Below are 71448 nucleotides of genomic sequence, written 5' to 3' on the forward strand. Positions count from 1 at the left end.
TCTGACTTACTTCACTCTGTATGACAGACTCTAACTCCATCCACCTCATTACAAATACCTCCATTTCATTTCTTTTTATGGCTGAGTAATATTCCATTGTATATATGTGCCACATCTTCTTTATCCATTCATCTGTCGATGGACATTTAGGTTGCTTCCATGTCCTGGCTATTGTAAATAGAGCTGCAATGAACATTTTGGTACATGACTCTTTTTGACCTATGGTTTTCTCAGGGTATATGCCCAGTATTGGGATTGCTGGGTCGTATGGTAGTTCTATTTGTAGTTTTTTCAGGAACCTCCATACTGTTCTTATTTATTTTATACACAGTAGTTTGTACCTATTAATCCCCTACCCCTGTCTTGCCCCTCCCCCATTCCCTCTCCCCACTAGTAACCACTAGTTTGTTCTCAATTATCTGTGAGTCTGTGTTTTGTTATATTCTTTCATTTGTTTTTAAGATTCCACAAATAAATGATAACATACAGTATTTTTCTTTCTCTGTCTGACTTATTTTACTAAACACAATATCCTCCAGGTCCATCCAAGCTGTTGCAAATGGCAGAATTTCATTTCTTTTCCCCATTGTATACTTTTGCCTCCTTTGTCATAGATTAATTGACCATAAGTGCGTGGGTTTATTTCTGGGCTCTCTATTCTGCTCCATTAATCTCTGTGTTTGTTTCTGGTGTCATACCATACTGTTTTGATTACTGTAGCTTTGTAGTATAGTCTGAAGCCAGGGAGTGTGATACTTCCAGCTCTCTTCTTCTTTCTCAAGATTGTTTTGGCTATTTGGGGTCTTTTGTGGTTCTATATATAAAATTTATTTATATATAAATTTTAGGATTATTTGTTCTAGTTCTGTGAAAAAGGCCATTGGTATTTTGATAGAGATTGCATTGAATCTGTAAATTGCCTTGGGTAATATGGTCATTTTAACAATATTAATTCTTCCAATCCATGAATATGGTGTATCTTTCCATCCATTTGTGTAGTTTTCAATTTCTTTCCTCAGTGTCTTATAGTTTCTGAGTACATGTCTTTTACCTTTTTAGTTATATTTATTCCTAGCTATTTTATTCTTTTTTATGTGCTCCTATGTTAGATGCATATATATTTACAGTTGTTATATCTTCTTCTTGGAGTGATCCCTGGATCATTATGTAGTGTCCTTCTTTGTCTCTTGTTACAGTCTTTGTTTTAAAGTATATTTTGTCTGATATAAATATTGCTACCCTGGCTTTCTTTTGATTTACATTTGCATGGAATACCTTTTTTCATTCTCTCACTTTGTCTGTGTGTATCTTTAGATCTGAAGTGAGTCTCTAATAAGCAGCATATATATGGGTCTTGTTTTTGTATCCATTCACCCAATCTATGTCTTTTGATTGGAGCATTTAGCCCATTTACATTTAAAGTAATTATTGATGAGTATGTTCTTATTGACATTTTGTTCACTGTTTTGGACTTGTTTTCATGGTTCTTTTTTGTTCCTTTTTTCTTCTTTTGTTCTCTTTCCTTGTGATTTAATGCCTACCTTTAGTGTTATGTTTGGATTCCTTTCTCTTTTTTGTGTATGTATCTATTATAGATTTTTGGTTTGTGGTTACAGTGAGGTCAGGCTGTCTATCTATCTGTCTATCTATCTATGATTAGTTTAAGTTGCTGATCTCTTAATTTCAAACACATTTTAACAACCCTGAAGTTTTACTCCCCTCCCCTCATGATTACTGTTTTTGACATGATATTTTACATCTTTTTGTTTTGTGTATCCTTTAACTGATTATTGTGGATATAGGTGATTTTACTACTTTTGTCTTTTAACCTTCCTACTAGCTTTGTACATGGTTGATTTACTACCTTTACTGTATATTTGCCTTTACCACTGAGCTTTTTCCTTTTAAAATTTTCATGTTTCTGGCTGTGGCCTTTTCTTTTTTGCTTAGAGAAGTCCCTTTAACATTTCTTGTAAAGCTGGTTTGGTGGTGCTGAACTGTTAGCTTTTGCTTGTAGGTAAAACTTTTGATCTCTCCATCATATCTGAATGAAAGCTGTGCTGGGTAGAGTATTCTTGGTTGTAGGTTTTTCCCTTTCATCACTTTAAATATATCATGCCACTCCCTTCTGGTCTTCAGAGTTTCTGCTGAAAAGTCAGCTGATAGCCTCATGGGAGGTCCCTTGTATGTAACTTGTTGCTTTTCCCTTGCTGCTATTATTATTCTCTCTTTTAAAAAAATTTTGCCATTTTAATTACAATGTGTCTTGTTGTGGTCTTCTTTGGGTTGGCCCTGTTTGGGATGCTGTGCTTCCTGGACTTGGACGTCTGTTTCCTTTCCTACGTTAGGGAAGTTTCCAGCTATTATGTCTTCAAATATGTTCCCTGCACCTTTCTCTCTCTCTTCTCTTTTGGGACCCTGTAATGCGAGTGTTAGCATGCTTGATGTTGTCCCAGAGGTCTCTTAAACTGTCCTCATTTATTTTTATTCTTTTTTCTGTTCAGCGTCAGTGATTTCCACTACTCTGTCTTCCAGCTAACTGATCTATTCTTCTGTATCATTTAATCTACTGTTGATTCCTACTAGTGTATTTTTCATTTTAGCTATTATATTCTTCATTTCTATTTGGTTCTTCTTTATATTTTCTAATTTTTGTTAAAAACTTCTAGCTTCTCACTCTGTTTATCCATTCTTCTCCTGAGTTCTTTGATCATCTTTATGATCATTACTTTGAACTCTTTATTGGGTAGGTTGCCTATTTCCACTCCACTTGGTTCTTCTTCTGGGGTTTTATTTTGTCCCTTCATTTGGAACATGTTCCTCTGTCACCTCATGTTGCCTAATTTGCTGTTTTTATTTCTGTGTATCTCGTAGTTGGTTACATTTCCCAACCTTGGAGAAGTGGCCTTTTGTACCAGACATCCTATGCGTCCCAGCAGCACACTCCCCTCTGGTCACCAGAGGTCTATGCTCTAGGTGTGCCCCCTATTTGGATAGTGTGGGTCCTTCTATTGTGGCAGGCTGACAACTGTGGGTGGTCTGGTAGGCATGGCTGGTCCCCAGTCTGGTTGGTTGCCAGGCCCTGTCTTGAGCAGGGGGTAATTTTCAGAGAAAGTGGAGACCTGTGAGGTGGGCAACACCCCCAAAGTGGTCTCCTGTGTTATCTCAGGTTTGTTGAGAAGACTGAATAGGATAATGAATATAAACATTTGGTACTGTTTCTGGTATATACTTCGGGCTCTATAAATGGTATCTGCTATTATTCATTCATTGACTTATTTAATAAGCACTTTTTAAAAAAATTTCAAGCATGGACATGTGTTACTCTTTTTTTAAAAAAATTAATTAATTAATTAATTTTTGGCTGCCTTGTGTCTTCATTGCTGCACACGGGCTTTCTCTAGTTGCAGTGAGTGGGAGCCACTCTGCGTCACTGTGTGTGGGCTTCTCATTGCAGTGGCTTCTCTTGTTGCAGAGCACGGGCTCTAGGCGCGTGGGCTTCAGTAGTTGCGGCTCACGGGCTCTAGAGCGCAGGCTCAGCAGTTGTGGCACACGGACTTAGTCACTCGGAGGCATGTGGGATCCTCCCAGACCAGGGCTCACACCCATGTCCCCTGCATTGACAGGTGGATTCCTAACCACTGCGCCACCAGGGAAGCCCCTAATAAGCACTTTTTAGTGTATGGTTTGTATTAGATCCTACACTAGGTGCTGAGGACAAAGCTGTAAGTTGTTGCTGGGGTTTTTGTCAGGATTGAAAGAAATAGTACATACAAAGTGTTTAGTACAGTTCCTGACACACAGTAAAGTTTCAGTAAATGTTGTCTATAAATGTTGAATGTCTAATTGCAAAAGAGTGAAAAAAATTCTTATTTTTTTTCTATATGTTTTTTGGTCCCTTGGCCATAGGACTAAGACATGTTTCATTACAAAAATGGATTTTAGTGATCAAAATAATGTCAGCTGCCAGAGTGACAGTTTTCAGATACTGTGTTTAAGTCAAATTTAGGAAAAGTTTAGGAAAATAACATTGGCATCTTCCAAACTCAAGCACTTAAACAAATCAGTTAAGAGTTAACTCAGTTAAAAATACCCATGTGCAACCTGTGATTGTCTTTATTTTCCTGACCAAGAATGGATGGACATGCCCATCTGCAGGAGACTAAATTGTGGTATACCCACACGACAGAATTCAGCAATGAAGATGAACATACTACAGCCACAAGCAATGTATGGGCAAGTCACAAACACAGGGTTGAGCAAAGGAAGCCAGACACTGAATGATTCTACTTATGTGAATTTCCAAAACAGGAAAAGCACATGTATGGTATTAGAAGTCTGGGCAGTGTTTGCCCTTGGCAAGGTGTTGGCTGGGAGGGGGCTTTAGGCATGTTGGTAATGTTGTTTCTTGATCTGAGTGCTGGGTACACAGGTGTATTTTGTAAAATTTTACTGAACAGCACACTTACCTGCATTTTAATGTATATATGATCTAGTTTGATAAAAAAGTTTTAAAAACAGAAGAGAGTGCCTCATCGTTATGCAGCTGCCCAGCCGAGGCAGGTGAGGCAGGCTCCCCACTTGGTGACTGGTGACTGAGAAGGAATTAGATTTCTAGGCAGAGGGGACAAAGGGAAAGGAACTCATATTTATTCAGTCCATGGGAGAACTTGGTTTCGAGGCTCAGTAACAAACATAGTTTCACTTCTTCTGAACAATAATTTTTTTCTTTTTACTTATTTAAAAATATCTCTTGAATATTCTGTAGAGGGTACTTCCCTCTACAGTGGCTGCTACTGAAAGTCAGTTTTGGAGTCCACCTCTTACAAGTGCAGGAATTGTATCTTTCATTGTCATCCTGAGCTTTTTCTTTTATTTCCTATCTTTATTTTTCCTTTGTCCCAATTCACTCACTTATTTTTAAAAAGTTGAGATGTGTGTATGTTTCCTTTGCCCCTAGTTACTCACTTGTTAGAGAAAACATGATAGTATGTGTGTGTCTTTAAGTGGCTTTGATTCTTTTTGGAGGAACATGGTGTACGAATAAACAAAACAGTGCAGAAAACATTTATAGCAGCAACCTTACGTGTGTTGGGTATTTCCACCACTTATTTCAGAGGATGTTACAGGGGAAGGGTGTGGTTTGGAGGGGCTGGCCTGGTACACAGTAGGTGCCCAATGCACTTGTGGGGCATTGGTCAGTGAGGGATGGGGATGGAACACAGAGGACCGCATGAGGGCTCTGCTTTCTCCAAGTACCAGAAAGCAGAGAGAAATTCACTCCGCTCTGGGTCAGGAGCTTTGCTCTTGGAGCCAGAAAATCTGGGTTCAATTCTCCTCTTTTTCACCTGCTGTGAGTCCTGGGGCAAATCCCTTGTCCTTTAAGAACCTTGGTCCAGCAGAAGGGCCACCTGGGGCCTGGGTCTTCTGTCCAGCATCTTCAGACTGTGGCCCCCTCCCCTGGAGCAGCTGCTGAGTATGAAGGGGACTCTTTTTTTTAATTGAAGTATAGTTGATTTACAAAGTTGTGTTAATTACTGATATATATATATATATATATATATATGTTATACATATATATGATTCAGTTATACATATATACGTGATTCAGTTATACACATATATATAGTGACTCAGTTATATATATATATATATGTAAAGTGGCTCAGTTATACATATATATCTTCTTTTTTTAATATTCTTTTCCATTATGGTTTATCATAAGATATTGAATATAGTTCTCTGTGCTGTACAGCAGGACCTTGTCGTTTATCCATTCTATATATAAAAGCTTATATCTGCTCACCCCAATCCTCCCCTAACTCCACTCCCCCTTGGCAACCACCAGTCTCTTCTCTGTGTCTGTGATTCTGTTTCTGTTTCATAGATAGGTTAATTTGTGTCATAGTTTAGATTCCACATATAAGTGATATCATATGGTACTTGTCTTTCTCTTACTTCACTTAGTATGATAATCTCCACTTGCATCCATATTGCTGAAAATGGCATTATTTCGTTCTTTTTTATGGCTGAGTAGTATTCCGTTGTATATATGTACCACATCTTCTTTATCCATTCATCTGTCGATGAACTTTTAGGTTGTTTCCATGTCTTTAATTTTTTTTTTTTTTTTTTGGCTGTGTTGGGTCTTGGTTGCTGCGTGTGGGCTTTCTCTAGTTGCACTGAGCGGGGGCTACTCTTCATTGTGGTGCGCGGGCTTCTCATTGTGGTGGCTTCTCTTGTTTCAGAGCGCAGGCTCTAGGCGCACGGGCTTCACTAGTTGTGGCACACGGGCTTAGTTGCTCCGCGGCATGTGGGATCTTCCTGGACCAGGGATCGAAGCCGTGTCCCCTGCATTGGCAGGCGTTCTTAACCACTGCACCAACAGGGAAGTCCCTCCATGTCTTGATTATTGATTATTGTGAATAGTGCTGCTGTGAACACAGGGGTGCATGTATCTTTTTGAATTAGAGTTTTGTCCAGGTATATTGCCCAGGAGTGGGATTGCTGGATCATATGGTAATTCTTTTTTTTTCCAAGATTTATTTATTATTTATTTATTTATTTAATTTATTTTTGGCCGCGTCAGGTCTTAGTTGCAGCATGCGGGATCTTTGTTGAGGCATGCGGGATCTTTTGTTATGGCGTGCGGGCTCTTCGTTGTGACGCGTGGGCTTCTCTCTAGTTTTGGCACGTGGGCTCCAGGGCGTGTGGGCTCTGTAGTTTGCAGCACGTGGGCTCTCTCGTTGAGGCGCACGAGCTCAGTAGTTGTGGCGTGTGGGCTTAGTTGCCCGGCGGCATGTGGGATCTCAGTTCCCTGACCAGGGATCGAATCCGTGTCCCCTGCATTGTAAGGCAGATTCTTTACCACTGGACCACCAGGGAAGTCCCTGGTAATTCTTATTTTTAGTTTTTTAAGGAACCTCTATACTGTTTTCCACAGTGGCTGCACCAACGTACATTCCCGTCAACAGTGTAGGAGGGTTCTGAAGGGGACTCTTAACCCTGCCTCTCCTTTCTGTCCTGGTCCTCTCCACCAGAGTTCCTGGGGACTCTTGGTAACTCGGGAACATCCCCATGCCACCTGCTCACATCCACAAATTTCAAAAGAACAGGAAATCCCAGAACCCAGCAAGATGGCTGTGGGGAGTTTCACTGCCCCCTGCATCTGCTTCTCTTAAAGCAGGCTCAGCAGCTCAGGAACCGAGGAGAGCTGGAAACCGGACTGGCAGAGACAGATGGGCCCCTTTTTTGCCATCCCTTAAGAGGCAGTCTGTCTGCTATTTGTTTTGAGCTGACCAGGGTGGACTTGAAATGCTGCTGGGAGAACTTGTCCCTGAGAATATGTTAATCATGTCACCCGAATGCAGTACAGAGCAGTTTACACCCCCAGCCTGGAGTAGCTGAGCCTTTGCACTTGGGAAGAGGCAGGGCAGCGGTCCTGCAGAGTCTTGTGAATTTGACCCTGTGGGGAATAAGCTGTTTCTTAGCATCTCTGTTTGGTCTGTCACCTTGTTCATTTTCACTGGCATACAACGTGCTACAAGCATCCCGCTCCCCCTAAAGCATGGCACAGGCTGCCCTCGATGTAACCTTTTCTCAGCTCAGTCTGGAAGAAAGGACACCCTTCCACTGCAGCCTTGGCACTGCCTTAAATCAAGCCACACCCTTGCTTAAGCCCTTTAATAGTTACCCGTTGCTACACGGTCAGGTCCACACTGGAAAGGACAGTCAGGGTCCTTTCTGATCTGGTCCCTGCCCACCTCTCTAGGTTCTATTCCAATCACTCTCCCCCTCACCCCTTGGGCTCCAGCCATCTCTAACATCCAAATGCCCCCTTCTTCAGCGGCTTCTCTGACCTTGTTTTCCCTTAGGTTGAATTAATATCTCCTTCATCTGGGGCCCCATGATACACTTCACATTTCAAAATGATAGAAATTGCATAAGATTTTTTTGTTTGTTTGTGCATACATGCCTCCCTATTTGTGAGCCTTTGGAGGGGAAGAACAGAATCTTATTCATCACTGTGGCCCCAGCTCAGGGTCTGGCACAGGGCTCCATAAACATTTGTTGCACCAGTGGAGTTAGATCATAAAGACACCAGCGACTGTGTCTGGAACAGGGGGCTGCCTCTGGAGGGCCCCATCTGCCCTTGTGGTGTTCTAGTTCTTTCTCCCTCCCTGCCCCTTCTCAGTGTGTTACTTCTAGCTGTCCTCCTCCTTCCATTTGATACTTATAAGCTTCACAGAAGAACTGTAGGTTTCTTGAGAGAACAGTATCCATGGTTGCTAAATAAATAAGCTACATTCACCGACAATTCAGCAGAACCACGTTTGGTGAGAATGACTGCATTCTTACCAGGACTTTGATGGCTGCATAGCAGTCCTTTAGAAGACAAAACACTCTTTTTATTTTAAAAGAATTTTAGAAGAATTGCAAAAATGGAGCTCACGTATATCCTTCACCCAGCTTCCCCTAATGATAACGAGTTATATAACCATAGTACAATGATCAAAACCAGGAAATTAACAATTGGTACAATATTGTTATTGTATCCTATGTGAAGTTCACTAGTTTTTACCTAACGTTCCTTTTCTGTTTCAAGATCCGCTTTAGGATCCCACCTTGCTTATAGTTGTGTCTCCTCAGATTCTTCCAGTCTGTAACAGTTCCTGATTCTTTCCTTGCTTTCATGAACTTGACATCTCTGATGAGTATTGATCAGTTACATAGAAGTTTTTTTATTGCTTCTGGTTCCTGGTTGGTTTCCAGGTGATTGAAGTTCCTGGAGGTGTGTCTTTAGGATTAGTTTTGAATAAGTGCTTCTTTTTCCTTTCCCTTCTCATTCTGCTTGATTCCCTTGGGATTCCCTGGAGCAGGAGTCAGAGGAGGGAGGCATTCTGTGGAGGTGATTAGTGTTTTTCGACCTTGGGTGTTCACTGTCCTAGCATTCCCGATCACATCTGCAGTCAATTATACAATTAGCCGTGCACAATGACCTTGGGATGGTCCAGATTCCTTCTTGCTTCTCCTCCTTTTCTGCATATCTTAGTTTGCTCCTCCCCTCTCCCAGTTGTCCCTTGTTGGTAATCGATTAGAGGATGCTTCAGGACTGGCACCCCTGTGCACACACTTTCCTGGAGTTACACTCTCTGGGACATCTCTGCCAGGTCTGCTGGGTGAACTGGGTGGTGTATTTGGGAAGTGGGACCATGTGCTGAGCCTTACGGCCCCCCTGCACTCACCAGTGATGGGGTCATGTGGCCCTTGAGGTTAGGGACAGGAGCAGAGGCCTGGGAGAGGAGTCAGCTGTGGTAACAAAGTGTCAGTCAGCTCAGCCCCGTCACATTCAGTCCCTCATCCTCTGATGGGAAGCCTGGGCTTTCTGAGGGATGACGTAAGAACATGCTAGAACCCAGTCACTTAATTCATTCACTCAGCTATTCATTCACCCATTTATTTGACCAGAGTAAGGCCTGGTTTGTTATTATTTTTGTTGTTGCTGTCATTATTATTAAGTCCTAGGAATGAGACTTCCCTGGCAGTCCAGTGCTTAAGACTCTGCACTTCCACTACAGGGGGCGCGGGCTTGGTCCCTGGTCGGGGAACTAAGATCCTGTATGCTGCATGGCGCGGCCAAAAAGAAAAAGTCCTAGGTACGAGGACATAGGGATGAATGCAACTGAAGCCCAGCCCTCAGAGTGCTCAGAGAGAGAGAGAGAGAGAGAGAGAGAGAGAGAGAGGGGCCATGGAAGACCTCAGCACCATGTGACAAGGGCTCTGTTGAAGGGATGTGTTAAGTTTGTGGGAGCAAGGGAGAGGGAGTGACTTAATTGTGACAGGGATGTGCAGTGGATGGGGCAGCTGATGCTGAAGGATTTGGAACAGTTAGGCTGGCAAATTGGGAAGGGACTGATGTTCCAGGTAGGGGAACAGCCTGTGCAAAGGCCTGGAGTGTGGAAAGTCTGTGGCTAGCTGAAGGAATAGAAAACTCTACACACCTTTACTCCTTCATTTATTCGTCCACTCATTTGTTCTGGGCCAGGCTCTGCTGGGAACAGGGCCACCAAGGTGAGGCAGACCTGGCCCTGCCTAAGGGTCTCATCGGGGTGGGGGGGAGTCATACAATTATTATGAGACCAGAAATATACATAGATGCTGATGCCTTAGGGAGGATAGAGAGATGGGCAGGCAAGCTTTCTTTGAGGAGGATATCTCTGAGGTGTGATTTGAGGAATAGTTGGGCAAGTGAAGAAGCAGAGATGGTCATTTTTTACAGAGAGAGAGTAGCATGTGCAAAGGCCCAGGGGTCATCTGTTTATTCATTCACTTATTATATTTATTCTTTCTACAGATATGTATTGAGTGCCAGCCCTGTGTCTCTACTATGCATAGAGGTTACAAAGTGAACAATTATGAAACTTACATGGAGAGTTTTAGTCACCTTAGGCTAAATTATGCTTTGGTGACAACCTGCAAATCTCAGTGGCTTACAACAATGAAGGTTTATTTTTCACTCAAGTTATGTGTTCATCGCTGGTGGCAGAGAGAAGAGAGATGGTGGAACCATGAGCTGGCTCTTTAAGTTTCTGCTCCAAAGTGGCAAGTGTCTCTTGCATTCGTATTTTATTTGAGAAAGTGCATCACCTGGCCAAGTTTGACATCAGTGGGTTAGGCAATGTGTAATCCTCCCACAGAGAAGGGCAGTGCATATTTTGACCAGTAAGACAACCTACCAAATGTCTGAGGAAAGGTAGCTTAATATGACTGGAGGCTGGAGACAGGAAGAGCAATTGGGAAATTTTGGAAATACCATAGTAGAGAGAACGAAGAGGGCCCCAACTAAGGTTGGAACGGTAGAGGAGAGGAGGAGAGGGCTTCAAGAGATGTCAGGAATAGAATGAAGGGAATTTGGCACATTGTTCAACAGATAATTTAGAGAGAAAGAAGGAACGAGTAAGTGTGTGTACCTGGACCTTGCACACCAGTGAAGTAACCAATAAATTGATCACTTATAAAGTGAGACAGCCTTGATCAAATATCTCTCCATTAAAAAAATTGTTGATAATTAAAAAATTTTTTTTAAATTTATGTACAGTAACATTCACTTTTTTGGAGTATAGTTCTATGATTTTGACAAATGCACATTTTGTAGCCCCTACTACAATTAAGATACTGAAAAGTCTCTCTCATGCAGCTTCTCTTTGTTAATCAAACCATCCCTCCTCCCCAATTCCTGGAAACCCTGATCTGTTTCTGCTGCTGTAGTTTTGCCTTTTTCAGAATATTGTATGAATGGAATCATACAGTATGTAGTCTTTTAAATCTATTCTCTTCCACTTAGTGTAACGCATTTGAGATTCACTCAAGTTGTTGCATTTATCAGTGTTTCTGTTACTCAATAGTATTTAATTGTATGTCTGTACCATGTGCGTGGTTTAAAAAAAAAGCCCCTGGTCACTTTTTGTTATTCTCTACATTCTGCAAAATGTTGGCTGCTTTATGTGATGCCCCAGGCAGGGTTTTTTCTGTTTCTTGCCGAGCACCCTATGCCTGTAGGTCTCCCTCTGCTCAGTCAGGAAAAGCCTTCTCTGGTTCCCTGGGCTCAAAGGTAGAGTTTCGTTTTCTTTCTTTGATATAAAGACTCACTTCCTGCTCAGAGTCCCATATGAAAACAAAACCCCTTTGCGCAGCTTCCTGTGTAACATCATCAAACATCCCACCAGCAACTGTTACTCAGGAGCGTCAGAGGTTAGCGGCACTTCCTACACCTTGTGCTACAAAAGCACATTGCAAAGTTCTGTGAAGTCCCTGAGAGTTGGTGGACACTCAGCTTTCCGAGACATCCCCAGATGGCCTCTGGATGGACTGTGGGAAATTGGTCTCAGCTTTTTCTCTTATATCTTTGAGTAATGTAGTATAAGAGTAATGTAGAATATTTCTTGTAAAAATTAATTAATTAATTAATTAATTAATTTTGGCTGCATTGGGTCTTTGTTGCTGCACACGGGCTTTTCTCTAGTCGTGGTGAGCAGGGGCTACTCTTCGTTGCGGCGCGTGGGCTTCTCATTGCAGTGGCTTCTCTTGTTGCAGAGCACAGGCTCTAGGCGCGTGGGCTTCAGTAGTTGTGGCACGTGGCCTCAGTAGTTGTGGCTCGTGGGCTCTAGAATGCAGGTTCAGTAGTTGCGGTGTACGGGTGGGCTTAGTTGTTCCATGGCATGTGGAATCTTCCCAGACCAGGGCTCGAACCCGTGTCCACTGCATTGGCAGGTGGATTCTTAACTACTGCACCACCAGGGAAGTCCCTAGGGTATTTCTATGCATTGCAGAATCCTATGGGGTCACTTGGCTGGAAAACCAGGTTTTCCTCATCCCATGGACTATAATAGTTCTGATCCAGAAAGTTGCTGGAAATCTGGGGTTAAAAAACTCCAAAGGCTAAGTAAGAGATGAAGATCCCACAGGACTAAGTTCAAAGGAATGATTTTTTAAAAAAATCAACAACTTGTTTTGCTGGGTTCAAAAGCAATTAGTTAATTTAAAACAAGTATCTGTTGCATTAATAGATAGTGAACCAAAAACCTTTTTTTTTTTAAAAAACAAAAACTTTAAATGATATGTGGGGAAACTTTGCTTATCAAATTTACTGTTTTTCAGTGAGAAGGAAGTGTTTACAAGTTAACATTAAACTAACATTCTTTTCTGATTATAAACATAATGCATGCTGATTATAGAAAATTTGGAAAACACAGAATTAAAAAGAAAAGAAAAATTATTCATAATTCCCAAGCCTGGAGATGGATATCTGCTAGAAAAAGTTGAGATCTGACTGTAAATAATGCATTGAGTTCAGCTTTTTTGTTTGACCTTGAGTTCAACTCAAGATCACCATGTCACATGACTTAGTGGCTGCCAGTATTGTTTTATGGATCTGCCATATTTTACCTTACGAGTCTTTTATTATTGGGCATTTCTGTTGTTTCCTATTTTTTGATTTGTATATACCTGAAATTAACACTGTGGCAGATACATGCTGTACTTGTCTCTTAGGCTACGTCCTTAGAAGGGGGATTGCTGGGTGGTCTAGAGTTTTGGTTGTGAAGAGCAGAGATTCAACCTATCATTTTGAGGACAGTAGAATTTATGGTAAGGATTCTTGACCTGGGCGATGCCTGGAACCAGGGTGCTCAAGGATGGCTGCTCTTTCTGGCCCAGAGTCAATGCTCCAGGATTGGCTTGGCGAAAGCAGGGTGTAGCAGAGCAGGAGGGCTGAGTGTGGACACTGAGGCAGGGGCCCCTGGTGCAGGAAAGGATAATGGGGTGCACATGCCCACGGATCCCACAGCCAGGGCCAGCTGCTCCCTCTAGTTGAGATTCTGTTTGTCATCAGTGCTGCTGGAGGCCACAGGTACCTATGGGGAACTAGGTACCTGCCTTTCTTTTCCCCATCAGAGACTGGCAGGAGGGGAGGTGCAGAGTGAGTTCTGGGGCCAGACCCCATGGTTGCCTCTCTGCTCTGGGTTCTGCCAAGGTCCAGGCCCCTTGGAACCGGAGGTCTATGTCAGGATACCGTGGTGTTCCATCCCCGGGATGCTATCGAGTCCTGAGCGTGTGTTGAGGCCGCGCGCCCCCTAGTGGTCATTTTCTCCATGACTAGCACAGTGGGCGTGGATGATGTTTCCTGGTCCAGCCTCCAAGCCCCCAGGTCCGAGGAACTCTCCCGCAGATCCACATTTTCCTGGGAGCCAGGAGGCGGGTGCTACTCCCAACTCTCTCTTTAACTTGCTGTGTGACTCTGGCCACTTTTTATTGCACAGAGCCTCAAGGTCAGCCAGAGAAGAGAGCTTAGGGCCTTCCCAGAAAGGCAGAGTTCCAGAAAGATCCCTTTCTCGGTCTCATTTTAGTCATCTGTGAAATGAGGAAGGTCATGCTGGCTTCATAGGTTTGAACTGGGGAAGGGCGCAGAGCCTTTGCAGCTCCTGCCCACTTTGGCCAGGTGGGGGGGGCCCATGGTTGGCTGGAGCAGGTATGTGCAGTGGGGTAAGCAGATTCCAGGGAACACTGGGTTTGTGCCCTTTCTTGGTGTCCACTGAAGGTTCCAAACTGAGAGGTGAGCCCTTAGCTTTCATGAGGATCACTCTCCCCGCCTCAGGGTAAATAGGAGTCAGAGAAGATGTGGCCAGGGTGGCAAAGTGCTCAGAGCTGGGCCCCTCTGGGAGGTTTGGAGGGATAGGGACTGCCTGATTTGGGACTGCCTGGGAGGCTTCTTGGAGGAGGAAGTAGTGAAGAGATCCCATGGGCTCCAGGGATTGGAAAACTGTGAGTTCAGAGGGCAGGCACTTCAGACAAGTAGGAAAAGAGAACACAAAAACCAGCCTGAGGGGGTGACATCAGCAGAAATGGCAGAATAAGGAAATCCTCTCTTCCATAAAAGCAATGAGAACACTGGAAAAAGTTATCAAAATCATCTTTTTCAGAACTCTGGAAATTAACTAAAGGCTTGAAACAATCCAAGGAGTGTTCATTAAAAACAATCAGATAATCTTGGTAAGAATAGTGAACTTTGTAGTGTTTTAACTTTCCATAGTCCCATTCCCCTCTCTCCAGTCCTGTAGTAGCCTTGAAACCCAGTAGCTCCACAATTAACAGTGAAAATCAGCAGCCTGGAAGCCACTGGAAGGGGCAGAACAGAATTGGAACGCCTCCAAAGCTCAATTCCCAGATAACTGTCATCATTTGACCCATCTGGTGGTTCCCTAGATGACCTCCCTTGAAAGGTTGTGTTTATTTGACCTGGCTTGAAGCTTGCTTAATGCAAGCAAGCCTTTCTTCCTGGGGGCATTTGTTGAAAATAATCAGTGGCAATCATTTAACATCACAGTTGCCTGAGGCAATGATAACAACTAGGGCAAACAAGAAGCTAACCAAAAGTCTTAAAGGAAAAGTTAGGGAATGAGCTGTCCACAGAGGGCTTTGAAAAACTTTGGCATATTCCTGGGAATCTAAAAGGCCACTCACATGTGCAGGGATGTGCACATTCTCAGAGAAGACCTGGGAAGGCCCTAAGCTCTCACCTCTGACTGACCTGGAGGCTCTGTGCAACAAAAAGTTAAGGCTAAGGCAGATTTGTAGACTGCCTGCCTGAGTATCAAAGGAGTTCCCCATATACACACAGAACTCCTTGGCAAATGCTGAGAGACTTATTCATTCCAGGCATTTAAGGGACTTTGTCCAATTGCTAACTGACCGCTGCCAAACAGAGACTTCAGTGACCGCACACAACAAAGAGTACAAACTTTACAGCATTAGTTTAGGAAAGTCACTAAACAAACTGCAGCAGCAACAAAACCCAGCAACAGCAGACTCGGGGGGTTAGGGATCTGGTTTCCACAGTTGCCATATTGTATTATTTAAATATCCAATTTTCTATAGAAATTATGAGACATGCCAAGAAATAAGAAAGAATGGCCCATTCACAAGAAAACAAGCAATCAATAGAAATTATCCCTAAAGAAGCCCAAAGGTTGGACTTACTAGACAAATACTTTAAGCCAGTTATTTAAAATCTTTTCAAAGAACTAAAGGAAACCATATCTAAAGAATGAAAGAGAAGTATGAGAGTGGTGTGTCAACAACTAGAGAATATCAATAAAGAGGTATAAAAAAGAACCAAATAGAAATTCTGGAGTTGAAAGTACAATAAGTGAAAGGAAAATACACTAGAAGACCTCAAGAGCAAATGTGAGTTAGCTGAAGAAAGGGTCAGCAAACTTGAGGATAGGTTAATTGAGATAATCTAGTCTGAGGAGCAGAAAAAAGAAAATTAATAGAGCCTTAGGTACCCATTGGACATTAGCAAGCATCCTAATATATGCATAATGAGAGTCCCAGAGGAAAGGAGGGAGAGAAAGAGACAGAATATTTGAAGAAATAATGGTCCCAAACTTCCCAAATTTGATAAGAATATTAATCTACACATCTAAAAAGTTCAATGAACTCCTAAGATCAACTCTAGACACATCATAATGAGACTGTTGAAAATCACAGACAGAGGGATTATTGAAAGCAGCAAGAGAGAAACAGCTTATCACATAAAACGTTTCCTCAATAAGATTAACACTCAATTTCTCATCAGAAGCCAGGGAGGCCAGAAGGCAGTGGGATGACATTCAAAGGGCTGAAAGAAAAAGCCTATCAACCAGTAATTCCATATCTAGCAAAACTATCCTGCAAAAAATAAAGGTGAAATCAAGACTTCCCAGATAAAATAGATTCCTCACTAGCAGACCTTCCCTACAAAATATACTAAAGGGATCATTCAGGCTGAAATGAAAGAAAATAGACAGTAACTTGAATCCACATGAAGAAATAAAGATCAGCGATAAAGGTAACTGTATAGGTAAATATAAAAGACAGTATAGGGCTTCCCTGGTGGTGCAGTGGTTAAGAATCTGCCTGCCAGTGCAGGGGACATGGGTTTGAGCCCTGGTCTGGGAAGATCCCACATGCCATGGAGCAACTAAGCCCGTGCACCACAACTACTGAGCCCGTGCTCTAGAGCCCGCGAGCCACAACTACTGAAGCCTGCGCGCCTAGAGCCCATGCTCCGCAACAAGAGAAGCCACCGCAATAAGAAGCCCGCACACCGCAATGAAGAAGAGCCCCAACTCACCGCAACTAGAGAAAGCACACACGCAGCAATGAAGACCCAATGCAGCCAAAAATAAATAAAATAAATACATTTATAAAAAAAAAAAAGCAGTATATATGTAGTTTGTAACTCTTTTTTCCCTCCTATATGATTTAAAAGACAACTGTATAAAGCAATAATTATAAATCTATGTTGATGGGCATACGATGTATAAAAATGTAATATGTACAACAGTGATAGCACAAAGGAGGGGGGAGGGAGTGGATCTATTAGGGGCAAAGTTTTGTACACTACTTAAGTTGGTACAAATTCTAACTGGATTGTTATAAGTTAAGATTTTAAGTATAATCCTTAGGAGAACCATTAAGAAAAAAACAAAATATAGTAAAAGAAACGTCAAGAGAATTAAAATGGTACACTATAAAATACCTATTTAACATAAAAACGGCAATAATGGGGTAATAGAGGAACAAAAAAGACATAAGACAAAGAATACAAATAGGAAAATGACAGACATAAACCCTACCTTGTTGGTAATTAAATGTAAAAGGATTAAACATTTCAATCAAATAGAGATTGGTAGAATGGATAAACTGCCCTGATCCAACTATATTTTGTTCACAGGAGACACGCTTTATATTAAAAGACACAAATAGGTTGAAAAGAGAAGGATAGAAAAAGATATACCATGTAAACAGTAACCAAAAGAGAGCTGGAGTGACTATACTAATATCAGACAAAATAGACTTTAAGATAAAAATTGTGACTAGATGTAAAGAGGTACATTTTATAATGCTAAAAGGGTCAATCCATCAAGAAGGTATAACAATTATAAGATTATATGCCCGTAACAACAGAGACTCAAAATATATGAAGCAAAATCTGACAAGAGTTGAAGGGAGAAATATACAATTCAACAGTAATAGCTGGAGATTTTAGCATTAGACTTTCAATAATTGATAGACTAACTAGACAGAAGATCAGTGTGGAAATAAAAGTCTTGAACAACACTAACATACCACTATAGAACACTCCATCACAACAGTAGAATACATATTCCTCTCTAGTGCACATGGAACATTCTTCAGGATAAAACATGTGTTAGGGTATAAAACTAGTATCAGTAAATTTACAAGGATTTAAATCATAAAATTTATGCTCTCTGACCACAATGGAATGAAATTAGAAATCAATAATGGAAGGAAATTTGGAAAATTCACAAATGTTTGGAAATTAAACAATACGTTTCAAATAACCAATGGATCAAAAAAGAAATGCCAGTGAAATTAGAGCAAAATTGGAATTAAGACAAATTGCCCCCTGAGAGCTCCAGGAAGTAGTGTTTATCCAGAGCACAGTTTGCAAAATATCATCCCTGGGAGACACACTGCCCAGGAAATCCTGCAGGAAATCAAGGAGCAGGGGCCTTGCTGAAGTGAGCTTCATCTCCCACCTACCCAATTCAAGTCCTAAGTCTGGCAAAGAGGCTTCCTGTTCTCATTTTTGATCGTGAGGTTTTCCAGGCAGACCCCAATGTTGGGGTCCACACACCCCACTAAAGTGCCAGCTGCTCAATCACTGTTGTCAACTAGCTAATTAGATTGATTTCCTCCCTCACTGCTGATGTATATCACTCATCTGGTTCATTTGTCAGTTGGAAAAGGTGTGGCAGCTCCAGCTTCCAGAGGCCCTGCCTGCTGTGTAGAGTCGGGGTGGGATTGGGGGCCATATACAGAGGCTGAGGGAAGGCATGGGGCTCTGAGAGGAGACCGGGATGGACTAGGTGTCCCTTGTTATTCTCTGCTGCAATCACTTTCCTGCAGTGTGTTTCTGAAATCCTGACTGCAAATGTCGCCTTGCACCCTGGGTTCCTCTGATGATGGTGGTGGTGTATGTGCTTGTGTTTCACATGAGCTCGCTCAGCTCTAGAAAGAGAAGTATTTCAAGATTTTTCTTTATTTAGTTATAAAAAAATACAGTATGTCCCATGCACCAGTGTAGCCAATATATATATAGTCATTATCACTAGAGCAATTACTACAATGATAGGAAATAGAAGGTTACAGGAATTTGTTTATCCAACTAAAAACCCTGAATTAAAATTGTTAACCTAAAGCGCAACCTGCTTATTATGCAAAAACCCTTATTCTATATGTTTGTGAGAGCTAGAAATGTATAAGTATTATTAGTAAAAAAAAAAAAAAAAAAAGAAAAACTCGTTATTGGTTAAAAATAAAAAGTCAGTGTTATCTACAATCCCCTGAATTGAGGGGCCTTGCCCAGAGCAGGAACCTTGGTCCATGACAAATGGTGAGTCAGAGAGTTTGCCTTCTTCCCCGCACCCCCATCTAGTGATGCCACTTCCCCAAGGTGTGTTTGCAGTGGAAAGTTCCATACGTGGCTGAAAGTGGAAGAGGAACAGGTGACCACTGGGCCTGAGCAGGGGCCTTGCCTTCTGTAGGGATGGGGCCCTGCTGGGGTTCCCTGAGATGTGGCAACAACGAGGTGTAAAGGCAAATGGCACAGCTGTGTTGCGCAGTCATGTTTGGGTTTGGACTTTGGCCAGAGTTGATGTGGGTCACACCTTAAGTGCCTCTAAGTCAAGAGATCAAGAGTAGATGGAGAGAAAGAAAAAAGAAAGAGACAGCATGAATGAGTGACCGGGCGAGGCGGGGAGAGGTCTGCTCCGGGAACATCTGCCCCGCTTCCCAGGCAAAACTGGAGGGGTGTCATGAGTCTCAAATTGGGGTCACAGCGACTCCTGGCCCTCTCTGGAGGGAGTGGGTGCGGAGGTGGCCCTCACCCTATGATCTGTGGTCTCGTTTGGTCTCCACTGTCCCTCCAGGATGAATTCACAGTTGCTTTAAAGTTCAACGAGCCGTTTCCCTGACCTTGGATGAATTTTCAGTACACAGTACAGCATAGTTACAGGCATGGCAGGCCAGTGAGGTCACCTCAAGACCCAGGGTCGGGGGATGTCAGGAGGCCCTTCCTCCCTTTTGACAGGCCTGGGGAGAGGCTGCAGAATGCTGGGGGTCTTGGGAGGGTGTGAGGAAGCTAAAGCAGGGCAGGCCTGGTGGGCGGTCCCAGTCTCCTGTGGGACTGGGCTACAGAGAGTCTGGCCCCACAGTCATGCCATCCAGCCCCTTGCCTCCAGGTGGCAGGCACCAGGACCCCTCCCCAGGGGTTCAGGGACCTCAGGGGAAGACCTCCCCCTGGCAGTTGAGCATAATCTGCTTTGAGAAGCCAGAGAAAGTCTTTGAGTTGGACCCGTAGTCGCAGGTGACAGGGTTATGTGGATGTCTCAGCCCAGACAGAACACCAGGCTGGTGTTTTCCAGTGTTTTGGGAGTAACCATCACTGAAATATGTTCCTGGATATGCCAGGGACTTGGATTTTGCCATCCAAGCTGGTGAGGTCTCTGGGACCCATGAGGAAGGGCTGTTAGGCTGGGACATGAGTGCTACGATTGGAGGGCTCAGTGCCCGTGTCCGACTAGCCTGAGCTGCAGTGGTTTGGGTCCCCAGGCCCAGAGGCCCGCGGTCCCCTAATACACCAGCTCCTCCCGGGGGTCCGAGCCATACAGCTCGGCCAGCATCTTGAACCTGGGTCCCCAGTCATTGAGAAAGTCATAATCGATGTCCGAGTCAGATGAATCGGTGCCCAGGGAGCTGAGGGACTCGGCGATGGACTCGGCACCCTCGTAGCCGTAAATGTGCAGCGTGTCGTAGGGTGGGCCGCCGCCGTCGTGGTCCGCCTCGTCCTTCTTCACCTCGATCATCGCGGCCATCTCCCCGGGCCCGTGCGCCCCGGGCGCGTGCCGCGGCGGCTTCTGCACCTGTGCGTAGAGGGACGGCCGCGTGTCCAGCGCCGGCCGCGGGGGCTTGGTCCCACCGTGGCGCACCGAGTTGAGCACCGACACGTCGTAGCTGGTGGTGTCCATCTCGCCACCGCCCTCCTCGTCGTAGGTGACCAGCTGCTCATGGATCTCCGGCACGCTCTTGCCGTGGGCGCGGGCCTGCTTCCGGAGCCGCCGCCGCAGGATGATGAGGAGGGTGATCACTGCGAACGAGCAAGCCAGAGCTGGTCAGCCGTGGCCCAGCAGAGCGGCGGACACACCCCTCCCCGAGGTTCACCTGCACCCTCCCCTCCTCCCTGGGAATCCCTGGGCCAGCCCAGCTCCCAGTGGCAGCTGGGCCAACACAGAAGTTTTGGTTTGGTCTAGACACCTGGTGGGTCCACCCTCGCTCCCACTCCAGAGTCATCTCCACCCCTCCCCCCCGCCCAGGATCCATCCTTGTTGGTGTCCTGGCCACAGTAGGGGTGGGGGGAGAGCAACAGAGTGGGCCTCCCTCAAGTTCGTTCTCTCCTGCCACTCTCCTGCCCATCTACCCGCATCCTCAGTTCCTCCCTCCTCTTAACCACTGTGGCAAATCCTTCTGTGCCTTGTCCAAAGGCCAGGAGGCCAGAGGTTGGGGCAGAAAGGGGGAAAGGGATGGAGTTGGAATTTGGAGTGCAAAGATTCTGAGCCATGATGATGATGATGATGGGTCATGGTGGTGCTGGTAGACATGGCACCCATTGCAGTAGCAGCAGCTACTCTTGAGCACCTACTGTATACATGCTGGCATGGTATTGGCACATTTTCATGTTCTTTTACTCAAAGTAGGTATTAATATCCCATTTTACATGAGCAAACCGAGCTCAGAGAAGCTGAGTGACGTGCCCAGAGTCCCACGATCAGGCAGCGGTGTGATGTTGGCCCTGCTCGAAGCTCTGAGGTGTGTGACTGCATGACGGTTGCCAGCCCCCAGGAGGGGTGGACCATGTGGGGCAGAGAGCCCCTAGAAGTAGGCTCGGAGCATCCCTAGACTCTGTCCTTCTAGCCTCGAGTTACCTAACAAACTGATCCATACATAAGAAAAGCCAGGATGCCCTCTCTGAGCCTCTCTTTCCTTGCCTGTAAAATGGAAGTGATGACTCCTCTGCTCTGTTTCTATTTGATAAGGTGGCTATGAGGTTAAGTGCAGTTCTGTGTGTGGTGGTGATGCCAGTATATCATTATTATTAACTTTTATTGAGAGGAAAATCTGGGTCTGGACTCTTTGCCACAGAAGCCCCAGAAGAGGGGGCACTGCCAGGGGGCCTCTCAGGGAAGCCACTGGCAGGAAAGGCCTGGAGCAGATAATGTGGGTCCCTCACTGTGTCCCCCGGTCCTGTCATTGTAGTGCACAGGGTGACCTCTGAGCACCCAAGGGCTTCCTCTGGAGGGCCAGCCCCTGCCCCAGGTGAAACGCAGGAGAACTTACACCTCTGGGAGGAGCCCCACCATCAGCTGGTGGGCATCGTTGGAAAAACATGGGCTGTGAGTGCCGCCACCCAGTCTCCAGTGAGAAGAAGCTCCAGTGTCCCAAGGTGGCAACTTGTGTGACAACTTGCCCTTGATGGGCTGCCTACCTTTCCAGTCTCACTCCCCCTCTTCCTTCTGGGGCTTCCTGGGAGTGCCTCTCAAATAAACCGTGTGCACCCCAATCCTGGTCCCAGGGTCTGCTTCCTGGGGAACCCAAACTAAGGCAAGGCCTAAAATGCTCCTAAAGTTTCTGAGGCCCAAACAAGAAGAAAAGAGATATCAAGGCTGGAGAAATCCTAAAAATAGAAAGAAAACCACTGGCAATAATCTAAACTAGAAATTTTAAACTTTCCATTTCTCTCCAAAAGAAGAACTGGATCCTCTTTTTTCAAAACAGGTGCGACTTGTGGGATCTTAGTTCCCTGACCAGGGATTGAACCCGGCCCCTTTGCAGTGAGAGCGAAGAGTCCTAACCATTGGACCACCAGGGAATTCCCTCAAAAGAGGTTTTATATAAATAAATGCCTAGAACAGTGCCTGGCACACAGTAAGTGCTCAAAATATGTCAGTTGAATGAGTGAATGTTATATATAAAGTATTTTAAACTGGGGAAGAAGCCTTGAGTCCCCCCTTCTTCACCCCCCCCCCACTCCCCCCGCCATCCCCACAGTTAGGCACCCAAGGAGGTGGAGCTTACACCTAGCACAGGGCTGCACTAGGGCCTGGAGGCAGGGTTGGGCCTGGATCCCTGGCCTCTTCCTTCTCCTGTGCAGCCCCCTCAATGTCCCCTCCCATCTTCCTGGCACTGACCTGTGATGGTGAGGATGCAGAGGAAGATAGCTACCAGTGCCTGGATGCTGACGCCCACCTGGGCGGCCACCTCCTCACACAAGGTGAACTCGCCGCGTTCGTTGCACTTGCACACGGTCACATCCAGCATGCTGGTGCCTGTGAGGCTTGGCCTCCCGTTGTCCGAGATGAGCACGGGCAGGTGGTGGACCTTGGCGCGCTCTCGGTCAAAATACCCGTACTTGACTGTGATGTTGGCCGTGTTATCTGGAAACACCAAGGCCTCGGAGTCAGGCTCTGCTGCCTGGAGTGCCCATCCTCTCATCCACACTGACGGTGTGGCCTGCCACCTCCAGGAAGCCCTTGGTACCTGCACCAGCCCACGTGCTGCCTGGGCTGTGCCTCTGCCCTTTGCACCCCCTGCCTCAGGTTTTAGCCATTTGAACGCAGGTCTGTTCCTCCAGAGAGGGGATGTTTTGGGCAGCTACTTCGACCTAGCCTCTAAGAAGGACTTGGCCAGAATGTAAAACCCTTGCTTTCTGTTTCTGTGGGCAAATAATATGCCTGACCCCTAACCCTACTTCAATAAAAGGTGACTCTCAGCTAATTAACGCATTGTTTCAAGCTTTGATGAGCAATCAGGGAAATAAAGTCTTAAAAAGTCTTTTAGCATTGGGCTAACTTCTAAGGCTGTTTTTGCTATCCCTGAAAATCCATTAGAAAGTAAAAACAATGCACAGTTCCCTGGGGCACTGAGGGAATGATTGCATATGTAATTGAGGATTCCCTGGTCAGGCTGGAATTGAGAATGGGCTTTGGCCCAAATATTGGCTCTCCCTCTCAGCTCCAATCAATCCATGTACAGAATTCCCCAGGGAGATTTTTAAACATGCTGGTTTTTCAGAACCGCCCCCCTCCACTCCTCCTTCCTTTTCCCCCTCCCCTCTCCCGCATTTCTGATTCAGTGGCTGGATAATCTGCCCTTTGTTGGCTCCTAGGAGATTATGATGGTCAGAGGGTCCAGGGACTCCCCGTTCCAGGGTTTACCTAGCCGTGCGGGGTTGGCACACTCAGGAAGCCAAAAGCAAAGGAGGCCATCTTTTAGATTTCAAATGGAAGCCAATTACATTTCATTAGTAAGTAGCCATGTCTATTATAATTGAAAATAATAACAATATGGCCACTGACACTGTATGAGGGAAATTAGAGATTTCTCACTATACTCATTTAATATTGTAGCAGGACATTCATGTTCTAAGTGAATCTGAGATCAACAAGCTAGTCTCCTGGTCACATATGGGGTGTCGTTGGGGTGGTGCTTAAGCTTTCTTCTCCATTACAGGCCTCCTCTGAGGCAGGATTGAGGTGGGCACTGGGGATGGGGTGACAGGTGTTTTTTCCACATTATTTACTAGTAAAGACAGCGGAATGTTGAATGGTCTGTCATTGACTGTCCGTGCATCATAGCCACCATCCCCGTCCCATAGGAGGCTCCTTAAGGACGAGTCTGTGGCTCATCCCCTGGGTCTGCCCCTCACTCTCAGGGACCCCACTCCCTGACCTTCCTCAAAGGTGGCAATGGCTGTTTCTATACAGGGATCCTCACCAACCACAGTGTTGCCAGTTAGGGATGGGCAGGGATTCCACCCCATTCTGGGTGAAGGATTGTTCTATTTAGACCCAACGGGGATTTTCTGTGTTTTTCTGAGGAAGGTGCAGAAGCCATGGAAGCCTGTCTGCTTTTGGCTGGAATTCCGTCAACTCAGCATTGTCACTCTCGGAAGCACATACTCATGAGAAACTCTGATTGGCCGCTGCTGACATCACAGGACTCTCTAGGCTGTGATTGGTGGACCACATCCTGTCCCGAGGACACCTGGTGGTAAGTAGTCATTGTAGCCAAATTAAAACACTGTGTCCTTGGCATTTCGGGTTTCAAATGTCCAGTTTTGCCTCTTTGGAAGCAACCTCAAAGTTCCATGTCATAGAGCAATTTGCAGTTGTGCTGAGCACAGGGGTCCCATGGGAAGGAGTCTTTGGCTAGTTTGTGAACCAAGCTGTCTACACTGCGTATCTATTCTGTGCTCCTCAGTAACCTGAGCATCTTATGGGGAAGGGCAGGCCCTGTGGACTTAGCAGTGTGGCCAGGGTGGCTCTGACCATTGCACAGACTAGTTAGGTATGTGGTGGGAATTGTACAAAACATTCTGTTACTTGAAAGCCCCAGTGAGGGCCTGCCCCCAGTTCACTGGCTTGGTCCTTGACCCTGGCACTTTAAGACTCAACCCCGTCCCCGAGCCCCCCAAGAGCCAGGCTGACTGCCTTGAGGCGCACCATGATTATCCGTGAGGGTGAAGTTGCTGTCCTCAGTGCTCAGGGAAAACTTGAACTTCACATCTCGTGGCGTTATATCCTTGTCTATTGCCGAGATTTGCACGACCAGCTAGAGGGTGGAAGATGCGGGACGGTCATTAGCGGTGTTGGGTTGGCCGGGGTTTCAGTGATGGGGAGGGACTTTGGGTTTAGACCTGACCGTGGCTTTCTCTCACCTGTAACACTAACCTAAATGGTCTCCACAGAGCCACTCTTTCTACCACCACCTCCCCGCCAATCTACTCACTACACATTCTCTCTGAGCCTCAGTTTCACCCTCTGTAGGGATAATGTCACCTTTCCTGAAGGCTGTTGTACAAGTTACATTAAACTCAGTGAAATGCCAGCTGACCGTGGCTGGGAGGTGCTGCCCCTTGGCCTGCCCCAGGTGGGCGCTGCCTTGCCCTCCCACCTGAGCTAGACTCACCTTGCCCTGGGCAGCGTTCTCACACACTTTGGGCTCGTAGGGCTTGGCAAACTCTGGGGCATTGTCGTTCTCATCCATAACTTCGATGTGGACCTGCACAATGGATTCTTTGCCCGTGGGGGTCCCTGCAGGGGAAAGGACTCATCACTACAGTGGGCTCAGCAGGTGCCAGCCCTGGGATTAGAATGTATATGGATGGGAGTCCTGGAGGGGTGCTCTTTTTGCAGGAAGAGGGGGTTATGGACATCTGGAAGGGAGGCCAGGGATGGCGTTCTGGTTGAAGGGAGCGGAAGAGGAAGGGGGTAAAGCTTCAAGCACAAGGATATTTGCTAAAGAATTATTTGTAAGAATCGAAAAGGTAAACAACAGAAGTGTATTTTTAAAGGTTTTAATTAAATCAATTAAGTAATTATTAAATCAATTCAGCAATTTAAGTAATCAAACTAATTTAAATGAATTAATTATGAAATAATTGAAAAGGTAGACGATCTAAGTGAGATTGCATTAATAAATTATGTCAGTTTAAAAGAATGGACTATGTGGCTGTTTGCAATGCCCACGTAAATTACATTTAAAAAATTACAGTCTTTTTAAAAAAGACATCTTAGTACCATGAGAAAATGATTCTGGAATAAGGTTAAGTAAAAATGCAGGATATGATATTTATACAAATATTATGATCTCACTTGTATAAAAATACATATAGTAAAAAAGACCAGAGGAAATACACTACAGTGCTAACAGTAATTATCTGTGTACGGTGGGAATATGAGGGTATAATTTTCTTCTCCTTTTTTGTATTTTCCGTATTTTAAAATGGACAGCAAACTATTACTATAAGATTTAAAAATTGTATGAGTGAGATTAGATGGGGAAGAAAGGGGCAAAGACTGATCTGGACAGTACGCAGGAGTCCATTGAAGCTGGCTTGGCTGCCATGTGGGGGACGTGCTGCCAGCAGGAAGCAGGGGCCCTTCAGGGTAGCACCGGTGGGGCCCTGGCCAAGTCACCCCCTTTCTGGGCCCTGGTGGTCTCTGTGTAAGGTGGGAATAATGATCCTTCTCCCAGAGGGCAGTTGTGATTTTCTCATAGAGGCTAAGAGTGCAAAACTCCGATACTTGCCTTTCCCTTTGGCAGCAGTTACCCTAATTTCTGGAGAATCTAACAATCTTGGAGTTGGAAACTGCTTCAGATTTTGAATTCAGCCCACTAACTGGCACATAAACACCCTCCAAAGCAGCCTTTTCCAAACGTCCACTATAATAAGAATCACACGGCACTCGTTCAATGCACATTCCTTGGCCCCATTTCTGACTCACTGGACCAACACCTCCAGGGAGGCATCTGAGAAGCTCTGTGGTTAAGAGGTGCCTCAGGTGATTCTCATCACAGGGACATCTGGCAGCCTGTTTTGGAACAGTGCTTCTTAAACTGTAGCGTGCATGAGATACTGATTCAGTCTGGGGTTGGGGCCTGATGTTTTGCTCGTCTAACAAAGTCTCAGATGACGTGGATGCAGGTGGTGGGGGATGGAGGCACTATAACATCCCAACCAAGTGGTGCATCAGCAGGTGCTTATAGTACCTCTGGAGACCCAAAATGATAGATTTTGCCAATTTTAAAAGGATGACAAAAGGAGAGGAGCCCAGGTCCCCCGGCAAATGGGGCCACTCACCACTAGAATCCAGCTCTTTGGCCTCCACTGTCAGGTTACACCAGGGGTAGACTTCTCTGTCCAGCTCCTTCTCATTGTAAATATTCCCCTGCTTGGTTATTCCGAAGAACTGGCCCTTGTCACTCGTCCTGCGGATGGAGTATCTGCCCACGGGAGAGAGTTTCAAGGTTTTCCGTTGTTCTTTGCTGAGTCCAAAGTCCCCAGCAGGACAGATGAGACCCTTCAGGATCTGTCCCTTGCATCCATCCCCCATCCTCCTCTCACTGCTCATTGCACTTGACCACCCACAGGGAGTCAGAGTAGTGAGATAATCCCTTTGATGTTGGCAGTGTTGCCATCACTGGGCTGAGGGTGGTACTTGAGACTCCATCAACAGCACTTTCAGAGTTGAGGCAGGTGGCACTATAATCAACTATACCACAGCTTGGATCGGATTTTGTGATTAATGAAAAGATAGTTGGGCAAGAGCCAGGAAGAAATAAAAAAAGGGGCTGGAAGAGGTAAGAAGTGACTGAAAGAAAATTAAATTTGTGAAGTAAAAACTGGAAAAGTTCTTAAGGAAAAAGGCATGAAGAGAAGAAAAGAGAGATGAAAAAATATATAACACTCCAAATATATATTTTTCTAATACTGAGGAAAATTCCAGAACAAAGAGAACAGAAGAAATAACCAAAGATATAATAAAAGAAAACTTCCTGATCTGAAGAAAGGCCCAAGTTTATAGAAGAGGTCATTGATATCAGGCATAATTTTAAAAAGAGATCAATATTTAACTATATCCTGATGACACTTTTGAATTTCAGAGCTATATAAAGAAACCAAAAAGAGTCCAGACAGAAAAGATACATCCTTATAAAGAAAGATAAATCAGACTCACCCCAGACATTCTCACAAAGTTAAATGCTAGAACACATTGATAATATTTTTGATTTGTAAATATGCAAGGATTCAGGAACTATATCATCCACAAGATGGGTCCTGAAAAATTTTTTTTTGAAAACTCACTTCATCTAAGAAGTGTCTCAAAATAAAGTAAAAAAAAAAATCTGGTTTGGGAGGAATTAAAATTAAACTATTGATAATCTTTATCATATATAGGAAGGCAATGGTGTGTGTGTGTGTGTGTGTGTGTGTGTGAGAGAGAGAGACAGAGACAGAGAGAGAGGCAGAAATTTTTAACTGGAAAATATTGGTCCAGGAAAACATTTAAAATTTTACAGATAGAAGTAAATCTCACTGGTAGAAGTAAAAATGCATGTAGTCCATCCAAATATCTACGAGAAAATAACGTGAAAAAATAGACTCTACAACAAAGATGGGGGAAGAGAAAAAAGTAATTAAGTTTGAGAAATAGCAAATGTAAAACAAGATAAAAGAAGTAAGATCAAACATATCATTTACAATGAAAAATGTAAATAGGTTAAACACATAGCATCTCAGTTTAGATTAAAAAGCAAAGCCATGAGGACACGGGGAGGGGAGGGGAAGCTGGGATGAAGAGAGAGTAGCAATGACATATATACACTACCAAATGTAAAATGGATGGCTAGTGGGAAGCAGCCGCATAGCACAGGGAGATCAGCTCGGTGCTTTGTGACCACCTAGAGGGGTGGGATAGGCGGGGTGGGAGGGAGGCTCAGGAGGGAGGGGATATAAGGGTATATGTATATGTATAGCTGATTCACTTTGTTGTACAGCAGAAACTAACACAACGTTGTAAAGCAACTATACTCCAGTTAAGATGAAAAAAAAAAAAAAAAAAGCAAAGCCAATTGCATTCCACTTTCAAGAGACAACTTACTGCCAATGACCTAGAAAAAATTAAAAGTAAAGGTCGGAAAATTTATTTCAGGCAAACATGAGTAACATGAAAACAAGACTGACAAACTTTACATCAGGCAACATGGAATTGAGGACAAAATGTTTTAAGCCGAACAAACTGGGTAATGTCATAAGGATGAAAGTGACAAGTCATAATGAAGGTAAAATAGTTATAAACCTTTGTTAACTGAATAGAAAAATTAAAATACATAAAGCAAAAGCTTAGATATTCCAGAAAAAAATGGACAAAAAGACACATAAAGACAATTGCATTACATCACAGAACAAGTTAAAGCAAAGCCAAAAAATGCCCTACCATTGTAAATGAAAAAAAAAGTCTCTTAAATAAACTATTGGATCAATGAAGAAATAAAAATTATCATTACAGACCATTTAGAATAGAATGGCCATGAAAACAGTCATCCTAAAACTTGTGAGATGTGATCAAAATGGAGGTACACATTTGTCTTTAACAGGAAGACCTGATAACAGAGAAACATTAACTCTCCCCAAATTGATATGTAAACACAATTCTCATTGAATTCTGATGCTTTTTTAAAAACTGAAGAATTTTATGGTTCACATGAAAGAATGAATGTTTGAGAATGCATTAAAGATATATAAAGTGAAAAAACACTTGAGGGAGGGACTTGCCTTATACATACCAAGTTTTAGTATCAAGCTGCTACAATAAAACAGAATGGCTTTGACACAGAACAAAGGATTCAGAAATAGATTCAGGGATATACAGGAACTTAGTGTGTAACAAAGGTAGAAAACGATGACTTATTTGATTAATGGTGCTGGAACAGTTGGCTACCCCTCCAGAAAAAAATGAGATTGATGGAACTTCACACTCTCATATGTTGTGTGGCTCTAGAAAGTATGAGTTGGAACTACATCTTTTGTCACAGAGAGCAGAGGAGAGGGGTCTAGTTCAGACAGAAGAACAAGTAGTGATGAAATGGGTATAGTATGATCCAAAAAATTTTTAAAACAATCAAATCTCCCAAACAAAGGACAAATCCACCATAAATGTATGTAGATGTTTGTGTGGTCACGAAGAAAGGCATGATAGGACCACAGCACACCATGAACATGAGTTGTCTGGAAATCAGGGTTACTGATGTTTTCTTTATAGATCCTTGTGTTGTTTCATTGTGTGAAATAAACACTTTTTCCTTTTGTGGTTTTGGGAAGACAAATGTAATAAATCATGTTTAGCGAAGGGGTTTCATGGATGTCAAGTTGGTTGCTCTCTTGACTGTCAGATCTCCCCAGATGGGACCTGTGGGAGCCCGTACCTCCCCTTCAAGGTAGAGCAGACAACGGGAAGCTCTGATGGCCAGGACCATGCTAGGTGTGTGCCTGGGCAGAACAAGATTCCACCTGGCCATGTGGGTTAGTGGAAGAGCTTGGGCTTCTTGTCCGGCCTCTGTGCATGTCCCATGTACCTGCTGGGAGAAGCCAGTTTCCCCCTCTGAGTCCTGGGCTCTGTCCAGCAGGCCTGAGAACCTCAATGCCTGGGTGGTGTCGTGATCATCACCATCCTCACGCCTTCCGCCCCCCTTACCTGATGCTCCGCTTAGCGGCATCGGGGTCCACAGCCAGCACTGAGCCGATCAGAGGTTTCTTCTGGTTCTCCCGCAGCTGGAAGTGGTAAAAGGGCTGCTGGAAGCTGGGGGGCTCGTCCACATCTGTGACGTTGATGATGACACGGGCGATGTTCTTGGTGGAGGTGCTGCTCAGGTAGCGGAGATCGATGGTGGGGTCCGTGGCCTCGATGGTGAAGCTGTATTGCCGGATGTGTTCATAGTCCAGGGGCTGCAGAAGGAGAAACTACGGTGATCACTTGCTCTGAGCCAAGCATATGGTTGTGATCTTCACAGCAGCCCTGCAAGGTCATACTGGGGTGACTCCCTTTTTACAGATGAGGGGCCTGTGGCCTGGCTGTCTTCAGCTGTCTCCCGTGTATCCTGACCGTGGCTCAATTCCAAGTATTGAGGACAACCAGTGGATCAGCCACAGTCTTGCTATCAAGGGGATCACAGACTAGTGGTTCTATCCACAGCTCCTTAAAGGCATTCCTTTTCTTTGTGCCTTTGCTCAAGTCTCTTCTCCTGCCCTTGCCCACTTGGCATACTCCTATTCACCCCTCAGGAGGCCAATCTGAAGGTAATCAGATGTCCTCTCAGAACCCATTCCTGCCCCTCCCAACACAGGTAATTGCTTCCTGCCTGGGTACCCTTTTTGTCTGTGTGTCTGTGCTCCCTACTGGCTGAGAGCTTTGGTACCGTGGAGGCCGTCTGACTCCCCTGGGTATATCTAGTCCCCAGCACAGGGCTGGACCAGAGAAGGACTCGGGAGAGGTCTGCTGGAAGAATGGCCTGGCTCAGGCAGAGGGGTTCTGGAATGTCCCCTTTGAGGCAGGTCATCACTGGCCTTGGCCTCCCAGTCCTCTGCATGGCCATTCTGAAGCAGTTTGTGCCCCTGGCAGACCTTCCCTCCTCTTCTAGATTCAGCCAGTCCAACTGCTTTCTCAGCAGCAGCCCCTGCCAATGGCCACCCCCTCCCCACGGCGTTCACTATTTCCTTACATGCTGATGGCTTTCAGATGCAAGCACTTGTAATCTTCCAGGGCTTTCCTGGCCTGTGCCCAGGGCAGATCAGAAAGTGCCAGGGAGGGGACTTCCCTGGTGGTCCAGTGGTTAAGAATCCGCCTTCCAATGCAGGGGACGCAGGTTCGATCCCTGGTCAGGGAACTAAGATCCCACATGCCACAGGGCAACTAAGCCCACGTGCCACAACTACTGATCTCGCGCGCTTCAACTAGAGAGCCTGTGTGCCGCAAACTACGGAGCCCACGCGCTCAGGAACCCTCGCGCCACAACTACAGAGCCCACGCGCCCTGGAGCCTGCACACCACAACTAGAGAAGAGAAAACCCACACGCCACAACTAGAGAGAAGCCCGCGTGCCACAATGAAGAGTCTGCATGCCGCAACAAAAGATCCTGCATGCTGCAACTAAGACCTGATGTGGCCAAAAATAAATAAAATAAATAAATAAATATTAAAAAAAAAAAAAAAAGAAAGTGCCAGGGAGTGAGCCCCCAGGAGCCCTCAATCAGCCCACAGCTGCTGCGACTCTGAGGCATATTCCAACCACACTGTCCCCCAGATGTCCCCAGTGGGACTGCACCCCACTCGCCCATGGTGATCACCTGCTCATTGAGGAGCCTGTATGAGCTTTCCTTCTTTTCACATCTCACTGCTCCTGGGGCTTCCTGAGATCACTCCCCAAGTAAACTATTTACACCCAAGTCCTTGCCTCAAGGTCTGCTTCCGGGGTAGCCCAGCCTAAGTCACTGACCCTTCTGTCCTGGCTCCCCTTCCCAGCGCCAGGGTCACAGTGTCCACGAGCACACGGCCAGCTCCAAACTGACCCAGAACGTGCACCTTTGGTGGCCTCTGATCTGGGAGCAGCCCCCGGCTGAGTCCTGAGGAAGCCGGGAGCCCCCAACCCCACATCTGACGTCACTGCCACAGGTCTGCGAACCTTCATGGGCTTGATGATGCCCTCGTTGCGGGTGGGGTCAGGCTCGATGGTGAAGGTGTCCCTGTACTCGCCCTGCACGATGCTGTACTTTGTCTTCCGGTTCTGGGGCTCGTCTGGGTCCTCCACAAACAGAGAGCCCAGGGGGCTGCCCACACGGATGTCTTCGGGCACAGAAAATATGTACCTGGCTGATGCAAAGGGGTGCCCCAAAGGGCACTGGGTTAATGAGATAGATGAGGCGATTGTCCCCCATACTATCCCAATACATTTTGTTACAGGAAACGGGCACAATAAAATAGTAGTAGTAGTAGTAGTAATTCCTCTGGAATTTTGGGTCCCAAGGCAAAGAGGTTCTGCTCTATCTGTCCTTCCATCCACCTGACAAGTAGTTATTAAGCACCTACTGTATGTCAGGCACCTTGCTAGGGGACCTATTAATTGACAATGGAGAGAATCTCTGCCTTCAGGGAGCTTGTGCCGTACACAACGAGGCCATTTCAGGAAAACCCGCCTGTCCTTGGGGTGGCTGAGCCTCTGAATGGCGCCATCAGCGTTGGAGTTGCAAGTGATGAATCATCTGACTTTCCTCCCCAGCCCACCCAGGGCGTGTCAAAAGCTCTTGTCAGGCATTTTTCTCGGGGGAGAATCAGTCTGTGGTGGGTCAGAGCCCAGCCCTGGCCTTGGCTATGGAACTTTGCTGAACCCCTGTTCCCCAGCTCATGGGGATTTTCTAGCTGGGGTCTGGGTTTTCCTGAGCTCATGGGATCTGGGTGAAAGTGGTCCTATCTGGTAGTGGGACTCTGGGCACACGGTGGCACACAGCAGGGAGTGTGACTTCCTACTGGCCTGTGAGGGCTCCGTGGCGGGGGCAGTTGGACAGCCTTGGGAACGTGTTCAGAGATGGGGAGCACCAGAAAGACATCCCTGACATAGGCCCGCCCTGGGTTGGAGAGAGAGGTAGACGGATGCCAGGCTCCTCTCTGAGAGCTCCCGGGTCACCGAGTCTGGAGTATCCCAACCCTCGCCCTGCCCAGGGCCCTAGGGGAGGGGCTCACACTGTGTGAAGATGGGGAAGTTGTCGTTGACGTCCTGCAGAGAGATCAGCACAGTGGCCGTGCCCGATTCCCCCCGGAGGCCCTGGGCATCTCGTGCTTCCACCACGATCTCGTACTTGGCCTGCTTCTCTCGGTCCAGGTTTTTGTTCGCTGTGACAATTAGTCCTGCAAAAAGTGTCACATCAGGAGCCGTGTTACTTGGGGGAGATTTTAAGAAATAGTGATGCCCGGCCACTACCCAGAGGGCACCTGGCTTCAGAGCTCCCCAGGTGATTTCACTGTGCAGCCAGGACTGAGAGCCAGGGGTGAACCACCTCCCACCTCCATGCCCTGCACTGCTAGGCCAAACGCTTTGGTCCAGTATTGGTCCCAGCCACCTGGAGCATTGGGTTGAGCAAGAACCTGAGGCCACATCTAGGCTCAGAGTGGGAAGAGTGCTGTGATGGGTTAGTGATGGCTGCCTTGGTGCAGCATAGGTTGTGCTGTGTATTTGCCATCACTCTGAAAGATGGCTTGCCTCAGGCCTGACCACCTGGACTTCTGTCTTGCTCCCAAGACTCAGTCCTTAACAGTTTTTTGGGTCACGTGGAGTGGATAATGACGATGGGCCACGTGCTCGTTATATGTTACCTAATTCAGACTTCACAGCTACCATACAAGGTGAATATAAGCTTCCCCATTTTTGAGATTAGGGCCCTAGCGCTCACAGAGGTCAGTTGACTTGCCCAAGGTCTTTAGAAGCAGTGAGGAGCAGAAATGGGTTCGGAAACCAGATCCGTTTGATTCCATAGCTAGAGCTGCTAACCAGCATTCTCTTCCACCTCTCGTGTCAATGCGTGGGTCCTGACTTTGTGCCCTGGACTTGAGTTCACGTCTTGGGCACCTGTCTGCCTCCTTCTGCCCTCACCAGCCACCTTGTCTTGACGTAGGGTACCGACTGCCTCCAAAGGGTGGTGTAGGTCAGTGGTCAGTGACACCTGGCAGACTGGGCTTCCCTCGGTGCCTGCACCTCCACCCCCTCCAAGCCAGTGCCGCCCAGGGGGGTTAGTCACACAGACCAGAACCACGGATGCTGAAATGTTCTTCTCCCTTCAGGAGTTGGTACATGACAGAGGCGTGGTCTGCCACAGTGGGGTCATCTGCATCCACTGCTGTCACCTGGATGACCGAGGTCCCTGTGGGGAGAGAATCCAGGGTTGCTGCTTTGTGATGGCCAGCCCCTCACCCCATTCCCAGATGAGGGCAGATGGGGCTCAGGCTGTTCCCTGAACCCCCCTCCCCCAGGTCCTGAGGGAGAAAAGGCTGCTTTGTTTTCTGAGGAGCCTGCCTGGGGGCAAAGTGCTGGCAGTGGTGGAGGCCCAGCTCCGTCAAACATGAAGGGTAAAGAGAACAGGTGGTTTTCATTTATGGGGGAAATGAGGGAAGAGGTGAGTGGCTGAGGTCATGGGGAGAAACAGTAAGGGCTGCTTCTTCCTTCTGGAAGCATGAGAACAAGAGAATAGGAAGGGCCCCCAAAGGGCTGGGTTCACATCTCTTTCCCCTTGAACTCCAGGCTCCCCATACTTAACAGGAAGGTCTGGTCCTGAGTCCTGGCGAGAGAGCCTGGACTAAGGCGTGGGGAAGGGAGCCCTTTTCTGGCACCCCCTGGAGGCTGGGGGTAGAATTGAGGAAGGAATAGTCTCCTCTGGAGGCCTGGGGTCCAGGCTGCTGACACACCTTGGGATGAGGTGTGTCCCTCTCCTGCCCCCCTCCCACTCCTGCATGGACCCTAAAGGTGACCGCTTGTCTTGGTGGCAGAGTTGGCCTCCTTCATGTGCAAAGGCTACGCTCTTGGCATGCCAGCCCTAAGAGAGCAGTGGGTGGCGTTGGCTCCAAAGAGTAACAAGACGGGTGTGTGTGTGTGTGTGTGTGACGGTCAGGGCTCTGTCTGGGGCCAGGTCAGAGCTTAGTCCTTAGGAACCAGAGTTCATTTCGAGTCATATAAAGTGGCAATATGGGCATCACCATAGCTGCCCGGAACTCACTGAATCCTGCCCCAGGCAGTGAAGCTGCTGATGGGAGAGGTGCCTCCATACCAGGGATGAGTGAGGGGAGAGGGAGACGGACAGACCGGGTACGTACCTATCCCTGACATCTCGGGCACGGAGGCATTGAACACCCGGTGCGTGAACACAGGCCAGTTGTCGTTGATATCGTGAACTTTGATGGTGAAGCTGGAAGGAGACTCCAGGTTCTTCTCAGTGTCCTTGTCTACCACGAGGGCGACGAGGTGGTACTCAGAGAGCTTCTCCCTGTCCAGCCTCTCAAAGGCATACACGTCCCCTGTGCTCTCATCAACCTGGAAGACCTTGCCGGCAGACTCTCCTTTGAGCTGGTACTTGGTGTTCTTGCGGTTCACGCTTGATTTAATCTAGGAAAGGAGAGGCGCCGTGAACTGGAAATAGCAGTGGCGGCTGTGTGCGTGTGAGTGTGTGCCCGTGTGAGTGTGCCAGGGCATGGCATTATTAAAAAAATCAATTATATAAACTTACAATTAAATGAATCATATTAACAACAAAGGTAACGTACTATAAATCTATTGCTTCCTAATACGGTAATTTTACTACATTTTACTATGTTCTCTTGAGTTTTTAAAAAAATTTTTAAATTTTTTACATCTTTATTGGAGTACAATTGCTTCACAGTGGTGTGTTAGTTTCTGCTTTATAACAAAGTGAATCAGCTATACATATACATATATCCCCGTATCTCCTCCCTCTTGTGTCTCCCTCCCACCCTTCCTATCCCACCCCTGTTCTTGAGTTTTTATGTTGATCGTATTGAATGCTGGAAATATTGGATAATGCTGTGTTAATGCACATCTGTTCCCAACTCTGCCTTCGGTGGCATCAAGTTAGTAGCTTGCAACAGACATGGTGAAAGTATTTACACCAAGGAAATTGGCAAATGCTACAAACAGGATCTTTTCCCCTCAAAAGCCAGTTGTCAACTATTTATCAGCACATCACTGGTCTCAGTCATTTAGTTTTGGAATGGTACATAAAATGTTCTCTTTTTGGAGATTTACAACATATAGTCCTGCAGAAAAGAACTCCACTGAGCTTTGTTTAACTCGGGATTTCCTACACTTGTTAGACCACTGAATCCTTTTTCTTTGTTACACATACTATTAGTGTCCTTAGGAATAAGACTTGGAAAATAATGTGTGTAAAGCAATTTGCACAGGCTCTCAATAAATGCTAGTTGTTATTCACACTAGATGCCTACATTAAAGGATATTAGAAGTTTAGAATTGCTGAACATTTCATTTATAGAATCTTGGGAACAGAGACTATTAGGAACATAAGCTAATCATATTTCATACATGTCAAATGGTCCTCCCATAGGTGGTTAGGATGTTCAAAAAACAGAGTTCAATTCAGTAAAAGTAAAAAATCAGATGCCTACAAGGTGCCAGCCTGGGAGCATAAAGATAGTCCAGACCCCATTCTTTCTCTCAGGGCCTGGTTTGAAGCAGCAGAGGCTGAGATTTTGAGGAAGGGCAGCATTTAAGGGTCAGTTGGAACAAGAGCCTTGAGTGAAGGTGTTGCATCAGAAAGGCTGGAGGAGAACCCGAGAGAGAGTGGGGCCTCAAGACAGAAGAGGGAGCATCAAGATGGGTGTGGTCAAATCCCACGAGGTCTGGAAAGCACCCCTAGGCTTAGCAGCGATGCAGTCATCGGAGCCCTTGGTGAGAGCAGCGTTAGGGGGTGGTGGATTGAGAAGCCGGATGACAGAGCTTTAGAGAGGAGTCTGGGCGGTGAAGAAGTGGGGACAGGGAGTGAGGCTCCTCCCCCTTGGTGGGCGGGGAGGGAGAGAGGGGGTGCTGTAGCTGGAGGCAGTGAAGAAGCATCCTGGAGCAGGGCTGCGGGTGTGCAGGGGCAGATGGTTTGTGGGGAGGTCCCGAAGCCCAGTGGCCGGGACATATGATGGACAGATGGGCAGGAGGCAAGAAGTGATGCGCCAGCTCTGGAACCTGTGACTTGGGTGGGAGGACAGTGGGGGTCAAGAAGGAGGGACAGTCTGGGGCCCTGTATGAGTTACTCAGGGTTAGGGTAGGATGGTCATTCCAAACCTGGTTCTGGTGGGTGCATTAGGATCCATGTGGGCAGGGGTAGCAAGGGGGCGTGAGTCACCTTTGATCTGTTACTGGAATTCTGCCTGAGATTGCATTTGACTCACACCTAAACAGCTTTGATAAAAATTTCTCAATATCATCAAATAAATAGTGTTAAAAAGACTTCATTTGGATATGAGTTTCTGTTTTGCTTCCCTCCAGCTTTTCTTAAATAGACTTTATATTTTAGAACAGTTCTAGATTTATAGAAAAATTGAGGTGATAGTACAGAGAGTTCCCGTATATCCTGTGCCCAATTTCCCTGTTATTAACATCTTACATTAGTATGGTACATTTGTTGTAATTAATGCACCAAAATTGATATATTATTATTAACTAAAGTTCATATTTTGTGCAGATTTCCTTAGTTTTTACCTAATGTCCTTTTTCTGTTTGAGGATCCCACCCAAGATACCACATTACATCTAGTTGTCATGTTTCTTTAAGTTCCTCTTGGCTGGGACAGTTTCTCAGACTCTCCATGGTTTGTTTCTTTTTTAATTGAAATACAGTTTATTTACAATGTTGTGTTAGTTTCAAGTATACAGCAAAGTGATTCAGTTATATATATATGTATATATATACAAATATACATATATATGTTCTTTTTCAGATTCTTTTCCATTATAAATTATTACAAGATACTGAGTGTAGTTCTCTGTGATGTATGGTAGGTCCTTGTTGTTTACCTAGTTTATATATAGTAGTGTGTAGATGTTAATCCCAAACACCTAATTAATCCCACTCCCCTAATTAATCCCACTCCCCCACACTATCCTCTTCGATAACCATAAGTTTGTTTTCTTTGTGAGACTCTGCTTGTTTTTGATGACCGTGAGAGTTTTGAGGAGTGCTGGTTGGGTGTTTTGTAGGATGCCCCCTACTGGAATTTGTCTGATGTTTTCCTTACGATTAGACAGACTGAGGTTATAGGTTTGGGGGGGCCTCCCCTTTTTAAAATTATCCCTATATTTGGATATAACATCTTAATGCCAAAAGCTATGCTGACCCATGTTTGTGGATTCAGAAGGCCACTCAGCTCCCATTGTCCAGCAAACAGCTCTGTAAACAAAGGCTACTGGCTCTGATCTTGGTAAACAGGGACTTCCTTCCCTCCGATGATGTCTTTGGAACCAGGAGGTGATCCTTGGAGCCCTGTCCTTGCCACTCCCAGACATCGTTGCTTCTTCCCAGGGTGGGGATTGCACGGGACCCTCTGTCCCCACGCCAGGTGCCAAGTGCACACTGTTGGCAGGTGACGGCAGGCCTGACGCTGTTCCTGCCGCGCAGAGGACTTTCGGCGAGCCGTCCAAAGTCTGCCGTGTCCGGGCTGGGCGGCATGCCGGTGGCCCTGCTTGCTGCTGACTGTCCCTGACTCAGCCCGTGGATATTCCTTGGGGGCAGCCATTCTCTTTGGAGGTTGATTCACGGCACACTCATCCCCTTGGGAAGGAGTAGATAGGCTGATGGCATTTTCCTCTAGGGCACAGAGTTCACATCGGTGTTGGGAGTCGGGAACCCTATGCTTTCCTAGGGCTCTATCCTGGTTTCACTGTGTGACCCTGGGCAAGCGCCTTCCCCTCTGAGTGGCCAGACTGAAGGATCTGAATTTCCCAGCCATTCTTGGTGGCCAGAGGAAGCCTGGGCGCACTGAGCAGTGGAGAGGGCCGTGGGCAGGGCTGTGAGTGGAGATTCCCCAGCTGGCTCCACCGCCGGCTGCCATGGCATTTCTGGTGCTGAGGCCAGACTTGACCCTTCCCCATCTAGGGGTCCTTTCTGGCCTGTTTCTTTATAACCATAGGGCTCCCCCATCTCCAGCATGTGTGGGGTTCTTTGTCTGATACATGCTGCCCTGCTAGACCAGGGTGGGCAAACTGTTTCTGTAAAGGGCCAGATAGTAAAAATTTTCGACTTTGTGGGTCATATGGTCTTTGGGACAATTACTCAAATCTGCCATTGTAGCATGAAAGCAACCACAACCATTTGTTAAGTGCACGGCGTGGCTCTGTTCAAATAAAACTTTATTTACAAAACCACATGGCGGGGCAGTTCTACCAGCCCCTATTTATGTATTTATTTATTTAATTGAAGTATAGTTGATTTACAGTATTGTGTTAGTTTCTTGTGTACAGCAAAGTGATATATGTGTGTGTGTGTGTGTGTGTATGTATGTATACATCTTTTCCATTATAGGTTATTACAACCTACGGAATGTAGATCCCTGTGCTATGCAGTAGGTCCTTGTTGATTATCTGTTTTATATATAGTAGTATGTATATGTTAATCCCAAACTCCTAATTTATCCCTCCCCCGCTTTCCCCTTTGATAATCATAAGTTTGTTTTCTATGTCTGTGAGTCTGTTTCTGTTTTGTAAATAAGTTCATTTGTATGTTTTTAGATTTGACATATAAGAGATATCATATGATATTTGTCTTTCTCTGTCTGACTTACTTTACTTAGTATGATAACCTCTGGGTCCATCCATGTTGCTCTAAATGGCAAGATTTCATTCTTTTTTATGGCTGAGTAATATTCCATTATTTATAGGTACCACGCCTTCTTTATCCATTCATCTGTTGATGGACACTTAGGTTGCTTCCACGTCTTGGCTATTGTAAATAGTGCTGCTATGAACATTGGGGTGCATGTATCTTTTTGAATTAGAATTTTCATATTTTCTGGATATATGCCCAGGAGTGGGATTGCTGGCTCATATTGTAACTCTATTTTTAGTTTTTTAAGGAACCTCCATACTGTTTTCCATAGTGGCTGCACAAATTTACATTCCCAGCAACAGTGTAGGAGGGTTCCCTTTTTTCCACTTCCTCTCCAGCATTTATTATTTGTACACTTTTTGATGACAGCCATTCTGACTGCTGTGAGGTGATACCTCATTGTGGTTTTGGTTTGCATTTCTCTAATAATTAGCGATGTGGAACATCTTTTCATGTGCTTGTTGGCCATCTGTATGGCTTCTTTGGAGAAATGTCTATTTAGGTCTTCTGCCCATTTTTGATTGGGTTGTTTGTTTTTTTGATACTGAGCTGTATGAGCTGTTTATATATTTTGGAAATTAAGCCCTTGTCAGTCGCATCATTTGCAGATATTTTCTCCCAGTCTATAGGTTGTCTTTTTGTTTGGTTTACGGTTTCCTTTGCTGTGCAAAAGCTTATAAGTTTGATTAGGTCCCATTTGTTCAGTTTTGCTTTTATTTCTTTTGCCTTGGGAGACTGACCTAAGAAAACATTGCTGTGATTAATGTCAGAGAATGTTTTGCCTATGTTCCCTTCTAGGAGTTTTATGGTATCATGTCTTATATTTAAGTCTTTAAACCATTTTGAGTTTGTTTTTGTGTATGGTGTGAGGGAGTGTTCTAACTTCACTGATTTACATGTGGCCAGCCCCTGTTTTAGACCACAAGCTCCATGAGGGTGTGGACCATGTCTGTCTTTGCCCCCTGACCATGTCCCAGAGCCCAGCCTTGTGCTTGGGACCATTAATTCCTCTCACCGGTACCCTGATCTTTCTTTAGCTGACCCTGCTTAGCTTCCAAGAAACTGACGTGGTGAGATTTTAAAGCACTGGAAAGGAATTTTTCTCCCCACTGAAAACTCTTGAAATACCTAATCCATCTCCCTGTCGTTGCGTGTGAAATTCCACCACTAGAGCCATTCCTTTCAATTAGAGTGGATGGTTTTGACCTCAGCAACCTTTTGACACAGGAAGATAGTTCATTATTCACTCAGATTAGCTCCAAGCTCTAGGAAGGTGACTGAGGATGGACACATTTTTAATGGGATGAAATGAGGGTTTAGAGTCGTAGGCACCGCCCTGGAGGGCAGGCTTGGGTCAAGTGCCTTGTTATGGGTGTCCTAGAATCTGGAGCTCATAACTCCCTAGATGCTAGGACAAAACACCCTGAGAGACAGGGCTTTCTGAGGAGGTTCAAAGGCCTCGACTAGAGATGGCAAACTGTGGCCTGGATGATGAGCTTTGTCACCAGCACAATTTTGTAGAAGTCTGCTCAGGTCTTCCAGACCTCTCAGATGGGCAAAGTTAATGGCAGCCTTGGCTGGTCCTGCCCTGAGCCCTGAGCCCCCACACTAGACTGCCCTCCTTAGCTTGTGCACGGGGTGGCCCTTCTGCCAGTGATACTCCATAGACCAAAGTCTGGGAGAAAGATGAACCATGGTGCTCACCATTACTTTCACCACCACCACCATCACCACCACCACCACCTCCACAATGATCATCATCATCACCCCACCACCACCACCACCTCCACGACCATCATCATCATCACCCCACCACCGCCTGCCCCTTCCCCACCACCACCACCACCTCCACAATCATCATCGTCACCCCACCACCGCCTGCCCCTTCCCCATCACCACCACCACCTCCACGATCACCATCATCATCACCCCACCACCGCCTGCCCCTTCCACATCACCACCACCACCTCCACAATCATCATCGTCACCCCACCACTGCCTGCCCTTTCCCCATCACCACCACCACCTCCACGATCACCATCATCATCACCCCACCACCGCCTGCCCCTTCCCCATCACCACCACCACCTCCACAATCATCATCGTCACCCCACCACCGCCTGCCCCTTCTCCATCACCACCACCACCTCCACAATCATCATCATCATCACCCCACCACCGCCTGCCCCTTCCCCACCACCACCACCACCTCCACCTCCACAATCATCATCGTCACCCCACCACCGCCTGCCCCTTCCCCATCACCACCACCACCTCCACAATCATCATCGTCACCCCACCACCGCCTGCCCCTTCCCCATCACCACCACCACCTCCACAATCATCATCGTCACCCCACCACCGCCTGTCCCTTCCCCATCACCACCACCACCTCCACAATCATCATCGTCACCCCACCACCGCCTGCCCCTTCCCCATCACCACCACCACCTCCACAGTCATCATCGTCACCCCACCACCGCCTGCCCCTTCCCCATCACCACCACCACCTCCACAATCATCATCGTCACCCCACCACCGCCTGTCCCTTCCCCATCACCACCACCACCTCCACAATCATCATCGTCACCCCACCACCGCCTGCCCCTTCCCCATCACCACCACCACCTCCACAATCATGATCATCATCACCCCACCACCGCCTGCCCCTTCCCCACCACCACCACCACCTCCACAATCATCATCGTCACCCCACCACCGCCTGCCCCTTCCCCACCACCACCTCCACAATCATCATCGTCACCCCACCACCGCCTGCCCCTTCCCCACCACCACCTCCACAATCATCATCGTCACCCCACCACCGCCTGCCCCTTCCCCATCACCACCATCAACTCCACAATCATCATCGTCACCCCACCACCGCCTGTCCCTTCCCCATCACCACCACCACCTCCACAATCATCATCATCATCACCCCACCACCGCCTGCCCCTTCCCCACCACCACCACCACCTCCACAATCATCATCGTCACCCCACCACCGCCTGCCCCTTCCCCACCACCACCACCACCTCCACAATCATCATCGTCACCCCACCACCGCCTGCCCCTTCCCCATCACCACCACCACCTCCACGATCACCATCATCATCACCCCACCACTGCCTGCCCCTTCCACATCACCACCACCACCTCCACAATCATCATCGTCACCCCACCACTGCCTGCCCCTTCCCCATCACCACCACCACCTCCACGATCACCATTATCATCACCCCACCACCGCCTGCCCCTTCCCCATCACCACCACCACCTCCACAATCATCATCGTCACCCCACCACCGCCTGCCCCTTCTCCATCACCACCACCACCTCCACAATCATCATCATCATCACCCCACCACCGCCTGCCCCTTCCCCACCACCACCACCACCTCCACCTCCACAATCATCATCGTCACCCCACCACCGCCTGCCCCTTCCCCATCACCACCTCCACAATCATCATCGTCACCCCACCACCGCCTGCCCCTTCCCCATCACCACCACCACCTCCACAATCATCATCGTCACCCCACCACCGCCTGTCCCTTCCCCATCACCACCACCACCTCCACAATCATCATCGTCACCCCACCACCGCCTGCCCCTTCCCCATCACCACCACCACCTCCACAGTCATCATCGTCACCCCACCACCGCCTGCCCCTTCCCCATCACCACCACCACCTCCACAATCATCATCGTCACCCCACCACCGCCTGTCCCTTCCCCATCACCACCACCACCTCCACAATCATCATCGTCACCCCACCACCGCCTGCCCCTTCCCCACCACCACCACCACCTCCACCTCCACAATCATCATCGTCACCCCACCACCGCCTGCCCCTTCCCCATCACCACCACCACCTCCACAATCATCATCGTCACCCCACCACCGCCTGCCCCTTCCCCACCACCACCACCACCTCCACAATCATCATCGTCACCCCACCACCGCCTGCCCCTTCCCCACCACCACCACCACCTCCACAATCATCATCGGCACCCCACCACCGCCTGCCCCTTCCCCATCACCACCACCACCTCCACAATCATCATCATCATCACCCCACCACCGCCTGCCCCTTCCCCACCACCACCACCACCTCCACCTCCACAATCATCATCGTCACCCCACCACCGCCTGCCCCTTCCCCATCACCACCACCACCTCCACAGTCATCATCGTCACCCCACCACCGCCTGCCCCTTCCCCACCACCACCTCCACAATCATCATCATCACCCCACCACCGCCTGCCCCTTCCCCACCACCACCACCACCTCCACCTCCACAATCATCATCGTCACCCCACCACCGCCTGCCCCTTCCCCATCACCACCACCACCTCCACAATCATCATCGTCACCCCACCACCGCCTGCCCCTTCCCCACCACCACCACCACCTCCACAATCATCATCGTCACCCCACCACCGCCTGCCCCTTCCCCACCACCACCACCACCTCCACAATCATCATCGGCACCCCACCACCGCCTGCCCCTTCCCCATCACCACCACCACCTCCACAATCATCATCATCATCACCCCACCACCGCCTGCCCCTTCCCCACCACCACCACCACCTCCACCTCCACAATCATCATCGTCACCCCACCACCGCCTGCCCCTTCCCCATCACCACCACCACCTCCACAGTCATCATCGTCACCCCACCACCGCCTGCCCCTTCCCCACCACCACCTCCACAATCATCATCATCACCCCACCACCGCCTGCCCCTTCTCCATCACCACCACCACCTCCACAATCATCATCATCACCCCACCACCGCCTGCCCCTTCCCCACCACCACCACCACCTCCACCTCCACAATCATCATCGTCACCCCACCACCGCCTGCCCCTTCCCCATCATCACCACCACCTCCACAATCATCATCGTCACCCCACCACCGCCTGCCCCTTCCCCATCACCACCACCACCGCTGTTACCACCACCACTTTCTCCTTGGCTATCACCATTGTCACCATCACCATCACATCTGCCACCTCCACCATCTCTCCCACTGTTACCATCGCCCTCGCAACGATCATCCCCATCCCTGCAACCACCACAGCACCTATCACTGTCCTTATCATCACCACCACCATGGCGCGCCTCTCCTGCTCTGGGGTCTGAGCCTTACCTTGCCCACATAGTGGGGCAGTGAGCCGTTTTTCTCTTCATCGATGTGCATCTGGTTCCAGATCCAGTCTCTCTTCTGGCGCCGGTGAATGGGCAGCGAGCTGGGGGTGTTGGGTCGGCCAGGGTTGATGGCCGCTGCAGCTGCTGCCAGCAGGCCCAGGCAGGTGCCCCCTGCAGCCAGCAGCACCACGAGCACCTGCATCTTCCCGGGAGGGACGGCTCTGAGGGACGAGGAGAGAGACCATCAGGGCATGTGGGGTGCGAGCATCTCCCAGGGAGCACTGAACTGTTTAACCCTTCATCCTCCACTCTCTGCTCAGACTAGCAGAACCACACCCTCTTCTGCCCCCATGGAGCTCCCAGTCTGGGAGGGGAAGCCAGACACAGAAACAGTTCCTACTTAAGGGTCACATGTGCTAGTGGGCAAGCAAGCATGGGCGACAGGGGAGGCTAGAGGAGAGCTGTAGGGAAGGTTTCCTGGAGGAGAGGGCGATGCTGATGTGGATGGTAGCTCCCAAAGCCTTGTGCGGTGGACACCCAGCTTGGATTTTACAAACGGGGAAACTGAGGCACAGAGAAGTTAAGTTCACGGTGGAGTAAATGGTGGGGCTGAGAATAAAGCCCAGGTGTCTGACCTCAACAGCTGACATTTATCAATAAGTGTCATCAATAAGTATAATAAGTACCAAAAAATAAATGTCAATAACTATTGAATGCCTGACGCTCTTCCAAGCACTTTATATATGTTATCGCATTTAATCCTCCCAGTAAGCCTCAAGGTGGGTATAATTGTAGCCCTCACTTTATAGATGGGCGGAGGAAGAGAGAGGGTTAGTAACGTTTCTGAGATCACCCAGACGGGAAGCCACAGAGTCAAACTCAAACCAAGTCAGCCTGGCCCCAAAGTTCATGCTTCTTCCTACTGCCCTCTCTTGACCTAGCAGCTGCTGTGTGGTGGGATTTAAATACTCCTCTGAACAAACATGCCCCCCGGCTAGTCCGAGAGCCCCTGTGGCAGTGTTGCTTTGATGTTGTCTTTAGAAGGCTCTTAAGAAACCCAAATGTCGTGACCTAGAGGGCCAGGCCCTCACCAGACGCAGAGCTCAGAATTGGTGATTAGCTTAGGAGCTGTCACGAGAACAGGGGTGGGATGGGGTGGTGGGTAGAGAGGCTGGGCTCGCAGGACCAGCTTCGTAGTTTGTGGGGCGTAGTATAGAATGGAAACATGGGGTCCTTTTCTCAAAAGTTACTAAGAATTTCAGGACAGAGACAGAAGAACATGAAACCCAGCATGGGGTCCTTTTAAGCACAAGACCCCATGTGATTGCCCCCATGAAGGCAGCCCTTGGGACATGGGATCAACCTGGATGGGGATCTGGAGTCACCCAGAGATCAGGGCCCGGTTTCATCCTGAATTCCAGAAGGAAGAGGGCTTGTCTCACTGCCCCAGGGTGGGTAGAGGCTGTGATCTCGGCTGTCACTATGCCCTCTCAGCCCTTGACCCTATCAGTCTACCCTTGCTGGTCCCTGTGTCACTGACCTGTGGCTCCTGGGATGGTTCAGAGGAAGAAGGCTGGTGGGTGGGAGTGGGAATCAGAATCAGAGCTCCTGCCTGGAGAGAGACAAGGACCCACTGGGTGCTGGATGGGAGGCCACCTCTCTGGCTGTCCCCCACCCTGGCCGCAGGGAGAGGCTGGATTCTGCACAGCACAGGAGGTTTCTAAACTCTAGTAACATTTCCTCTGAGACACTGGCGCCAGGCTGTCCTCAATGAGGGCCGAGGGTGTGTGTGCAGACTGGCCTCTGGGTCTGCTGAGCTTAGCATCCAGCATCCCTGTGGCCCCCTGCTGCTGGCCCAGGCAGCAGTGGGCTCGCAGGGTTTGGGTGGGACAGAGCATTCCAGCAGGGCCCGGAACGCAGGTGCCATGTGCCTGGGAAGGCTTCCGGTCCCAGTTCCCTCAGTCCTCAGTGAGGTGGTCAAACTGGAGGAGACCTGGTGCCCTTTGAGGTGGGCTGTGAAAAGGGCAGCTGCTCTGGGCAGGAGGAAGGCAGTGAACAAGGGCTCAGGGAGCTGAGAGTTCTGCCAGGAAGCTGGTCCTGACTCAGGGGAGGCGGCAGCTGTGACCCCTGGCCAGCCTCGCTGGGCTCAGGCCTGGTGGGTCATTTCCTTCTTTGCCTCAAAAGGAACTGCATGTCTTGTTCCCTTCTTCCTCCCTCAAGTGAGAAGTGACTCAAAAAATGAAAAAGTAAAACAAATAGAAGTGAAACTGAGAAATGGGGAGAGAGAAGTTCTCAGGGCCCTGGGCAGGACAAGATATGAGGCCGTGCCCTGAGCGGATGCGTATTGAGCATCTACTGTGTGCTAGGCTTTGGGATGCAGCAGTGAGCAGGACAGACAGGACCTGTCCTCGGGGAGTGCACGCTGTCGTGGGAACTCCAGGAAAATAAGTACATGAGGAAAAACATCAGCTGCTGAGCAGAGGCTCTCAGGGAATTACACTGGGGGACACAGCAGAGGGTGAGGGAGCAGCTTGGCTGAGACTTCAAGGCAAGGGGAGGCCTTTCAGAGAGATGATACTCATGCCATCATCGGAGTGTCAGCCCTAGGAATGCCAGGGGAAGGGAGGGAATTCCAGGCAGAAGGATCAGCAAGTGCAAAGTCCCTGAGGTAGAAAAATGGTTCGTTTGTTTGAAGAACCAAAAGAAGGCCCTTGGGTCAGATGAACAATGGGGGCTCCAGAAGAGGTGACCAGGTTGGGGTGGTAGGCTGAATGATGGCCCACCAAAGATGTCCACGTCTTCATCCCTGGAAGCTGTGAATATTACCTTCCATGGCAAAGGACTTTTAGCAGATAGGATTAAGTTAAGGATCTTGAAATAGGGAGATTATCCTGGACTATGTGGATAGACCCAATACAATCACAGGGTCCTTAAAAATGAAGGCAGGAGGGTCAGAATCAGGAAAAAAGGAGATGTGATGATGGAAACAGAGGTTGGAGTGCTGCGGGGCCCCAGGCCAAGGAATGGGGGCGGCCTCTGGAAGTCAAAAAAGGCAAGGAAATAGATTCTCCCCTAGAGGCTCCAGAAGGAAACAGTCCTGATTCTTGCCCACCGAAACCTATTTCGGACTTCAGACCTCCAGAACTATAATAAATACATAAATTTGTGTTGTTTCAAGCCAACCACGTTTGGGGTGGTTTGTTACAGCAGTTGGAGGAAACTAATGCAGTTAGGTTGTACAGGGCAGCCTAGAGAGCTTTTTCCTAAGCACGAGGGAAGGTGACGTGATCTGATTTGAAGAGATCCCTGGCTGAGGTGAGGAGACGGGCTGGGAGAGGGGAGACCAGCAGGGGAGGTCACTGTCGTCCAGGCGAGAGTTGATGGTGGCCCAGACCAGGTGTAGAGGTGCGTGGCCATGGGATGTGTTTTTGAGGTGGAGTTAACAGGACTTGCTGTGAATGGAATGTAGGGGGTGAGGGGTGGAGAGGAATCTAGGATGGCTCTCGAGTCTTTGGCCTGAGCAGTTGGCGGGGGCAGGGCTTTGCTGAGATTCGGAAGACGGGTAGTGGTACCAAAAGGTCTGTGTGGGCTGTGTCAGGTTGGAGTTGCTATGAAACATCTCTATGGCCATGGCCAGCAGCTGCCGGAGACCTGGCCTGGAGTGCGGGAGAAGGTGGGGCTGGAGCAGCTTACAGACGGTCCCTTCACGTGGCTGGTGCTCAAACTGTGAGGCTGGAACATGAAGGAGGGCAAGTAGCGAGGGAGGAGAAGTGGCCCAGGACAGCCCCATAGGTCTTTCCTCTTTCTCTGTCTCGTGAACTTGTCATCCAGGCTTGAGCCCAAACGTCCCCCTCTGGGGAGCCGTCCCTAGTCCTCATCTTGCATCTCATGCATCCCTGGGCATCTTCCACTGCAGCACTGCCTGGGGCTGGTCCCAGGGTTGACACCCAGGTCCCATTGCTGGGCTCAAATCACAGCTTCCTTCCCTTCCCGGAGAACGGCTTTCTACCTGCCCTGTCTACATCTTCCCTTCTCCCCAAGGCCCAGCCACACGTGACACATGGCTATCTCCTCTTTGGGTTCACACAGAGCAGGGTGACGGTTGTGATCGCAGGCTCTGTGGTTTAGAGAATGTCAGTTGTGCTGCTTTGCTGCTCTGTGACTGTGCACGAGACTCTACCTCTCTGAGCCTCAGTCTCATCATCTGTACAATGGGAACACTAGTGTCTACCTCTCAGGGTTGTTTTCAGGCCTGAATTAAAAAAAACATTTGTAACATGGCCAAAAAAGTAACTAAGAATAAAACCAAGCATGTATGAATCCTCGCTGACACTCTGTTTTGCTCTACTGAGTAGTTAGCTTACCATTCTTGTTCCTGAACGCCCAACCATTTGGTTGGGGGATTTGCAGGTCCCCACCCTGCTGAATCCACTCCCTCACCCCTCCCCTGACCTCTACTCTGTGTCAAGGGGACTGACCCTTGGCCTACAGGCGCGAGGTTCTGGTGTTTGGCCAGTGGGGGCTCCAGCAGGCATCTGAGGATGGGAGGAGAAAAGTTGGGGTACTTCTTCCCTGCTGCTCTCTGCTCTGGTTCATTTTTCCTGCTGTGACTGCACCTCTCCATCCCGGTAGCTTCTATGGGTCCCATCCGTCCCTCACTGGGTTCGGGAAACACCCTTCCCTCCTCTTTGTCCCTTTGGTCCTGTGGTGGTCTTCTGCTGGTCTCTGCAGGACTCAACATCCCGTTTGTTCCCCTGACTGAGCTCACAGCTCTGTAAGTGTTTCCTTCATAAAGTCTCTTCTTTGGAACACCTCCACAGTGGCACACTGAAACCTCATCTCACTTAAACCTTGCAAACTGCCAGGTAGTTGTCAGTAATCCCATTTTGCAGGTGAGGCTCAGAGAGGTGGAGTGAGCCCTCCTGGGTCACACAGCGGCAAGTGGTTGAGCCAGGATTTGAACTTAGGCTGCCTTTCACCCTGAATAGTGCCTTTCCATCATGCCACTCTCTCTCTATTTCTGTGGTGACATTAACATGTAATAATAATAATAATGGTAGTAATAATAGTAATAATAAGCAGCTGTTCTCCATGTTTGGCTTTCATAGATGAAATCTCATTTAGTTTTCACAGTATCCTCAGGATGTAGGAATTATCATCCCCATTTCACAGAAGAAGAAACTGAGGCTCAGACACAAACACCTCGTAAGTGGTAGATCTGGAACCCTCACCCAGATCTATCTTTCTCTAAATCCTGGGCTCCTTCTACACCCGATCTCAGAGGGTCCTGAGGGACTTTTCCATCTGAAAAGCCATGTTTATTTGTGTCTTTTGCCTTTTGTGTTAGAAATTTGTCCACGTAAATGGGGGCTGAGAGGAAGGGTTTTGTCGAAAAATCGTTCCTCCTCCTCCTGCTGTTGGAGAGGAAGTCAGCCGGTAGGATTTGCTGGACCCACAGCTGGAAACAGAATTTCCCTTGGCCACACCTCTGGAGGTGTGGTCAGAGCACAGCTGGGGTCAGGTTTATTTTAGCCCTTTACTTTCCTATAAGTAGGAGTCACTTCTCTTGGTTGCTCTCACCAAGTTTTTGGAGGGATCAGGCTGCTGCTGGGTGGGTTTGCGGTACCACAGATGTGTAGTGGGCCTGAGGATCTTGGAACTGATTTCTGTGCTCAGAAATGCCCAGCTGAGTAGCCCCGGGGCCTTGCCTGACAACAGATGTGGGGGAGAGGGGATTCTCTCGGCAGCTCAGATGTGCCTGCTGGGCACCCAGAGGCCAGGTGCTGGCCCGTGTCCCTGTTACCCAGGATCCGTGACGATGCTCGGTCCCTGGAGCTGTGTTAGAGGCTTTTGGGGGCAGCTCCAAATGGACTGATGGATGAGGGTGGGCCCTCTGCGCCCTCGGTCAGTCTGGGAAGGTCCAAGGGGCCCAAAATGAGAGGACAGAGTGTGTGGCCCAGGCCCCTGGTAATGGGCGTGGAGCCCAGGAGAAGGGGCAGAGGAACCTCGGAGCATCTGGGGAATGGCTGGGCTCAGTCATGCCCGGATCAGAGGGCAAGGCCTTGGAGAACTCCTGGGTTTGGGTCTGTGTCCACAGTGGGTGGGACCACTGAGCTCAGAACCTAGATGCCTGGGTTGGGCCTGAGGACTGAGGGGTGGCTCTGAAGGCTGAGCCAAGTTGGCGGGGGCTGGAGAGGTTATGTGCCTCTGCTCCTCTCCAGTTCCCTGTCTGGGTCTCAAGGGTGCAGTCCAGTGGTTGGGACTCCGCGCTTCCACTGCAGGAGGCGCCGGTTCAATCCCTGGTTGGGGGAACTAGGATCCCGCATGCTGCGCAGTGCAGCCAAAATAAATAAATAAATTTAAAAATTAGAGAAAAAAGGGGGGGGGTGTTGCTTGGTGAGCCTCGAAGAGGAGCCCCAGCCTGTGGGATGGTAACACCCACCAGGCCTGGTCACAGCTTCTGGCCTTTGCACTTGCCGTTCTCTCACCTCTGCCTGGACTTAGGTCACATGTCACCACTTCTCTGAAGCCCTCTCTAGAGCCTGGAGGTTATACAGTCATTCAACAAACATTTATTGAGCACCTACTATGTGCCAGGTACTGAACTACAAGTGGGGAGCCTACACAGGCTGCACCCTTGTGTAGAGACATTAACCACTTGATAAAAGCAGTTTCAAATTGTGGTGTTTTGATGGAGGCGTAGAGGAAGATGTGAGAGGGCAGAGAGGGGAGGGCCCTGATTCCTTGGAGGGTCTCAGCCCAGCAGTGAATCCTGCCTCTCTCTGATCTGCTGTGAGACAGTCTGTTTCTCTTTGTGGCCCCCTCTGTCACTGGCGTTTGGCCTCAAAAGGGGCTGTGAGGTCCGCTCAGCTCTGTGCTCTTTAAAAGAAGGAGCCAGGGGGACCCAGAGGGAGATGGAAGGGGGGCAGGTTGGGGCTTCTCCTTTTGTAGTTAAATGGACCCTGGGAAGCCTGGACCAGCTGGGAACTGCTCAGCGGGCAGCCTGGCAAACGCCCCCGGCCGGGACGGTTCTGCCCCGACCCTGTTCAAGCCTTAGGTTTCAGGGACTAAGTCTGGGCTTTGGGCGTTTATTGAGCAGACTGGAGGGCCCTTGGGGGTGGGGTAGAGGAAGACTCCAGGTCAGGGATACACACATGACATCCTCAGGCCACACGGACACACAAACGTGCTGCCTACACGAGCACACACCCCTGTCCCCCGAAGAGTCTCCTCTCTGCGGGGCTGGCCCCTCTCCCGCCCAGCACACCCGCCAGCAGCTAGGACAAGACCTGGCAGCAGAGCCCAGCCCCAGGCAAAGCCGCGGAGGGTGGACTGCATGCTCAGTCCCAGCCCAGCCTCCTGCAGGCTCTGGGCTCCAGCCCAGAGGCCCTGGGTCAGGGATGAGGGGCCAGGAGGTGGGAGGAGAGGCCCAGAACCTGCAGGGGTGGGGGTGAGGGCGCTAGAGCCCCTGCCCCCTGTGTGGCCCTGGGCGGCTCTCCCACCGCCCTCCCACTCCACACCTCGAGCCTCAGTCTAGGGTCGAGGTTGGAGCCAGTGACCCCCAGCCTCGTTCAGGGATCACCAGCCCTGGGAGGATGAAGGGTGAGTCCCTGGGAGCCTTGGGGCCGGGCAGCTATGAGCTGGCCCCTTGGGGCTTTATCCTGGTTTGGGCCTCAGTTCAGCCCCGTGACCTGCTCTTGCGGGTCCCAGACCCAATCCCCTCCCCTCGGGTTCTGCCAACAGCCTCCCTCCCTCAGCTCCCCTTAGAACTGCCCACGCTACTCCCCTGCTGACCGCTCCTCCCTGGCTCCCACACCCTGCAGGATGAAGCCTAGCTCCTGAGCCAGCGTTCAAGGCCCAGCACGGAGTGTCCCTGCCCACCCCGCTGGCTCTCCTCTCCCTCACCTCCCTGCCCCACCCAGCCTCGAGGAGAACTGGACATTTCTGGAATACACAGGCTGTTCCCTCTGCCCGAATGCCCTTCCTTGCTGTGGCCCCTGGGTGAATGCTCTGCTTCTCTTCAAGCCCCAGTCCGTACCCCCAACAAGGCCTTCTGATTGGCTCCTGCTCCAGCGCAGCCTCTGCCTGCTGGCGCAAGTGTCTCTGACCAGGCATCCACTTCATCCCGGCATCCAGCGGCGTGAACTCAAGGCCCAGAGGACCTTGAGGTGTCAGTGTCCCTACCGCTGTCTGTCAGCCTGCCTCGGTCTCCAGCTCTAATCTTGCACTCCTTCCCTCCTTCCCTCCTTCCTCACAGGATTTAAAACAAATCTGCACAAATCTGCTGACAACATCTTGGGTGGTCAGAGCACATATAGTGGTTGATATAACTCAGAGAAGCTCCTCCTGTCACCAAATAGCATCTCTAATGGCCCATCACTTTGTCAGACACACCACCATTAGGATTTTGATCCTTTGAGGACGGTCAGATTATCCTTCTTATGGGTCCCTGATGAACATACACCCGTGTGCAGGGGGCTTCCGAAGGTAGGGCTGGCAAAACAGAGATCATGGGTTGCCATTCACATACTCATGGCAGACATCCCTAATCAATTACAGTGTTCATTCCCACTGAACTTGAACTCAGCCCCTGAATCCTCAATACAGTCTTTGAGCTAGATATAACCAATTCACCAGACCTAGTGTGCGATTCGAAACAAATTTGTCCTGGGGTCTCTGGGTCATTCCCTTATCTCCTAATGGGGCAGCTCAAAGCTTGAAGGAGAGAAAAACCACCCTTGGGAGAGCCTTTTCCAACCTCCTCTGGGCTTTCTGACTTTGCCTGGGGCTCTGAGGCAGTCATTGGCAGCAACAAGTCTCACACACTTGCCTGTTTGCTCATGAGCTGTGTGGCCTTAGACCCATTCCTTGCCCTCTCTGAGCTCTAGCTTCCTCCTCTCTAATGGAGGATTGAATGAGATCATGGGTACAAAGCCCAGCACACAGTAGGTGCTTAGTAAATGTGTGGGTGTCTCAACCCTCACCTACCCACTCAGCGTGGCCTGGCAGCTGTGGGCTTGACTGGCCGACTCACACCTGACCTCATTTCCTGGTTCTGCCCTGGGCCCACGTCCTGCTCCTGTCTGTTCTTCTCTAGAAGGAAATCTCATTCACTGCCTTCCTGGCCCAGCCTCATGGGCCCTACTTCCCCCTCCTCCCAGTGTCTGCACCTGCCAGAATCTGATCGTTATGCTGTGGCAGACAATCTGGAGGTCCCTGAGTGAGTTTAGAGACCATGTGGTCCATCCCTTGCCCTAGAGAAATTAGAAGACTGAAGCTCAGAGAGCAGACCCAAGACCTCCCAGCATCCTCTAGGGCTCCTGCTCCTCCAGGGAGTCTTCCGTGATTTCTCCACCCAACATCAGCTTGGATCTGGGTTACGATGGGCTTGTCAGTATCTCTCCAGCCAGAAGCCAAGCTGCTGAGGGCAGCAGTTGTCTCCTAGAACATTCCTCCCCCAGGATCACTGGGCTCCTGGCTCATCCTGGTGCCTGCTTCTATGGCTTGAACTGTCAGGTTCAATCCTCCCCAGCTTCTCCCCTCTCCAGGCTTCCCTATGGAGTGTGACAGGGCAGTGGGGTCGAAGGGGCTGGCCTCATTCATATCCTGCTTTCACCTCATAGTAACTGTGTGACCTTGGACTGGCTGCTCAGCTTCCCTCAGACTCTGTGGTCCTGTCTGTCAAATGGGAATTCTTTTAGTAGCTTCAAGGATGCCGAGGGGGGTGCAGAGAGGTAATGGAAGTAGTAAGGGATGGATCCCATGGGCAAGGGGCTCAAGATTTTTTTCTCTGAGCTAGTGGCCAGTGTGTCCACTGTGTATCCCCGAGGCAGCAGCAGAGCTGTGAGTCATCCAGCTATGGGAGAAAATAAGCATGGCCCCTCCAGCTTCCTGCCCCCATGTCCGGCCCTTGTTCAGCAGCACAATCGCTGCTCAGGTCTAGACTGCAGGGTGGGCAGCTTAACCCCTGCAAGGCCGGTGGGCCCCTCACCTACCCCCTCACCACGGGAAGCCAGAATTAGCAGGGCTGCCTGGGGGCGCAGAAGCTCCTGGGCCCCTTGATCACCTGCTGCCCTCCAGGCTGGCGCCCACACATGGCTGGACTCAGGCCAGATGGGAGGGTCCCGCTGTTCCCCATCACCTGAAGATGAACCAGAATTCTCGGTCCTGGTACTTACTCATGGCCTTCAGCATCAGTGGCCCTCCTGCCACTCCCTGCTCTGAAAACCTGGCTGCACTGGCCTCTCCAGGTCCAACGAACTGCCCAGGCTCCCTGCCTCCCCTGGAATGCTCTTCGTCTCCTGTCAGGATCCTGTCTGCCCGCCACCCATGGCAGAAATGTCCATGGGGTGGGGGTGAGGAACAAGCATAGTGCTTGGCGCAGAGTAGCTGCCCAGAGTGCTCGCTGGAGGGTGAGCTGACGCATCTCTCACCTGCTGGGGACTGACCGACCTCAGGGGTCAAAACCTTTGTGACACTCAAGCCACGGTCAGCTCTGGGTGGCAGGTAAATTCAGCTGTGATTTCTTAAAGCTCCCCTCCTACGATCCGTTCCCGGTACCAAGTGTGTATATCGCTTCCTTTAATTGACTCATGAAAAGACCCTTTCTTCCAGTTTACAGATGAGGAGGCTGGCACATGAGAAGCTGCGTGGTTCTGGAAAGAGCCTTGGCTTTGGGGTACGAGTTCTTGCTCCAAATCTCAGTTGCCTCAACTGAGAAATGGAGAAAGGCTGTATCTAATTCATCGGCTTGCTGGTAATATAAAATAATGAGCTCCAGTGCTCCAGAGCCTTCTGTAGGCATTTTCTCCAGCTCTTATGATGAACTGCAAAAAGAATCGCCATCTCCATTGTTCAGACAAGCAAACTGAGTTTTGGAGACACTGAGTAATTTTCCCAAAGTCATACGGGAAGCAAGTGGTAGAGCTGGGATTTGTATCCAGGACGGCTCTCACCCTAGACCGCCTGCCTTCAAGTCTTTGGGGGGAACTTCTCTAAAATATGAGGGCTGCTGGGTCCCTTGGGCCCCAATCTACGGGTACCTCGGTTTTGGGGGAGAAAAACTACAGCTTCCGCAGCTGGTAACCGGCCCCTACGGTGTCTGGGGAAGGAGGGGAGGGGATTCCACAGGTAGGGCCTCAGGTGCCCAGAGTCAAGCCTCAGCTTGCCTGTACTGAAAATGGGGGCAGTGGCTGACAGGGAGGGGCGAGGCTCCAAGCTCCCCTTCCAGGGCTCCTCTCTCAATCCCAGCACAGAGCTTTCGAGGGGAGGGGATGATGTCATCCGTGGTAAATCCTCTCTGGTGGGGGAAGGGGCACCACTTGGGCGCCAGTCCTCTGCCCCTGGCATGCTGGGCGACTCAGGCGGAGTCCTGCCCTCTGAGCATCTGAGCCCAGCACCCACGGAAGCCAGTGGGCCCTTGAGTCTGGGAGTCCACCTGTGGGAGAGCCGAGCTTACCCCTTCCCCGAGAACATCCCTCCGTGTCCACGGCACCACCCCTGGGCTCACCTTCCCAGCCCTGTTGTGAGCCAGGAGACCCAGTCTACCCCAAGGAGTGGCGCTTCCCTGGGAGCCGATGATGACCATTCTACATATGGGGAAGTCAAGGACCCTCACTCACCTTGCCTGTGGGCTGAGAGGTGTGTCCGTTCCGTCTGGCTGTCCAGCCGGGGCTGAGCGTGCCGTGGAACTGCAGAGCTTGGCCAACAGCCTCTGGAGGGGAGCCCCACCCGGCGGTGAGGGAGGCCTGGCCGCCGCCCCTTCAGGTTTTCCAGCTGGCCCTGGCCCATGTGCCCCCCCCCCCCCACAAGGATGGTTTCCTGTTATTGTTCGTTTGTGAGGGCCGGGCTGGCTGCAGAGAGGCAGGCCCCGTGGTGGGCGGCCTCCTCGGCCCAGCTGGGCTGTCCCCATGGAGGCCTAGCCCTGGACTTGGCCGGGATGCTTAACTCGGGCCCCAACCCCAGGCCTCAGCTCTGGGTCTTTGAGCGCAACACCTGCCAAGGGGCTTCGTTCACCTTCCTTGTAACCCCGAGGGCAGGTGCCGTCACCCCCACTTTATAGCTCAGGACACTGAAACTCAGCAAGTTTAAGGTGCTTGTCTACTCAGCTGGGGCGTAGCACAGCCAGAAATCCAGCCTGGGTCACCATGCTGGGGGAAGGGCAGACTTTGCAGTGGCTGGGGAGGCCTCAGGGGCCTCTGCGGTGGGGTGGGTAGGAGATGGGAACAGGCCGCAGCTCCTGGGTCTGTGAACTGGATTGACTTCTGGTGGGTGTGGGCCTGGGTTCCAGCTGTAAGGTGCCAGCCTGGGTGTTGGGGGTTAGGGGGAGCGCCGTCTGGGTGTAGGAATATCAGGCGGAGTCAGGTGCCTGATGGGCCAGTCATGCACCTCCACCCCAGCCTCAGTTTCCTCTTCTGTAAAATGGGGATAATATAACCTCAGCCTCACATGGCTGTTGAGATAAACAAGAGTCCAAGAGGGGCGTGGAAGATGGGGAAGCTGAAGGCAGGACCAGGGACCGTAAGAACCAAGAAGCTGCGGGCAGAAGGTGCTCAGATTCTGTTCATCATGAGAGTTACAAGAGGAGGTTTTACAAACCGCAGATACTGGGGCCCCACCCCAGTCCAACTGCTTTGGAATCTCCCAGGGCAGGTAGTGGGAATCTTTGACTAGTTGCCCCTGTTTTTCCATGGATGGATGAATGGCTGGGAAGTCCCGAACTGGTTCTCTTATACAGCTGGGCAAACAGAGACCTGAGAGGGAGAGAGCCTTGCCCAGGGGCACTAAGTCAGTGGACACTGGTGTGGAGATGGGGAATGGAGCGGGAGGGTATTTTTGGGGAGGGGAAGATACAGATTTCCCTGTTCCAGGCATGTTGAGTTTGAGGTGGCTTTTAGACACCCAAGTGGCCATGTCAGATTGGCAGTTGGAGATAGAGGTAGATAGTTGGATATAGGTGGATACAGTTGGGGACGGGGGGTGGATTTAGCGGATACAGTTGGAGACAGTGAGAGACAAGGGTGGATACAGTTGGAGACACTCAGCCTGGAGGTGAGTTTTGGAAGCCCTGAGCTTATGGCTGGCACCTGAGGCCATGGCAGTGGACGAGCTTACAGGGAGGGAGGCCCCGGGCCTCTGAGATTTGTAGATTCCTTAGGAGAGAGCCCGGGGGGAAGGAGGGAAGGGGTGTTGGCTGGGTCAGCCTGGGAAAGGTGAGCACTGAGACTTGACCACTGGATTTGGAAGTCAGAGGTCATTGATGGCTGTGACCAGAGCAGGTTAAAGGGGAAGGAGTAGACATGAGGAACTGAGGGGGGCGGCGGCTGGTGCAGGGGGATCAGGAAGTGGAGGCGTGTGATCCCGGCTCCTTCCCCCAGACTTGCAGTGAATGGAGCAGAGAGATGGGAGGCTTTTAGGTTTTGTTTTAAAGCAGTGCTGGCATGTTCGTGTGCTGAGGGGACTCTAGCAGCAGGGCAGGCAGATGATGCTGGAGGGAGGATGGTCCTGAGGCGGACCTCTGCGCGGGAAGCCGCACATCACTGGCTGTTTGTGGAATGAACAAACAAAGGCTCAGCACTTTTTTCTCCAACAGGATTAACTCTGCCTTCTCCTGCCAGTGGGGTGGGGTGGCCACAGAGAAGCCAGGACCGGCCAGGGCTCCGTCCCTCGTGCCTCAGCCTGACTTCTCCTCACACCCGCCTGTGCTGACTGCCTGCCCTTGTGGTCTGTGTGCCCATGAGGTTGGGCCAGGCCCGGGCATCACTTCCTGCTGGGTCTCAGACTCAGCCCTGGTGGCAGACAGGGATGGGGTTTGTCCTGGCACCATCTGCCAATTCCCTTTGTGATCTCAGTCTGGGAGGAAGTTGACTCTGCCCTGAAACCTGCTGTTCCTGTCATTTGTAAACAAGGGGCTGGCCATCCAGGCATGTGCCCCGGGGGTGGGGATGGGGCCCCCACAGAGAGGTAGTCCAGGCCACGGAGGGAAGCTCGTGCCCTGAGGGTCCCCTCAGGGTCTCCTGCCCGATTTCTGCCACTGCCCAGCCCCGATTCCAACTCCTCTGGAGGCAAAGGAGTTGACGGGAGGACACAAGGCCAGGAAGGTACCATCAGGAGCAAAGGAGGCAGCCAGAGGGCCGGCAGGAAACGGGATGGTCTGCGAGACCTGATTAGTAGCTGGAGGGGGAAGTGACAATGGAGGTGGTGTGGGTGGGCTGGGCTGGGGAGTGTGATAACAAGGCCTGGGGACATCCACCCGGCCTCTGCCAGGACATAAGTTGACCAGGGAGGGGGCCCTATGACATCTTGCTTGGAGAGGTTCAGGCTTGGGGGTTGACAGACCCAGTGCAGATTCTATGCCAGCTTATCACTGGCTGTGTGACCTGGAGCAACTGGCTTGCCTCTCTGAGTCTCTTTCCTCACCTGTGAAATGAGTTACCAGTTCAGACTTTGCAGGGCTGTCGGAGCAGCAGATGAGACAATGAAAATAAATGATTGTAACAGCAAACATGCGTTGAACAGGTATTTCTCAAAGTGTGATCCTCTGGCCGCCTGTCTCAGAATCACCTGGGGAGCGTGTGTTGAAAATGCAGATTCCTAGGCCCCAGCAGGGTGGCAGAGGCAGAATGTCTGGCAGTGGAACCCTGAGACATACACGTATGTAGCTCCTAGGCCACATGTTTGCACACTCACATTGGAGGACGCTGGCCTGGGAGCTCTCCCTCCATGGGACACCCCTTTCAATCCTCAGGACAACCCTGGGGGAGGGTTCTATTGTTATTTCCATTATACAGATGGGGAAACATAGCCTGGGAACTAAGTGCTCCCAAGATCACAGAGCTTGTCAGTGGTGGACTGGAAATTCCCAGCCAGGCCTCTGTGTCCAGAGGCCATCTCCTCACCCACCAAGCTTTCCTCCCTGGCTGAGTCTGGCGCACAGAAGGGGCTTATCAACAAGCGATCCCGTTCCTTCTTCCCCACAGTGTGGGAGGCCCAAGGATGGCACAGGGAAGCCGGGCCACAGGGTCTTTGCCCACACTCTTCCACTCACTGGGCTGCTTCCTCTGCCCCCCTCACCTGCTTGCAGAGCCCCCATCCCCTGCTCCCCCCCGGAGCTTGTCTCCTCTGCCCTCTCCTCTGCCACTCGGTTCCCTCCTCTGGGCCCCTGAAGCCTTTTACACAGACCCCCTTCACGGCCCACCACCTCGCTCATCTGCTTCTCTCTCTTCCCTGCCCCTGGATTGTGTCTCCTTTGCGTGTCTGTTCCTGGTGGGCGCACAGGACGGGGTGAGCGCTCCGTAAACGTGGACTTGAAACCGTGGGCTCATAGAAGGGCAGCCAGCCCACTGTGGATCAGATCTGCAACTTCTGCAGGGAGTGTGTGGGTGTGCAGGGCTCTCCACCCCTGCACGGAGTGGCCCCGCACCTGCAGGCAAAGCCCTGGCAGAGAGCGTGAGCACAGCTCACAGTGTCACAGAACACGTAGGGAGGGATAAAGTTAGGATGCTCCTGTGAAAGCGCCTGCGATATACTCCGTGGGTCTGTCCGTAGCTTGATTTGGTGGCTGAAATATTTTTCATTTCCTTCCTCTTTTCTCCAGATAATTGCTCGAAACCTGCAGCTGATGATTGTGGGTACCTGAGGCTCAGACTTTCCCTGGGCTGGGGGGACAGAGGGGACAGTTGAGTGCCCTGGGCTCCCAGGCTGCCCACTGGGGGCGGGGGTGGGGTGGGGTGGGGTGGGCAGGAGAGGGCTGTGTTACCCGCGAGCCTGAGCGCAGGGCGCTGTGTGAGCAGCCTGCTGAGTTTTAGACCAAAGGAAAGCACTTTGGCCTTCGGTGCAGCAGGGATTTGGGGGAGGCCCCCTGGCTGTGGAGAGGGCAGTGAACACAGCCTTCAGAGGAAGCAGAAGGGGGGGTCGGTATAGGGTAGCCCGCAGGGGCTCAGGAGGGAGGAGGAGCGGGGGAGGAGTCTCACCCTCAGCTGCGGCTCCGCGAGGAACGGGGAGCGCCGCTCCACGCGGGGGCTGGGCTGGGCTCGCCTCTGGCCGCTCAGAGCTGAGCTCAGGGTGGGCCCAGAGCCGGGGTCATTGAACGAATGAATGCGCGAGTGAGAGCATGGATGAGTGGGTGCATGAGTCGCCGGCACGTTGAGACAGACCCGGGCGTGGGGCGAGTGTAGCTGTGGTCTGTGGTATATTCCAGCACATAGTGGGTCCTTTTCTCAAAGGCTTCAACGAGGCACTGAATCAGTCAGTCAGCCTCTCAGCCCTGCTGGGGGCCCAGCTCTGTCCCGGCTGGGGGTGGGGACCCAGGGAGGTGAAAGAGACTGTCCCTTGATAAACGCTGAGACTGGGGTGGACAATTACAGTCACCAACCTATTATGTGTCTTTCCTGGCCCAGGCTCTGAGCCTTATTTTTAATACGCAGGGCGACCTTGAGAGGGCATATGTCTCTTCCCCTTTTACAGCACTGAGTAGCTAGCCCAGGGTGGCACTGCCCACCTCAAGCCAGGGCTCCCGCGAACGTGCTGAGCCCTGCTGAACACCCCAGGCCCACCTTAGGCTGAGCTGCTGCGGCCGCCTGCCTCCGGGCCTCTGCCTATGCTGTCCTTGGGAAACAGGAGGGAAGGGGCCAGGGCACAACCTTTGAAAGAATGACATAGCCCAAGGGCACGACATAGACTGTTTAGAACCAAACAGGTCCAAGATGGCGGACAAGTTGACTTCCACTGACCTTGAGCCTCAGTATATGCTCATTGTAACACACCCACAGGCGCCATGGCAGTTCCAAGGCTGACCATAAAGGTCAAAAAGTGGGCGGTGACCTAATTCCTGGAAATCCCCAACCCTTCCCCAAAATAGCTGCAATACTCCTCCCACTCATTAACCTATGAAAGTACCCACCCCTATAAAAACTGAGATGGCCCACACTCTGTCTGTGGAGTGTGTTTCTCTCTAAATAAATCCACTTCTTACCTATTACTTTGTCTCTCACTGAGTTCTTTCTGCAATGAGACATCAAGGACCTGAGCTTCATTAAGTCCTGAGACCAGGTGGTGTGTGATCTCAGTTCAAAGAGCATGGGTTCAAGTCCTAGTCTGGGTTTTGGCTGGGTTCGAGTCCCGGCCCTTGGGGTTCAAGTCCCAACCTGAGTTGCACGGTTTCCCTTGCACCCAGGATGCTCTTCCTTCTTACCTCTGTTAGCCCAACCCAGCACCACCCCTCCATCCAGCCCTGCTAAACTCCCGTTCTGGAAAGTGTCTTGCCCCTTGGAAAGATCCCATCTCACCTGTACCCCACTCATTCAGTTCCAAAGCCTACTGGGCTCCTCCCCTCTTATGTAAAGATTCCTCACTACAGCCCTGAGAAGTGTAGGTACTATTCATATTCGTATTTCCCTGATGAGGGAGCTGAGGCTCAGAGAAGCTGAGTAACTTGCCCAAGGTCACACAGCTCCTGAGTAGCGGAGCCAGGATTCCAATCCTCGTCTTCCAGTTCCCAGTTGAGTGCTCACTCTACATCATCATCCTACTCCAGTCAACATGTCATTGTTTGACAGTGTTTTGTGCTTGTTTATTATTTTAAAAATACATTTCATGATGTGCAGGCTTTGTCTAGCTTTGAGGTGGGCATGGGGGACGCAGAGGTGACCCAGGCTGGGTCCCCGCTTTCGATGTGTCAGACCAGTGTGAGCGGCGCTGGTGGAGCCAGGTTGGTGACAGAGGTGTGTGCCTCGTGCCGGGGGTGCTTGGAGGAGGTAGCCTGGGGAGCTGCCAGAATGGGCAGGGCAAGAGGAAGGACTGGCCAGGCAGAGAGAACAGCAAGGTCAAAGGCACAGAGGCCTGTTTGGGAAGGAGACGCCATTCCCTGGGTGGAAGCATTGAGCTGCTGGGAGGGGGAAATCAGGGACTGGCTGGGGTGAAGCCAGGCGGCCGGGGCCTTTCAAGCCATGCTGGGGAGCTCAGGCAGGGGGATCCCGGGGGGCCTCTCACCGGGTGGGCCCCGAGGAGCCCTGAATTTTAGGTGATTCGCCCCGTCCAGTCTGGTGGTCTGTGGCCAGGCTGGGGAGCCACAAGCTGTGGCTGTTGAGTGTACAGTTGCTGGAGCTAGACTAAGTGAGGCCTTTCCTTGGCCAGGAAGGGACCGATTGAACAGGGATTGAATTCCCGACAGTGAGAACAATACCTTATCTGCACAGCACTTTCCCAGATGTTTCTCACTTTTCTCCCACCACATCCGGGCAGGCTGTTAGGAAGCGGTGTTTGAGCTCGGGGCTGAGGGGTACCCAGGAGCAGCCTGATGTGAGGGTTGAGGTCTCGGGCATGCCTGCTGCTTACCGTCCCGCTGATCCTGGACACACCTTTGGTGCCTCAGTTTCCCGTTCTGTAAAATGAGAGTGATTGCGTGCCTTCCTCGTGGGGTTTCTGGAAGGAGTCATTGAGAAGGTTCAAGTAAAGTGCACAGAGCTGTCTCTGTCATACAGTAGCCACTCTATAAACGTTAGTCGTGACAGTGACGCCACAGAGAGGTTGATGGTGGGGACGTACATGTGAGGGTGTGAGCGCGGCCTCTGCATGTGCGCGGTGTTTGTTCGGCAGCAGCGTGGCTACATGTGTACGTGCCAGAGCTTGCGTGGACCATGTAAGACGCCCACATTGATGTGACCATGTGTGTTTATGGGTGCACAAGTGGGCTGAGGGGTACAGCTGGGCCAGAGGAGGGCCAGGCCTGGGGGCAGCCCCTTCCTCCTCCATGATCTGGAATCATCTGCCTCTGTTACCCTGTTGACCAAGCCTTGTGCACCCTCATCTCCTGCAGAAGCCCAGAGAGGTCAAGGCCTTGCTCCAGGGTGGCCCAGCGAGCCGGGAGTGGCAGGATGGGACCAAGGGCCCTTCCTCCCTGATTGGAGGGCAAGCCTGAGTCTGGCAGAGAGCTTGCTACACGGAAGCCAGGACTTCCTACCTCTGGGCCCCGCGTTGCTTGCGTCCTGCATCGAGTGTCCCAGAGAACAATGGATCGGAGGCTTTGCCATCTGTGGGGCAGGAAGGTGGGTCAGGAGCCGCTTGATCCTGCTTCTCGATGGGGCAAACAGGGCTCTGGCCCTTCTCCAGGCCCCTCAGCTGTCTCCAGACCCTGCGCCCTGTGGCCTGTGAGGCAGAGCTTCTGGGCAGTCCGCAAAGTGGTGGGAATCTGAGCTGGTCTTGGGGAAGGAAGCTGCCAGGGAGAGCTCAAGGCAGATTGGGGGGAACTGATCACAGCTGGTGGAGGTCTTGGGGGTCCCCCAGCCTCATCCACCTGCCATGCCACTGAGAACCAGGAGGGAAACAAGAGAGACTCTACCCAGCCCAAAGCAACCCTCCCTGGCCCCTGGGCTCATGCTCATATGCACAGGGGTGTCTCTGAGCCTGTTAACTCAGTTTACGTACAGTTCTAACAAGCCTGCTGGCAGGGAGGGAAGAGTGGTGCTGTGGCAGTCCTGCCAGCGGAGAGGAGGAAACTGGGGGTCTGTTTGTCTGTATGGATGACTCTTCAAAGGCTTGGGCTGTTTCTGTACCCCCCTGTGTCTGAGAATCTGGCCATCATCAGGGATTCCCCTGCCTTGGGCTGAAGGACCCCTTCTGAGGGCAGCTCCTCCCACTCTGTACTTCTGGGAAAGTTTCCTTCTGCTTTTGAGTCCTGGCTGTGGTCACCCACAGGAAACACATGGTGGTCGTTGGCTGGAGTGAGGGAAGACTGGGGTCAGGGTGGTGCCGTTTGGAGGGTCTAGACTCCTGGTGACAAGGGAGGCTGGATGGGGATGGTTTGCCACCCTTTCCCACCCTGTAGGCCAGCGCTGCAGGGCCTCAGCTCTGGGACTCTCACTATGGCCCTCCCTCACTCTGGGACGGTCATGCATAGTCTCACCCCACCCCACCTCTGTTTTCACTAGTCTGCTGTTTGGTGCCAGTTCCTGCCTGATGACCACCATCTTTTGCTCTTTGGGAGAAGGTCCGAGTTCCTCAGCCAGGTATTCAAGGCCCTGCTGCCCGCTGCAGTCCTGCTTCTCACCCTTCAGCTCCAGCTATGCTGGGGGAGTGAGTTCCCTGCAAGCACAGTGCTCTGTCAGGCCACAGGGCCCTTGCATGTGCCATCCTACTGCCTGGAATTCCACCTCCCAGAGAACCTCTTGTCCTTCCAACTTCCTGAAATTCAATCCAAGTGTCATCTTCTCCATGACAAACAACAACGATAGAGTTACCACTCTTAAAAAAAAAAAAAAAAAGCTTTATTGAGCTTTATTTATTTTTTAAAAGTTTTATTGAGGAATAATTGGTATACAATAAATTGCATATGTTTAAGGTATACAGTTTGACAGTATTTGACGTATGTATACATTTGTGAAAACATCACCACAATCAAAATATTGAACATATTTATCACCCCCCAAACTTGTCTTATGCCCCTCTGTATCCCCTGCCTATCTCCCCTCCACAGGCAACTGACGATCTGGATTCTGTCAGTATAGATTTGTTGGGATTTTTCTAGAATTTTATATATGTAAGAAGCTTTATTTAGTGTTTTTTTTTTTTAGTATATTCACAAAGTTGTGCATCAATCATCATTATGTAATCCCAGAACATTTGCATCACCCCAAAAGAAACCCAGTACCCCATTAGCAGTCACTCCCGGTTCTCTTCCCGACCCCCCCAGCCCTTGGCAACCACGAATCTACTTTCTGTCTCTGTGGATTTGCCTTTTCTGGACATTTTATGTAAATGGAATCATACAATATTTGGTCTTTTGTGACTGGATTCTTTCACTTAGCATAATGTTTTCAAGGTTCATCCATGCTGTGTATCTATCAGTACTTCATTATTCTTTTATGGCTGAGTAATATTCTAATGTGTAGATATTCCACATTTGTTTATCCATTCATCAGTTGATGGACATTTGGGTTGTTTCTGCTTTTTGGCTATTATGAATAAGACTGCTTGAACACTTGTGTACAAGCTTTTGTGTAAAGATTAAAAAAAAATTGAACTATAGTTGATTTGCGATATCGTGTTAGTTTCAGGTGTACAGCAAAGTGATTTGGATATATATATATATATATATATATACATATATATATATATATATATACACACACACAGACACACTTTTTTTATCTGTTAATCCCATACTCCTAGTTTATCCTCCCCCCTTCCCCTTTGGTAACCATAAATTCGTTTCTTATGTCTGTGAGTCTGTTTCTGTTTTGTAAATAAGTTCATTTGTACCATTTTTTAGATTCCACATATAAGTGATATCATATAATATTTGTCTTTCTCTGTCTGACTTACTTTACTTAGTATGATAATCTCTAGGTCCATCCATGTCGCTGCAAATGGCATTTCATTCTTTTTTATGGCTGAGTAATATTCCATTGTGTTTATGTACCACATCTTCTTTATCCATCTATTGATGGACACTTAGGTTGCTTCCACGTCTTGGCTATTGTAAATAGTGCTGCTATGAACATTGGGGTGCATGTGTCTTTTCAAATTAGAGTTTTCGTCTTTTCTGGATATATGCCCAGGAGTGGGATTGCTGGCTTATGTTGTAACTCTATTTTTAGTTTTTTAAGGAACCTCCATACTGTTTTCCATAGTGGCTGTACCAATTTACATTCCCACCAACAGTGTAGGAGGGTTCCCTTTTCTCCACACCCTCTCCAGCCTTTAGTACATGTAGACTTTTTTTTTTTAATAAATTTTTATTTATTTATTTATTTATTTATGGCTGTGTTGGGTCTTCGTTTCTGTGAGAGGGCTTTCTCTGGTTGTGGCAAGCGGGGGCCACTCTTCATCGTGGTGAGCGGGCCTCTCACTATCGCGGCCTCTCTTGTTGCGGAGCACAGGCTCCAGATGCGCAGGCTCAGTAATTGTGGCTCACGGGCATAGTTGCTCCGCGGCATGTGGGATCTTCCCGGACCAGGGCTCGAACCCGTGTCCCCTGCATTGGCCAGCAGATTCTCAACCACTGCACCACCAGGGAAGCCCCATGTAGACTTTTTGATGATGGCCATTCCGACAGGTGTGAGGTGATACCTCATTGTAGTTTTGATTTGCATTTCTCTAATAATTAGCAATGTTGAGCATCTTTTCATGTGCCTGTTGGCCATCTGTATGGCTTCTTTGGAGAAATGTCTATTTAGGTCTTCTGCTCATTTTTTAATTGGGTTGTTTGTGTTTTTGATATTGAGTTGTATAAGCTGTTTGTATATTTTGGAAATTAAGCCCTTGTCAGTTGCATTTTTTGCAGATATTTTCTCCCAGTCTGTGGGCTGTCTCTTCCTTTTGTTTATAATTTCCTTTGCTGTGCAGAAGCTTATAAGTTTGATTAGGTCCTTGTGTGAAGATGTTTTTAATTCTCTTGGGTATGTATTCGGGAGTAGGATTGTTGGGTCATATGGTAACTCTAGATTTAATCTTTGAGGAATTGTCAAACTGTTTTCCAGAGCCACTCTACCGTTCTACCATTCTACATTTCCACCAGCAATATACAAGGGCTCTAATTTCTCCACATTCTCACCAACACTTGTTAATGTTTGTCCTTTTGATTCTAGCCATTACCGTGAGTGTGAAGTGGTATCTCGTTCTGGTTTTGATTTGCATTTCCCAAATGACTAATATTGTTGAGCATCTTTTCATTGGCTATTTGTATATCTTCTTTGGACAAGTGTCTATTCAAATCATTTGCCCATTTTTATTTGGGTTATTTGTCCTTTTTTTGCTTGTGTTGCAAGTTTTTTATATGTCTAGATATAAGTCCCTTATCAAATATGTGGTTTACAAATGTTCTATCCCATTCTCTGGGTTGTTTTTTTACTTTCTTAATAGTGTCCTTTGAAATATAAAAGCTTTTAGTTATAATGAAGTCCAATTTATATATATTTTTTTTCCTTTTGTCTGTTGTGCTTTTGGTATCAAACCTCAGAAACCATTGCCTGATTCAAGGTCATGAAGATTAGCTGCCACTTCTTGAGACTTACCCTGTGCCATGTATATATTACCTTCCCTCATCACATCCTGGCAAGGCAGGAATTTTCACTCCTATTTTACAGATGTGAAATTGAGGCTCAATTCATTCCTGGGCATATAGCGAGTAGATGGCAGGATGTCTAACTTCAAAACTGGGCCCAGATTGGTGCCAGGGTGACCCACAGATACCCTGGAAGCATGGCAGTGGGTTAAGGAAAAGAGTAACCAACATTCATTGAAAGTTTCCTTTGTGCCAGGCACGGTGCTTGGCGCTTTATATGCATTAGCTGACTTTCTCTGTCTCTCCATGGCAGAGTCTCTCAAAAGTATGGCTCTGATCTGCAACCTCAGCCGATTCTTGGGCCCCACCCCAAACTTGCTAAATTAGAAACTCTGGGGGTAGGGCCCAGCAATCTGTGTTACTTAAGAGCATCAAGTGATTCTGATACGCAAGCGTGAGAACTGCTGCCCCAGAGCAGTGCTTCTCTCCAGGCTGCACACTGCAGTTACTTGGGGAGCTTTTGTTTTGTTTTGCTTCTTTCCTTAAGTGCTAGGTTGAGGAGAGGCACACATGGAGATTCTGATTTAATTGGTCTGGGTGGGGGCTAGACTTCGCTGGGTTTTAAAGCGCCCCAGGAGATCCGAATGTGCACCCGGGACTCCAATGACTGCCTTAGGAGCAGCTCCCACCACTAGCTCCATTTTATAGGTGCAGAAGCTCTGGGAGATTAATGGGCGTGTTCAAGGTTATATAGCCACTTTGCAGGAGGGGGAGCTGGAATTCAAAGTCCCTGCCTTTCCACTTCCTCTCCTTCCTCCCATTCTTTACTTTTTGCTTAATATAGATCCTGTGTGTTGTTTCCTCAAGCTGCTCTTTTTTCGGAAAGTAACCGAGGCACGATATCGCCATCTAGTGGCCATTGGTGAGAACTGACGAGCAGCTTCAGGACTTCCGATGACTGTGTTCTCAGGGGACACAGGTGGGAGGAGAGAAGGTGACCATTCACATTGCTTAGACAGACGTTTTTGGGAGACGTGGGCCCATGTTTCCAAAAGGTGTCTTTTGAGAAAAGGAGAGTGGCATGATGGCAGGTTTCATGTTTAAGCTCTGCTGATTAGAGGTCATTCACAAACCCCAGGAGGGGCTGGAGAGAGAGTCTCTTCTTGATCAAACGTGAGTCAGGGTCTGTAACTTTCTCCTGGGCCCATCTGTGTACTTCCTTGAAAAATCTAGTTTTAGCAAGAATGCTGCTAAGTCAGTTTAACCAGAGCCTCGAAATCTGATATGGTTCCTCACCCTCCAGCATTCTCTAGGTGATGTCTGAGCTCCCTGGCCTGTCTTCAGCAAGAATCCTATTAGGTCAGTTTAGCCAGAATTCCCCTTACCCCTGCTTTTTCCTCTTAGTAATTTTCCATCCACTGACCCCCCCTCATCCTGATCCTTGGCTATAAATTCCCACTTGCTCGTGCTGTTTTCAGAGTTGGGCCCAATTCCCCTACCCCCCACCCCCAAATCTTATTGCAGTGGTCTCTGTACCTATGGCAGTGGTCCTGAATAGAGTCTGCCCTACCATCTTTAACAAGTACCATAAATATATTTTTCCTTTAACACCGGGGAGGCTGGGTCCTAGGCAGGGCTGGAAGGGGAGGCAGAAAGGAATCTGAAATGATGGATACTCATTTGGGCAGGAAAGCTCGGCTCACCTCCGTGTGGGCATTGATTCATTCCACAAACAGCCACTGTGGGTCAGGTCTGAGGTGGTGCTAGCTCTCAGACATCCCGGGGGGAAGCATAGAATATTTGGGGTACTCAATCCCCTGTGGTCCCATCAGGTCTGTTCTTGGCCCTGGGAGGGGCTCCAGTGGAGGCAGGTGGGGTGGGGCACCTGAGGTGTCTGTGCTGGGGGGCAGCCTCTTGAAGCTGGTGCCTAGGGTCTAAATCGGAGCCCACAGAGATGAGTCAAACTTGATGGCTGCTGCCCACTCTGCTCGCTCCTGTGGGATCAAACAAGGGCCCCTAGGAAGTGCCTCAGAACCTCTTAGGTTCTGGCATGGCTGGGGTTCTCACCAGGGGCAGGGACGTTGAAAGAAATAAAGCATCCGAGGAAGGAGGGAGTGATTGGCTATGGGGAGGGCACTCATAGGAGGTACACATAACAGAAGATTTACCATCTTAATAAACTGTACAGTTCAGTGGCATTCAGTACATTCACATTGCTGTGCACATTTACCACCACCCATCCACAGAACTCTATCCATCTTGCAAAACAAAGCTCTATACCCATTAAACAGTAGCTCCCCATTCTCCCGTCACCCAGCCCCTGGCAGCCACCATTCTACTTTCTGTCTTTATGATTTTGACTACTCCAGGACCTCATGTAAGTGGAACCAAACAGTATTTGTCTTTTTGTGACCAGCTTATTTCACTTAGCATAATGTCCTCCAGGCTCATCCATGTTGCAGCATGTGTCAGAATTTCATTCCTCTTTAGGCTGAATAATATTCCATTGTATGCACATACCACATTTTCTTATCTGTTCATCTGTCAATAGACACTTGGGTTGATTCTACCTTTTGGCTATTGTGAGTAGTACTGCTATGAACGTGAGTGTACAAATATCTGTTTGAGTTTCTACTTTTAATTCTTTTGGGTATAAACTCAGAAGTGGAATTTCTGGATCATATGGTAATTATATTTTTAATTTTTTAGGGACCACCATACTGTTTTCCATACTGGCAGCACCATTTTACATTCCTACCAATAGTACACAAGTCTTCCAATTTCTCCACGTTCTCAAAAATTTGTTACTTTCTGTTTTTTGTGTTTTTTTTTATAGTAGCCATCTTAATGGGTATGCAGTGAGATATTTCATTGTGGTTTTGATTTGCATGTCTGAAATGATTAGTGACATTGAACATCTTTACATGTAGCTTGGAATTCT

At 49.1% G+C, this 71448-nt stretch overlaps 1 protein-coding gene across 1 annotated transcript; it reads right to left on the reverse strand.

Annotated features, from left to right (window-relative positions):
- Positions 1-18872: 18872 nt before the first annotated feature.
- CDH5 (cadherin 5) lies at positions 18873-57243 on the reverse strand. The gene is made up of 12 exons (XM_068527718.1): positions 57130-57243; positions 45510-45729; positions 35820-36108; positions 34757-34873; positions 33699-33863; positions 32644-32831; positions 30660-30910; positions 27266-27408; positions 25591-25715; positions 25125-25233; positions 22812-23057; positions 18873-20713 (listed from the first exon to the last, which is right to left on the reverse strand). Exons 2-12 carry the CDS (start codon positions 45708-45710, stop codon positions 20199-20201), a joined length of 2349 nt encoding a protein of 782 aa, XP_068383819.1. The 5' UTR covers positions 45711-45729; positions 57130-57243; the 3' UTR covers positions 18873-20198.
- Between the last annotated feature and the right edge of the window lie 14205 nt (positions 57244-71448).

The sequence above is a fragment of the Eschrichtius robustus genome, chromosome 19 (assembly GCF_028021215.1).
Source record: "Eschrichtius robustus isolate mEscRob2 chromosome 19, mEscRob2.pri, whole genome shotgun sequence".
In the NCBI taxonomy this organism is placed as follows: Eukaryota; Metazoa; Chordata; class Mammalia; order Artiodactyla; family Eschrichtiidae; genus Eschrichtius; species Eschrichtius robustus.

Bases quoted from the DNA above. Each gene is read 5' to 3' on its own strand.
- CDH5 (XM_068527718.1), bottom strand. From the start codon at position 45,710: ATGCAGGTGCTCGTGGTGCTGCTGGCTGCAGGGGGCACCTGCCTGGGC. The intron at 30,911-32,643 runs GTTCGCAGACCT...CTCCTTCTGCAG, and splicing joins GCATCATCAAGCCCATGAAG to CCCCTGGACTATGAACACAT. The intron at 27,409-30,659 runs GTAAGGGGGGCG...TCCCGTGGGCAG, and splicing joins GCCGCTAAGCGGAGCATCAG to ATACTCCATCCGCAGGACGA.